Raw genomic sequence first — 71217 nt, forward strand, 5'->3', positions numbered from 1 at the left:
GCCCCGGGTTCCTCTCTGAGCCCGTCACCCCCTCCTTAAGGTCATTTCATCCACCCGTCAATGCAGGACCAGAAAACATCCCTACCAAGCGACCTGACGTCTCTCCTGACCCGGGGAATCCCACAGCCTCCCTCACTTCCCCAGCCGTGTGAGCGTCTGGCTGGTGGGCAGACGGTGCCCCCTGCTGTCTCACCTTCTCCTGCTGCGTTCAGCCCCAGTTCTCTGCTGTGGTCTCCAGGGGAAATGGAAGTGCTCGTGGCCTCACTCCTAACAGGTTTTCTCCCATGTGCCAGTGAAGCTCTTCTCTAAGCTCACGCCCCTTCTGTGGCCCGGAACCAAGTCCCAAGAGCCCTCCACTCTCCCCCACTCTGGTGGGATGTTCTCACCCCACTCGAGGACACCACCCGCATGCGTGGGACTTGGATCCCTCTGGACCATGCCCTCCTCCCTTTGCTCTCTGGCACCTTTCAGATCCTGCCTTCATATACCCGTCAGGCCCCCGCCTCTTCTCCCATAGTGAGCCCCACAGCCTTGCAGGCCCAACTGATTCCTCTCCATCTCTTTGGCCCTGTCATCACACCCCTTCCTCCTTCCTCTGGTCTGTGGGGAGCTCAGACCAGAACCCCATTTTCAGGGCCGTGTCCTCACCCCACCATGCATGAGACCTCGAGTGGGGTCTTCTCTCCTCCCCTGGAATTGTTGGGGGCCCCTTCTGTCCTGGGGTGGGAGAAGGGCTCCCTCAGAGTCCCCTGAGGCTTTGAGAGGAGCAGAAGGCTGGTGGGAGGCGAAGGAGGGAAGGCAGGGCAGGGGGAATACCGACCACACAATATTCTGAGTCCCTGCTCCTTTTCCCATCCACCCCCACCCCCTCCGCCAAACACGATCCCTGGGTTAATTTTTAGCATCGCAGCTCGCACATTAGTCACTCCCTGTCACCCACCTACACGGCAGGAGGCTGCTGTGCTGGTGCCGTCATCTCATCAGCTGAGAGGTGGGATCCAGACCCGCCCTGGGCACCCCTCACCCTCCCCTGGGAGGCACAGCCACCAGCCAGGAGCCCCCATCAGCCGGGGTGAGGGAACACTGACATCACTCCCAAGACTAGCTGCATGGCAGGGAGTGGGGACAGACTGGTGGGAGAGGGTTTGGAAATCTACTCTGGGAGGAAAAATCTCCCTGCAGCTCCCACCCCCACCCCCGCCCAGTAAGGTGCTAGGCTGTGCCCAGACAGTTGGTCTCCTGGCAGCCCTGGGCTCTAGGAACAAATGTGTGAGAGGGCCCCTCCCCTAGACCTGAGCCCCTGGGAGCTGATGTTTGTCATTGCTGCATAGCAGCTGTTCAAACAGGGAGCTGGGGAAGCTCCATTTTCTTAAATGTCCTCTCTTCCCAGGACTGTGGAGGGCAGGGCAGCCAGGTGCAGGTGCCCTGGCTGGAGCCACCACCCAGCCCCAAGGGGATTTGGGGAGAAGGGCCCACAGCTGCCAGCTACAGATGGAGCAGAGGAGGGGCCGAGGTGGGAGGTGGTTACTCCTATGCCCCCAGGGGGGCATCACTTATTCAACATGTGTTTCTTGAATCCCTTCTGCGTGCCAGGCTCCCTGTTAGGCCCTAAGGTACAACTCTAAACAAGGCTGGGGTTCCTGCCCTCACAAAGGCAAGAGACAGATACAAAAGTTGCCAGTATAATTACCAATTGAGAGAAAGAGCCATAAAGAAAAAAATAGGGGACTCCAGGTAAACCATAATGGGGACAGGGAACTACTCCAGATCAGATCAGGGGAACCTCTCTGCAGAGGGATGTTTAAGCTCAGACATGATGGAGGAATCAGTCTTGCAAAGGAGAGTATTCCAGAAAGAGAGAAGAGCATGAGCAAAGGCCAGAGGCAGAAAACGGTTTGGCATATTAGGAACAGAAAGAATAGTATGGCTTAGATATAAGTGACATGGAAGGAGAAACAACTTGAGATTGAAGACAGAGACAGGGACCAGATCCTGGAGAGTCTCATGCAGGGCATTCCAATATAGTTGCAGAAGTTGGGCACTGCACAAAAGCTCCTAGCTGCCAAATTGTTGGGCCTCTGTGGCTGCTGTTAACCCAGAGAAAGGGATGCCCTTTTGTAATTTGTCTGCCCAGAGGGACAATGTGTTATGGACAGGCCACAGTAAAGGTTTGGACTTCATTCTTTTATTCCAGGGGAAGCCATAAAGAGTTTTAAGCAGAGGAGGGTTGTGATCCATCTTCCTTTTTAAAAACTGTGCTCTGACTGCTGTGTAGAAAAGGGATGGGTCAGGGGCAAGAGAGGAAACAGGGAACTCATTCAGGAGGCAAATACAGTGGTGCAGGAGGAAGAGGGTGGGAGGGTCCATGTAGACCTCTCTTAAAGCCACCCAATGTATGCTGGTTACTACCAGGGAAGAGCACTGGAGCAGGAGTCTCAAATCCCAAGGCCACCTGTGCCACTAGCTTGCTGTATGACCCCAGACAGGTTACTTGCCCTAGGTCACCTCAAAGAAGGTGGTGAACACCTCCTGGAGATGCTTTAGCACACACTGTATAGAGGGTCTACTACGTGCTAGCAGCAGGCAAGAAGCAAGCAGTGACTCAGGCAGAAAAGGTCCCTGAGTCCTGCGGCAAGGAGCGTGCATCCCAATGGGTGGGGAGGGCAGGCAAAACTCAAAACCTATAAAAGTGAAGACAATTTCAGATGGTGATGTGTACTATGATGAAAATAAAACACGGATCTGTCACAGAGGAGGGTATGACTGTCTTTTCAACTGGGTGGGAAGGCCTTTGAGGGGCAGAGCTGAGGACTGAAGGAGCCCCAGGAGGGAAGAGCACTGCAGAGACCCCAATGGAAGGGGTCTGAAGAGCACCAGGTACGGCAACGGCTGCAGCCAGAGCAGGGAGTCGGGGGAGGCCGGCAGGGGTCAGACACCACAGCACAGGAGTTGGATCTCATTCTAAGAGTACTGGAAACTGTTGAATTCTAGAGCAGTGGAGTGAGCAGTGATGGGGGCCTGTCGCAGGCTGGGGGGATGATGGCTAAGGTGCCCTGCAGATCTAGCTTCTGCCCCTCAAGGGAGACCTCAGACTGGGAAAAGAGGGGTGGCAAGCATGCTTATTTCCACAGGGATAGTTAACGACTTTAGACAAGCCTTGGCCGCCACCTGTTGTGGGTATTTGGGGAGCGAGGCTCAAGATGTATTTAAACACGAGGCCCAAGGTCTGATGAGGGTGTGGCGCCTCTAGTTGAGGCCCACACGTGTAAATTAAAATCTCCCAGACTATTTCCCTGGCTTCAGGCTGCAAGAAAATAAGATGTAAAACAGTGTGTGTGTGTGTGTGTGTGTGTGTGTGTGTGTGTGTGTGTGTGTGTGTGTGTTTGGAAGGGGCTGCACGGTGGAGTCAGAGCTTGCCCGAGCCCACTCCTCCCCCTCAGGCAGTCACCACGCTGACACAGATGCAAAAAACCGTCAATTTTATATACTTTGTGGTTCAGAAGCAACGATATGCAAAATGGTGGAACAGTCTGTGCTGCCCCCACCCCACCTGAATATGCTGGCTCCTGTTCCCAAGGCGCACAGAACCCAGGACCCCTGTCCCAGGACCCCACGTAGTTACAGGCCCCTGGAAGGGGCCAAGCCCTTAGGGGTCAAGGCTAGGAGAGAGGGGACCAGCACCTTATGCTCCCTGGGGCCCACTGGTCCACTGGAACTGCGTGTGTGTGGAGGGTGGGGGGTGGCCCACCACGGGCCATTTCTCCCCGGGGCTAAGGACTGGGGGAGCAGGTAAAGCTGAGGAGAGGGCTTCGTGGGACAGGGTCCACCACTCCCCGGTGGGGAAGTGTTCCTGGACACCCCACAAGGCACTACTGACCCAGACTGTACGATAGCATGACCCATCTTTGGCCCCCAAACCACTCCCAACCCTGATTGCCTGGTTCTCCCCCTGCCCCAGCTCCCACTGTGGTTTAGGGGAGGAGGAGAGAAGGGGTCTGGGCCCCCCACTCCCTCAGTGAACCGGCCAGGGCACGCAAGGACCCTCTCCCGCTGCTTTGGGCTCCTGGGGTCCTCCTGGCCCAGCACCCCCACTTTGCACTGGCGGATACGAATGAATGAATAAATAAATAAATACCTCCCCTGCCCGCCCCCGCCCCTACAGCTGGCTCTCCTCCTCCTCTAGGGAGCGGTTGAGTCCGGGGATGAACTTGAGCAGCCGCCGGCGGAAGCTGCGGTACTTGGTTTTGCGCAGGCCGGGGCCGCACAGGGCCTGCTCGCGGGCCTCAGTCCAGAGCGCGCCCCCGCCGCCCCCGGGGCCCGCGCAGCGCACACTGGCGCTGCGGCTCAGCGCGGCCCGCGGTCCGGGACACGACCCGGGGTCCGGGACCTCGGCGGGGCCCCCCAGGACGCGGGCGGGGGGCGGCGGGGGTGGCAGCGCGGGTGGCTCAGAGTCCCCAAAGAAGCAGGTGTGGTAGACGGCGTCGTCGGTGTCGCCCCCGGCTCGCCGTGCGCCCCCGCGGGGGCCCCCGGGCACAGCGAGCAGAGGCCCGAAGGGCAGCGAGCCAGGGAGCAGGCCCGCACCATAGAGGCAGGAGCGTACCGACTCCAACGTGTCGTAGATGCTCGGGTCCTTCACCACGAGGCCTGCAGAGGCAGAAGATGCACAGGGAGGGCCGTCAGGCCTGGGGCCGGATGTGTCCTCGGCAAAGGGTCAGAGGGCATGAGCGCGGGATCTTAGTTCCTTCCTATCGACTGTCTGTGTGGCCCTTGCTATTCACAAACCTGAGCCCCACTCCCCTGGTCTGTAAAACAGGAATTACAACTCAGAGCCTTAGGAGGACCACTTAGGACACAAGGGCCTTGGAAAGGATTGAAACAAGCTCCCTGAGCCTTGGTGTTCCCATCTGTAAAACAGAGTCAATACTATCTAGTGCTTACCTTCAGAGGGCTATTATGAAAATAACTAAATGTGCAGCAGCCCAGGGCAGAACTGTACCCTAAGTAGTAGCTCAACAAACCTTTCTCCACTTTGGAGAGGGGAGTAACCCACTAGTTCTGAGGGGGAAGCACAGGTGGGGGTGTCAGTAGGGAAGCAAGTGGCCTTTCACCCCCCAAGTCTACTCACCGTGCACCAGCCGCTGCTCCTGCACCATCAAGGACCTGTATTCTCCCCACTTCTCATATAGGGTTTGCTGCAAGAGACGGCCCCACCCCACTGTCAGGAGCTACCAGGAAACTAGCAGGATATGGGTATAGAGTGAGGGATCATGGAATACACAGAAGAAACTTAAGGTTAAAGGAGGTTCAGACATAAATGATCCCCTCAGAAAGAGTAGGAGCTGAAGGGCAGGGGCTTGGGAAGAGGAGAGGAGGCTGGACATCACTGGGCTCCCCTACCTTCAGGTACTGCAGGCGAGCCTCCAGTTCCGCCTTCCGGATTGATGTCCCATACAGAGTTTCCAGTCTGAGGTTAGGGGATCAAAGGCCAAGTGAGCTCACAGGCCGAGGAAACCAAGAGGCCGAGCCCAGGAACCCTCAGGTACCATGGCACCTACACAGACATACCTGAGGACGTTGCCAGACGCCTTAATGATGTCAACAATCTCTCGATGTCGGATGCCTTCCACATTCAGGCCATTGACGCTGGCGATGGTGTCCCCTGCCAGGCAGAGAGGGGTTCAGTATCTGCTCCACAGGGCATGATGGAAGAATTCCAGCCCCTATCTTGGCTGGAAAGGGAAAGGGTAGCAAGCCCCAGGCATACTGCTGAACTCCCTTCGCCGACTCCTCACAGTTTTGGGGACCTCTTCTGACACCTCTTTCACCCCATTCAGATCACACACTCAGAACCACAGCTACTCTTCCCTGCCTCTAGTGACTACCAGCTTGTCCTGGCCCAGCACCCCAGCAGAGGGCCGGGAACCTCAGAGGGGCTGGGCCCTCATACACCCACACCCTAACCCTACCCTCAGGAAGCTGTCCTCAAAGGCTGAGCACTCCCAGGCCCCTGTGCTTCCCCCAGAGTTGGTTATTTCTGTCTGGCCCATGCCTGTCATGAGACCCAATAGAGACAGGAAGGGGGCAGGGGGAATAGCACCCAGCTGGAAACCCTGGCCCCAGGCATGAGCCCTCAGCTTCTGATACCCTGGGCCTCCATGTGGCAGCGCATGCCGCTGTTTCAGAGGACTCTTTCCCATCTGTGAAAGGGGGTATGGATCCCTGCTCTGGTTACCTCAGGGATGACAGCAGGGAGAGCGTGAAACTACTTTGCAAAGTTGCAATATACCACTTGGCTACTGCCATGGTTTGAATATGGTTTGTCCCCACCAAAACCCAGGTTGAGGCTTCATCCCCAGTGTAACCATGTTGAGAGGTGGTAGGACCTTTGAGAGGCATTTGGGTCATGAGGGATCTGCCCTCATGATTAATGCTGTTTGCTGGGAGTGAGTTCTTGCTCTGGCACAGCAATTAGTTACCTTAACAGCAGATTGTTATTAATACAAAGTGAGCTTGCCACTTGTGTTTTGTCTCTTTTGCATGTGCCTACTCGCCATTCTTGTATGTGTTTCCACCACGAGATGCCATCCACCATGTTATGACATAGCATGAGGCCCTTGCCAGATACAGCTGCCCAATCTTGAACTTCCCAGCCTCCAGAGCCATGAACTAAATGAACTTCTTTCCTGTATAAATTAACCAGTCTCAGCTATCCTGTTATATATAGCAACAGAAAATGAACCAAGACAGCTACCAAACGTTTCTGGTAAGTGGGCAAGGAGGTAAGGGGCTTAGGGGCAAAAATGGTGATAGAGTTGTGAGGAGGGCAGTGATTCGTGCAGTCTCAGCCTGCCCCTTCCTGGAAACTGAAGACTCTAGATTTGCTTGATCCTGGGGGTCTTCTACTGAGGCATCATTTCCTTGTTCGAGGAAGTAACGTAGGTTCCCCAGAGTTGGGCCAGGTTGGGGCTGAATAGGACCTGACCTCCAGTATAAAGCAGATCTAATGGAATGTGGCTTCTTCCCCAGCTCCTGTGCCGGCTGGATTGCCAGACTGGCAGGAGGGAGCAAAACAGCAGCAGCAGCAACGTTCACTGTTTACCAGGCCCTGGTGCTGTGCTGTGATGGGGGTAGGGGGAACATATTATTACCCCCATTTTGCAGATGGGACAGTGTAGGATCACACAGTAAATGGCAAATTTACTGGATCCAAAGCCTAGCTTCTATCCATTCTTCTTTCTGGCCTTCTCAAAGTAAGAGAAGGAAGGGGACTGATTTCAGGAGGGATTTCTCACCCCTTCTGCTTGGGAGTAAGGTCATAGCCCCTTCCCAAAGCCCTGTGTCCTAGGCCCAGGCCCCACCTGGTGTAAGCCCTGCCAGCTGGGCAGGGCTGGACTCATGAACTCGGCAGACAAAGGTCACCATCTCCACGCGCTGCTCCTCCCGGTGATGAAGGCCATAAGTCTGTAACAGACAAGGGCACCCTCAGCTGGGGGCAGCGTGGGTCTATCCATCCCTCAGACTGGCCTTCCAACCCTTCATCCCTCTGCACACAGCTTCTCCCACCTGGATCTCAAAGCCGAAGGTCTGGTTATCCTCCTTCTCCAAAGTCAGCACTTTCCTGCAGGAGACACAGGGTCAAGACTATCAGGACTGAAAGGATAATGTCGGTGTCATGTCTTGGGCCTCCCTGGAGGCTGGGGTCTGGTCTAGAATATTCCAGCAGGACTCACGGTTTCCAGTGACAACTCCCTCTCATCACACATTATGGGAATGTCCTTCCCATACCCAGCTAAAATCAGCTTCATGGAGCTGCACAGAATCAGTCCAGCCTCTGCTGTGGGGAGGGTGGCACTGGGAATGGCTGGCCTCCCAAGTGCCACTTACTGACTAGCTGAGGCCCCAAATTCAGCCCCAGCCAGGAGCCTCCTCTGCTCTACAGCACTGGGGAGAGGACTGGCCCCTCCCCCAGAGGCCAGTCACGAGGCTCAGCCAGACCACAGCTGCTCCTCCCAGCTGCAGTGGGGCCAGCCCACCAGATGTGGGGCTGGGGGAGGGGAGACTCCAGGCCGCCCCTTCCCGCACTAAAGGCCTGCCCACTGGACACAATGGTCTGGAGCCGCTCCAGATGCTCGCCTGCTGGGGGAGCCCAGAGTTTCCTCTGCCCACCCCCACCCCCTTCCTTCCCGCCCAGCCAGAGGCAGAGTCAAAGCAGCCTCCAAAGGCCCCTTCAAGTTTCACAGCCTAAGACAGGCCCTGGAGCCCAGGCCCCTCAGCTCCTAGCCTCACCCAGATATTCCCCCCAAATGCTGAGCAGCACCTCCCAGCTCCAACCTGAGCTCCTCTCACTTTGAACCACAGGCCTTTTCCCCTCTGCACGTACTGGGGCAGGGAGCAGGGTGACTGGGAGTTCCATGTCTACCCCAGTATTCTCTGGTTTTCTGGAAGGGTCAGCAAAGGGCCAGATGGTAAATATTTTAGGCTTTCTTTGTGGGCCCCATATGGCCGCTGTCACATACTGCTCTTTGCTTTTATTTTTTGCAACCCTTTTAAAAATATAAAAACGATTATTAGCTCAAGGGCCAAACAGGCCAATCTGGCCAGCTGGCATAGTTTGCTGATCCATTTGGAGAGGAAGTCAAGCCTAAATCAGGGACAGATATGGGCAGAGAAGGGAAGCTGTGGGATCCCAGGTCCCGGGGTCAGCACCTATTTCTGCCCACACCTTGAATCCCTCCAAAGAGGGCTGCCACAGGGTGGGGCCAGAATAGGACTGAAGGCAGGGTAGCCAGATCCAAGCAGCTGGATGAAGCGTGGCGAGGAACTGGGCCCCTGGAGTTTGCTGGGGCTGGGAGGGCTCAGGGGAGCCCAGGAGGCCTGGTTAGGACATCCCCACAAACTTCGCCTGCTTCCCCCACCTCCCAGCTCTCATGATCCAGATCTTCCCAGGGAGGGGTAACTGGCAGAGGCTGGGGGTGAGCTGAGGAGCACCTAATGACTCAAAATCCCCACCTCCTTTCTCTGCCACCCCTTCATACAGCCCACACCCCCACCTGCCCCTCTCTCCCAGTGGGGGAGCCATGCTTAAAGGGTGGGAGAATGACTCTCACCACATCCAGTAGCGCTGAGGTGCTGTGTGCCCCCCACCCTAGCACCACACCCTTTTGGACCCTGGCAGGAGCTAGGCGGAGGTGACTCACCGCTGCTGCTCAGGACTCTGGTTGAGATTCTTCCAGCGAAATCCTGAGCCCTGGGTGGGAAGACAGTCAGGGAAGAGCAGGTGAGAGGGGGGCTGTCCTTGAGCAGATGCTGAGAGCCCTACTCTAGGAGGCCCCTCACCTGGGCTCCAGCTCTGGACACAACACGGCGCTTCTTGTTGCCTGTCTGTCCCTTCCCAATGCCACACCTGCTTTGGTGCCGATTGCTACTATTGGTGTCACTCCTTAGCTTTCTCCCCCGGCTATACTCCCATACCTGGGACTGCAGGGTCGCAAGCATCCTCTTGGGGTCTAGATGCATGGATCTCTAAGCCTCCTGCTGGTTTCCACACTGGCAGGGGTAAGTGTGGGGGTCATTACCCTAGAATGGTCTCCACCCCCTAGACCCCTGTCTGTAGGGGATCAGGCCTTCCAGACTCTGAAAGCTGAGGCAAGGGCTCTTCCCCAGTGGGATTCAAAGAAGGGCAGGTATCCAAACCCCTGGGCTCACCTATCAAGGTATTCCAGGGACCCCCTGACACTCGGGTCTCTCCACCTAATTTCTCAGCCAAAGACAGTGTGGCTTGGGAGAGCTGGGGTCCGGGGACTGGCAATCCCAGCCAGAATGTGTAAGAGAAGGAGACAGAGCTGCCATGTATCCTAAAGTACAGGCTGCTCAGGGACCAGCTATGGATCCCAGCTGCAGGTGACTAGCTATGACCAGCTGTGCCCAACTACACCTCGGTCTCTCAACATTGCCATATATTTTGTTGTTTTCTGGGACAAAAAAAAATCTTAGATATCAAACTTGACAGTAAGTCTTACTAAGAGAGATTGGGAGTTCTTTTTGTGGGGAGAAGTGACAGAGCTGAAGGTTCCTGTCTCTTCAGGGCCCTTGAAAAACTAGTCTCTTTCCCTTTCTAAATTTTTGGTCCTTGGAGGAAGCCCAGTCTCAGAGCAGCCAACCAGCCCAGGGCCTTCCAGGTCTGTGCCCTTGTTAACTCCCTCCAAGCTGCCTCAAGGCAAGGAGAAGAAGGGGGCCCTCTTTCTCCAGAACCAAAGATTAGCCTCAGGGGAGGGGACAGTTCCCAAATGGGCCAAGGAGGAAGGACTGGGCAGCACAGAGAGACCCCTTTGTCTTTCAACCCAATTTTCATAAAATGCAAATTCTCAACAAGCTGTTCATTGTGTGGGGGGGAGCCGGGGGCCAGGGTAGGAGGAAGGGTCTGAGTAGGGAAAGGCCACCAGGCCCCTCTCCTTAACCTGGGTCTCAAGTCGGTTCTGAGCGCTCAGGTCCCCTCGGGCCAGAGGCAGAGCCTGGCGGAGGGGGAGACTCGGGGCGGGCGCGGCCCGCATCCTTCCTGCCCCGCGGGCGCCCTGCGACCCCTCCCACCGCGTCCGGTTCCGGCTGAAGTCCAGGGAGCTCTGGCCGTCGCACCCCGCACGTCAGACGCGGGGCAAGGCGGCCGGCCCCGAGCCCAGGAATCCGGGTGTCCCCTCGAAGGGTGTGCTCTCCGGAGTCCGCGGCTCCCCACGCACCCCTCGGCGTGAGAACGCACGCGGCGCGGCCGCCGGCCCCCCTCTCCCACCCAGGGCTCTGGGACCCTCAACTAGTTTGGGGCGAGAGGCGGCACCGCCTCCCTAGCCCTCCCGGCTCCAACCAGAGAGAGAGGCCCAGGCGAGGGGTTCCTGGGGACTTCGACACACCTGGACACGGGAGGCGGGGCGTGGCGCAGAAAGCCAGATGGAGCGAGCAGGGGAAAGGGGTGCTGGGGCGGAGTCCAGGAAGGCGTGGGGGGGCCAGACGGGGCGGCGGCGCGTGGCGAGTGGAGCTGAGGCCGCCGGACTGGGGCGGCCCGGAGGCGAGGGCCACAGGCTTCAGAGCCGCGGGGGCGCGGGCGGGGGCCTTGCGCCTTCTGAGGAGGGGCCGAGGGGAGTCTACGGGGCTTGCGGGTGGGCTGGGGAGCAAGGTGGGGTACTCAGTGGACCCCAAGGAGAGAATACTGTGAGGTGGGCAGGCAATGATGGGGATGTGGCGGGGTTGAGCAGGTCCCGAGGAAGGGACGCTGGGGGTCACGCGAGCTGAGGCTGGGGCTGGGGGACGCACCTTTCGGCGGGGCAGGGTGCCCCCGGACACGGCGAGCGCGCGATACAGCTCTGCAGGGTGGTAGTCCTCCAGCGCAGCATACAGCTCGTCCCCGGGGGGCCCAGGGGTGGCGGCTGCAGCAGGGGGGCCCGAGGCCCGAGTCGGGGCGGGAGCGGCGGGAGCGACTTCTGAGTCGGGAGCCCGGGTGGCGGGGTCCGGGGCGGCCGCCGCCTCCTCTTTCTGCTGCAGCTTCCTGAGTCGGCGGAGGGTCATGGCTCCGGCGCCGGGCACCCCTTGGTGGCGGCGCTGGCTCCGCTCGGCGGGGCTGGCGGCGGCTTGGGGATGCCAGCCGGGCGGGCAGCGGGTCGCCTTGCTTTATAGGCTCCAGGAACCCCCCCCCCCCCCCCGCCGGGCGCGGCCTCCGGTGGCCTCGCCCCCAGGAGCGGCAGGCCCCGCCCCTCGGGGGGCGGCTGCCCCGGAGCCCCGCCCACAGCGCTCGACGGCCGGCCGGGCAGGCGGCACTCAATGGGGGAAACCTAGCTGCGGAGGGGAGGAGGGAGAGGATAGCCCGGGGGGCGGGGGGCAGGGGTCTACGCGATACCTGGAGGGGGGTTGTGAAGGGGTTGTTGCCTGGAGGGGCTCTGTGAAGGGGCCTTGCGCGTTGTGGATTCATGGGGCAGGGGGGCACAGTAAGGGGTCATTGTAAGGAAGCTTGGGGGTTCCAGGGGAGGATTCGAGGGGATCCAGGGGGCTGTAGGAGACTCTAGGCCAGGCGAGAGAGGCAGCAGGCCTGTGCAGCGGGAGGGGTGAGGTCCCTGAAGGAGGAGGGAGGAGATGCCCCTGAACTGACAGCGCAGAAGCCCCCCCCATCCCCCCATCCCCCCGGGAGTGAGAGGGCCCAGGATTTCCCCTTTACACAGCTGCCCTGGAAGAGCTGAAAGAGGCTGCCTCCCCTTCCCACATCTAGGGGAAAGAGAAGAGGTGGAAATTCTAAAAGCAGTAGGCTTAATTCTGGCCTGTCCCCTCCAAGGGTCTGGAATGGTCCCCGCTATACCCCTCTCTTCCGCTCCTGACACTGGGCTCAGAGCCCCCTTTCCCCGCAGGCAGCACCTTACTATGGAGTTGACTGGTGGGGTTGGGGTGAGCCCCAGCTGAGTGGGTACTCAGGGTTGGGGGGGGCGATCCTCAGCCATTCTCTGACCCTGTCTTGGGGACCATCCCCCCATTATGTTTGTTACCATGACTGCCAGCCTGTGGGAGAGGCGGGCGGGGATGGCCCAGCTGAGTCTCTGTCGTCAGTGGTGCCCGAATAAGAAGTGAGAGGAGGAAGTGGAAGGCGGCGTCTGGTGTCTAAAGAGCAGCTAGCCACCACAGGACATCAGCACCACAAGCTGGGGACGCCGTGTCCCAACATCAGCCACTAAGCAGAGGCCAGGGATGCACTGTCCCTTTCTGTACCCTCCTCCAGTCTCCCCAAATCTGTGTTGCACCTTTATAGTTAGCATTTATTGAGCATTTACCGTGTGCTGTGCACACTGTTCTGGGTGTGCTTTTACATACATGTATTAACTCACTTGGTCTTCATAACAGCCCTGTGAAGTAAGTGCCATCATCATCCTTACAGATGGGACAATGGAGGCCCAGAGAGGGTCTTGCCCTAAGTCACTCAGTGGCAGAGCTGAGATCCAAACCCAGGCAGCCTTCAGTTCTTCATTCATCCAACACTTAAGCCCGGCTGTGTGCCGGATACTGGTGAGGCACTGGCGTCATAGAGGCTCTTGGTCTGGTAGGGAGTCGTACATTGTACATGTGCTGTGTTAGACACGTGGCATGAGGAGCACTGAGGGGCAAGTGGCTGCGTCCACCTGAGGAGGCCAGGGACGGCTTTCCATCTCCTGCCCATCTCAGTTCACAGGTCTGTCTCCGTCCCCTCACCTCCCCGTCTTGTCTCCCTGACTCTGTGTCTCTTCCCCACTCCCAGCCTTCTGTGCCCCCAGCCCCTACAGGAGGTGTGGGTGGGAAAGGGTGCATTTCCGCCCCTCAGTGATTGCACAGATCCAGATGGCAGGCTGCGTGCTGGATGGGGGTAGGAGGGGCTGGGGACTGCCGGGAGCTCAGAGTCGGCTTCCTCAGTGCCTTCCTCTCCCTCCTCCCCCTCCCCCAACCCCGCACCACCAAGTGGCCATCAGCTGAGGGGCGAGGGGGTGTCAGTGGGGAAACATGGGACTCTATTGTGAAGCATTAGCACAGATGGACCCCTGGACCGTCTGTTGCCTGCTCCTGACAGACGGCATCTGTGGTGGGGGTGGGGCTGGGAGGCGCAAAGGCATGAGAGGCAATGGTTTCTATTCTGTTCGTTCCAGCGCTTATCCCAGAAAGGACTCATCAAAAGGGTGTCTTGCACAGCCTCTTGTGTGACCATGTAACCACCTCGCCTATCCCAGAGGGTTACCTAGTGGACACCTCCTCCCCTGAAGCCTGGAGAAGTGGACGCCACAGGTGTGGGGCAGAGCACCTGTGTCTCACAGCCCTGTCGAGCCCTTCCTCCTTCAGGCTGACATGGAGGCGGAGACCACCCCTCAGTTTGTGCAGGCCAGTCTGCCTCCCTGCCGCCACGGGAGAGGCCACCGGCAAGGACTGGAGCCCTAGAGAACCCCAGAGTACGGGTGGGCCCAGGAAATGCACTGTCAAGCCCTTTACATGATTTCCTCAAATCCTGGGATTTCAGAGCTCTATAAAGGGCCTTATGGTCTTGAAAGGATACTGTGTGGTCCAAGCCCTCATTTAACAGAGGCAACTGAAGGGAGGGAAAGATGGTGGCAGAACAGACACTAGGACCCACTAGAACCCAGGTCTCCGGACTCCAGAGACTGTTTTATTCAGCTGCTGCAAGCTCCTTGAGAGCTCAGAGATTCCTGTCTGCTTCCTCCTCCCAATCTCCCCAATTTCTCCAAGGAGGGGACAGGGAGGCCCAGCATGCCACACCATGGAGTGGTGATGCCCTCTGGTGGCCACGAGTCTCTCAGTGGAAAATCTCCAAACCAGACGGAAAGGCTGGCTGGTATCAGACTTCACCTGGAGTCCCAGCCCTGTGTACGGATGCCCCGGGGTTCCTCACCCTCCTGTGAGGATCTGTGCTCAACTGAGACGCCAGGCTCCACCTTGGTCACCGAGTTCTGGAATCTCACACCTGTCACAGTTAGGAAGTTGTTTTTTGGATTGAAGCCGCTGCAGGTGAAAATCAGCAGGGAGAAGGCAGACAGCTGGAGGGCCTTCTAGGTGCAGTAACCTTCACACCCCAGGCAGTATACACGAGGCTCCCAAAGCTGTGCCTTCTCCAACTCTCCGCGACTTCCCCCTAAACCTGAGTCTCTTGAGCATCTGTTCTTCTCATCCTATCTCCTGCAACCCTTTAAAGCTTGGGGGTGGGGGAGACATTCTGCATGCCTGCAACTTCATTCCAGGACACCTCCCCCTCTGGGAAACCTCCCCGAACAAACCATCGTTCCGGCTTCTCAGACATCTGCACTCAATCTGTACCTTGTTCCCAAGCAAGTCTCTCCCTCTGAGAATGAGCTCCCAGGTTTGCTTCCTTTTGCTGCAGCTGCCCTGACTCCTGGCAGTCAGGATGGGGCTTGGTCTGGGCTGGGGGCTTAGACAGCGGGGACCCAACTGACAGACAAGGTGTAGGCGACACCCCTTGGGCAAGCCCTTGCCAGATACATAAGAGCAGCCTCCCGTGGCAGCAGTGAGGAGAGCTGAATCTTGCCCCACCAGCCTACCCGGGCTCTAGCGTACCATCAGAAGTCAGGGCACTTGAGTCTAGAGTGCAGCAGCTCAGGCTCCTCTGGAGCCTGACTCAAGTCTCAGAGCTCCAGCATAGTTATTTCAGGGCCCGGAACTGGCAGGGATGAACAGTTCGCTGAGGGCTCCTCCCTGGGTACTGCCACTGCCCCTAAGCTTGGGGAGATGGGAGCGGAAAGCCTGGGGCTCAGCTGGCTCTCTGGGCTGTCAGGAATGAGGGGCTGGGCCCCCATTTGCATGACATCACCTCTTGTAGGAGGCATGGACAGCCGGTGGGCAGCTGACTGGGCAAGGAGTGGTTGTTCTTAACGGCTCCTGTTACCTAACAATTTCCACGGGATGGTGTCTGTGCGTGTACTGGGGCCTGGGGGAGGGAGAGCAGCGGCAGGGTTGATCCAGCCCAGCCCAAAGACCCGTTGCTAGGAGTCTGAGAGTAGGAGCAAGGTAGATGTAGTTCGTTTGCGTTGGATATGGGTGGTCTATGGGTCTAGTCCTGCCCAGAGGCCAGGGACCATCTTGCCTCTTGGACGGGGAAGGCAGGGTATCTTTGGCTTGAACAGGTTGGCGTGGCAGAAGGAAGGTTAACTCTCCAGTTTTCCTTACGGTATCTGCACCCTACTCGTGAGACATAGGGTATGTGTTATCTTACCCGCCTCATTTCAGAACAGGTGCAGATAGTGAAGATGGACAATGACAGCTCTTAGGGCCCCAGACTTCCCAGATCTCTTCTCTCTTGGTGGACACACTTGCTCGGTTGCTTTGTCCCTGGTTCCTTCTCCCAGGGGACAAGCGTCATGCACCTACCTCCCCAACCCCCAAACACATGCAAGTCCACCAGGCTGAGATCCACCCGTGCACCCCAAACAAGTCAGCTCCCCTTTTCCCTTCATCGTCTGCATCTGATTATGCCCCAAATCTGTGTGTTCTACCCACCGTCTCTCTTTCCTCCCAGCTTTTCCTGCTGTACCGACACTGCAATTGCCTTGTGACATCAGCACTGTGATCCTCCCCAAAGACAGGATCACATCGCTCCCTGCTTAAAACCTGCTGCTATGGTCTGCATGTTGGTGTCTCCCCAGATTCCTCCGTTGGAACTAAACACCCAGTGTGATTGTATTAAGAGACAGGGGGCTTTAGGGGGTGATTATATCATGAGAAAAATTTGGGACCAAGTCAAGAGGAAAAATTACTGATAGATTAGCGCAGTCTGAGATAGCTGTCATGGGGAAGTGATGGCATTGGTGCTACATATTTGCCATTTCTGGCCCCCAGGAGGAAGTGCTGACTTCTCAGCATGGGAACAGCTCCAACAGACTCCCCTGTTACACCCCTGGCTCACATTCTCTAGCCATGCTGAACATCTGTGGTCCTTGAATGACAACACTCTTTTTGACTAAAACCCCCTCCTCTCCTAAGCAGGCCAATGCCTACTCCAAAACACATGTCACCTCGCTTGGCCCCAACCTCCTATCTCTCCTGTGTTCCCACAGCCTTCTCCCCATCCCTATTATAGTACCTACCTCCTTCCATTGTAGTTATCTATTTACTAGCCCATTCTACCAGATAGGGAGCCCCTGGAGGGCAGGGACACACCCCTTCTTTCCCTAGACATCTCATCTGTGGTTCACGACACCTTGCATATTGCTCTGTACTGGGACTTGCCAAAATCCACTTTACTGTTACCTCTGTACAAATCTGAATTGCTCTGCCCAGATTATAAACTCCTTGAAGGGATTATCTTTGTATTCTGCCTATTGCTTTATGCACTAAAGTTGCTCAACAAATAATTATTAGAGCCCAGTCTATCCAATTGTTCCTTAAACCTTCCTACTCCCTTAGCCCCCATTTTGGCTTCCAAGGAGAATTCTCAGGACCCAGGGATACCTTCCATATTCCTTACATACTACCCTCCCTGACCATGTGATACCCAAAGACTTGCAGGCTTTAGTGTCCAGTTTTTTTTTCAAACACCAGTCTAGCTGTTGCTGTGCAGGTGTTTTAGATGTGACTACCATTTAAATTAGCAGACTCTGAGTAAAGCCTATTACCCTCCATAATGTGGGTGGATTTCATCCCATCAACTGAAGGCCTTAAAAGACTGGGGTGTCCTGAGGAATGATTCTGCCATCAGACTCGGGACTGCAACATCAATTCTTCCCGGGGTCTCTAGCCTGCTGGCTTGCCTTGCAGATTCCCGACTTGCCAGACCCCACAACCATGAGTCAATTCCTGAAAATGAATCTATGTACCTTCTACTGGTTCTGTTTCTCTGGAGAACCCTAATAACACCATGCCTGGCTTGATCCAAAGCGCCCTTACCCCCTCCCCCGCCTTTCTTGGGCATCCCTCTTATGTTCCTGAGCCAGTCTCTTGAATTCTGCTACTTCTGATTTTGTTTTGGTTATGGTTAGTAAGCATGTTCTCAGGACTATAAAGTTCAGAAGACATATGGCCTGAGGGACAGAAATTTAGGATGTGTGAAACCAAAACCCAGGTGATACAGCATTCAAACGAATCAGTTCTGTGTCACAAGCCTTACAAAGGTGAAACACCATTGGTAACCTTCAAGGGCACACAGAAGGGTTGCCATTTTGATTTCAAAATGGTAAAGGTGAGCCTGTGATCCATAGCCTAGTGAATTTTAGATCCATGCCTGGCAAGATGACTGACTTTTCACAGGATGGCCTCTAAGGGGCGTTCATTTGAACTGGGTTGAGATTCACTACTAAGCACTTTGCCTTTCCTTCCGATGAACACGGAGACAGCTGCAGCAGCCACGATGACAATTCAGCTAGGGACTTGGGCCTCTGTTACCTTTGTCAACAGAATAATTATGGCCAGAACACAAGGACAATCGGGATAGATGCCAAACTTGAAGCAAACTTCTAGAGGTAAGTTACTCGATTTTCTCCAGCCCAACAGAGTCTCAAGACAGTTGAGAACAATGGAAAACTCAGGGTAATAATCAGGATTTAAAAATCGTGAAAGGCAGGTTCTGTAGTGAAATTTAATAGGGTAAAAATATAAGGTCCTGCACTTGAGTTCAAAATACCAACTTCCCATGTACTGGATGAAGGAGAATGTAGCTGGATTTTACTCAACCCAGGAGATGAGGTGCAGTTCTCGGATGTGATCTGCGAGTACCGTAGGCTTATCATTCTAGTCTGTGTGGTCAGTTAATACCCAGGGGGAAGATTATGCATCCTTTCTGGCCCCAGGCTCTAGCTAGGCTCAGAGAGAGCAGCCAGCCTGGGTGAACGTGGACCCATGAGGCACGGCAGCATGGTGGGGAAGGGGCCATGGTCTGCGGTCAACATCCTTGACCCAGGGTCTCTTCCACCCACAAGCTAGGTGATCTTGGGCAATTTATCTGACTTCTCTAATTCTCCATTTCCTAATCCATACAGAGAAGATAATAATGGCCACTTCATATGGCTGTTTTGAAGATGAAAGCAGCTAATATATGTAAAGCAAATGTTGGCACATTGCTTAGCACACAGTAAGTTCTCAATAAGTATTTGTTAATATAACTGAAGAAATTCAGAGCTTTGCCAGAAGATTCACCATGACAGCTGCCTTCAAATATTTTAAGGGACCTTATAAGGTAAGAGAGAATAACTGTTCTGCAAACTCTGTGCAAGCCACATGGAGGTTGCCCAGTCCTACAGAAGGAAGAGCTCTCTACTGAGCAGCATGGTCTGCTGTAGTCCCCTAGGTGCTAGAGCAGGAGGCCACAGCCACTTGGCAGGGATGCCGAGGACAGTCAAGTGCCTGATGATGGTGAACTAGGGGGACCTTTCGGGTCCCATCTAACCTGGACACTATGATTCCAGGACTCGCTATTTGAGATCCCCTCAGCTTAAAGGACACTGACACTCACCCATGCACTGAGAACACCAGAGTAACTACTGAAGACTCCGATCTCAGTCACCTAAGCGCCCCAGAATTCCCGATTATGCTTCATTTTAGGAGAAGGGAAGCAAAACGGAGAAGGCTCATGCTACCAAGACATGAGAGCATGTGATGAACCAGGAGCAAGACCCTCTTTTGTAAATAGAGAAAAATGATGAAAAAAAGATTCAGAGCGAGCCCAAGGGTGCTCAGGTATCTCCTGCTCCCCTTGACGCCAGGTCCCCACTCTGTGAAACACATAGCAAGTCTCAGGAAGACCCAAGATGTTCAGACCAGCACCTCTGCTGAATGTGATCTGCCACAGCTGGTGTCAACATCTGCCCCTGGCCAGCAGGAGCGTGGAAACACCACCTCGGAACCACGCGCCCAACCCCAACTGCCCATCCCCTGATAAAATCTAGGCAGTCATTCTACATATGTAAGACAGATGGCACCAGGAAAGCTCTGTGAATAAAACTTTTAATAATGTACAGCAGAAATTGGACAGGCTCATTCTTATATTAAAACAAAAGATTTCCTATATTACAATTTATTTACATTTGCATACTGAAGAGGTAAAGTGTCTAAGTGGCTATTTTACAGTCCTTTCTAATAAAATGTACAAAAACAAACAGAAGTACCGAGAACGCCGTTCGGGGGCCTTAGTGGCGACGTAAGAACGGGCTTGGACTTGGTCTGTGAATCCAGAATCCAGAGGTGCAGGTAGCCCTATGGATCAGGGTTAGCCTCAGGGGCCAAAACCACGGCTTGAGTTTCTCTCCCACTCTTGCTTGGTGTTAAGAGTGGCAAGGGTGGGTGTAGCAGCTTCCCCCAAACCTGCTCCATCTTCCCCAGAGGTGGAGGAGCTGGACTACCTGTGTGGTGAGGGCAGAAGGGCCACCTGGGGAGTGGGCTAGTGGCTTGGGAGCGGCTGGGTGGATGTGTGTTGGCAGATCCCAGAGGCTAGTTTTGACTCCAGGCAGGAGTCTAAGTTCCGTCATCACCTATAACCCACCAAGGCTCTCCTGCAGGGCGGACAGGTGGGAGGTCAGCCGGGGGAAAGAAGGGCCCCCTAATGACACAATTGGTATTGAAGGAACGTTAGTCAGTGGCCAGTAAATTGGCCCAAAGGGTTAGAGGAAAATCTCCTTTAATGCAAGGAAAGCAATACATCAGGCAAATAAATAGAAGAGGCAGGAGCACTGGGGAGACTGAGGCAGGAGAGGGCTCTCCCTCCTCCACGGGCTTTGGCAGAGAACCGCTGGGCTGGAGGCAGAGATGCTCTAAGGCTGCATACATGATGCGCCTCCCTGGGGGCAGGAAGGGGGCTCAGAATGAATGCAGTGATTTGGGGTCTCACCTGGGGTTCTAAACCCCAGGCCTCATTGCCCACCACTGATTTCTTTGCAGTGGGTGGCAGGGGTTCCTCTTTCTTCAGTGATCCTATACAAGAACAGTAAATCCAGGCTCAAAAGGGTCTTAGAACCAATTATGAAACTTTCTGGTCTCAAGACAGGCACCCACTTACTTGAATCAGCTCCTTCTTCAGTGCTCTGGGAGGAGGACCCAAGCCTGTCCTGTTCCAGGCGGTATTCCCAGAGCCTGGCGCAGTGCCTGGCACCCAGCAAGCACTCAGCACACAGCTGTTGAATAAATGCCTGGAGAGGCTGCAACCAGCTGGACAAAGCACAAAAGGCGAGGGCCCTGGAGCAAGAGCCACTCAGGGAATGGGGGTGGAGGCAGAATGCCCAAGAGACTGAGCCCCCAGGGCAAAAAGGAAACCTCACTGCTGAGTGGGGAGGGCTCAGGAGCAAGGACAAACATTTCCAGTGTGACTGAGCTATGTGCGCTTGATTAGAGGATTTTTTTGGTTTTTTTTTTTTTTTTTTAGGGATTTCTTTAAAAACAAATAGATTGAGAGGTAATCATCACATAGAGATGGTTTTCCTTTTACAAAAACTTAACAATATTAAAAAAAAGTTAAAATCCAAACCCTCCCAATAAAATTAAAAAAAGAAATCAAACCACTCCAGTTAAAAGTTATGGCTTCAAAGTTATTATATTCCTAAGATATGCTGACCAAATCACCACCCACAGCCGTGCTTCTAGACTTCATTAAATATGACACTCAGTTAAATGACATGTTCTGAGAAGGCTGCTCCCTTTAGTAGGGCCCCTGAAGTAGATGCGAATCTCTCCTCTTCCCTCCACCCATCAGGTAATCCAGTAAAAGACCCATGCAGATGCTCCCTCCCTCCCAGACCCCTCCCCACGCCTCCCACCCCCTTCCCTTCCCCGCCCCAAACCCACCACCACCAAAAATATACACTGCTGTTTCCAGAATCTGGGATGTGAAAGACAGATGTGACATTCCAATCTGAGTCCCAAGACCTGGCTTCACATTCCTGGCCCTTCCTCCATGGTGCTGAGCATGACACCCTTGGGCTGGCTCATTCCCGTGGCTGACGCTGACCACAACCAAGACTTCTGCCAAGATTCCTTCCCTGCCCACCCCAACCCCTCCCTCACATTTTGACCCAAAAGCCTCTTCTGCCATGGACAACTGGGCCAGCTTTGGTTCCACAGTCTGAAATGGAGGAGGAGAGCTGTGTTGACACTGGGGTGAGCAGAGCAACCTGCTAGACACAGAGTACCACTGAGGCATGAAGGGCTCTGGGGGGAGGGGGAGAGGGAGGGGAGGGGAGGGAGAGACCTCCAGGGAAGGGTACCAAGGACACTAGATGCTCTCACTATTGAACAGAGGCACCAGCACGCACAGACAGCATGACAACCACACCCCCGACCTGCACATGCACGGAAAGCTCAAGCAGGTAAGTGCGCACCTACAGACACACATACACACACACGTGTAAGGGCGTGGCACAAACCAGGCACAACGGGGGACACACCTCGGCACATGCACACACGCTGGACAGACAGGCGGCAGATTCTGTCTCCACTGGCAGTCCCTCCACATGTCCACATGGGGCGGAGGGGAGCGCGTGGCTCAGAGCTGCCTGTGAGAGGGGCTGCACTCCAGTTCCTCTGGGCCACCTTGGTGTGCTGTGGGTTGGTCCATGGAGGGAAACCCTCAGCGCTGCTTAGCACTGGCAACAACTCAGCTCCTCCGGCCCCCCTCCCAGGCCACCCCTTTCACCATTCCTGGCTATATGCGCCAGATGCACCGGGTTTTGCAGGACTTCCCACTACAACCAGTTTGAGTTGTGGCATTGAGTTCTCCATACAATTCGCGCTCAGAGTCTCCATGCCTTTAGGAGGTAAATAGAAAAGATGTCTGTGTCTCAAACCCAACATGGGAGTGAGCGAGTCTCCCGGGCTCTATCCCTCTTATGGGCCAGGGCTCCTGGCCACAGAGGGCTGGGCAGAAACGAGAGGTAGGCCTCCATCGTACGCTCAACGTGGCAGCTGTATGTAGTTCTCACTGCCCAGAGGTGCACATGGGGGAGAGGGAGCAGAGTTAGATCTTCACATCTTCCTGCACGCTGAGCTGTGAGAGGGTCTTCTTGATGCGCAGAGCAGTCAGGCGGGCCGCACCATTGGCATACCAACACTCCCGCATCATCTTCCCCATCACCCGTAATGCCTGCACAGAGAGACCCACAGGCCATCAACAATGCCTCGGAGAAGCCTTCTGGTCCCTAGGCCCTCGCTCACTTCCCTACCGCTTCCCCCTCAATGTAGAGTCTAGCGGAATCCACCCCCACCAACCAACCTTAGGGAAAGGCTTGGTACACCTCCCTTTCCCCTTAGCTCTTCTTTCCACAGAGGACAGGTTGTGCAGGGACAAGGTAAAAGCTACGGCTAAAGACCAGCTCTTTCAGCCTCACTCTCATCCTCTGAAGCAAACCCTACCCTGAGGGTTCTGAAAAACACTTTGAAAAATGCTGCTCAATTATGCAACGAGAAGGATTCACCCAAAATGTGTACTAAGCAATTTTGTTCTTAAATGCAAAATGCCCTCTAGTGGTTATACTCTAAAAGCAGAGCCAACCCTTCCCCACGTCATTACCAGATGAATAGGTTCTGGGGTTAGAGTCAACAACACCGTGCTGTACACCTAAAATCTGCAGAGAGCAGATCTTAACTGCTGTCACCACACACACAAAGGCTACTGGGTGAGGTGACACATGTGTTAACTAACTTCAATGTGGTAATCATTTCACTATATATATATATATAATATTATATATATATATCGAAGCAGCATGTTGTACAATTACAATTTATCAATTATATTTCAATAAACCTAAAAAAAAAAAGAGAGAAAAACAGCCACGAGTGAAAAGGAGACCCATGTGCACTTAGCTAGGCAAACACTGTTCCCCCGAAGACTGAGAGACTCCAGAATTCTACGTTTAGCGGGAATCTATGTCATAAATTTGTCCTCATTTCAATTTTTTCCACCAAATGTCATCCACTCCCTCCCATTTCATCTGCCATCTCTCCTGAATTCAAATTCTCCACCCTAATCCCAACCCCGTCACATATGACACCCTGCTCCATTCTTCTGTGTCTTTGGAAAGGCCATTTCTCTCACAGGCATATCCTCTTGCTAAGTGCGACTTTCTTTCTTTCTTTTTTTTTTTTTTTGAGACAGAGTCTCGCTCTGTTGCCCGGGCTAGAGTGAGTGCCATGGCGTCAGCCTAGCTCACAGCAACCTCAAACTCCTGGGCTTAAGCGATCCTACTGCCTCAACCTCCCGAGTAGCTGGGACTACAGGCATGCGCCACCATGCCCGGCTAATTTTTTTCTATATATATTTTTAGTTGGCCAGATCATTTCTTTCTATTTTTAGTAGAGACGGGGTCTCGCTCTTGCTCAGGCTGGTCTCAAACTCCTGACCTCGAGCAATCCACCCGCCTCGGCCTCCCAGAGTGCTAGGATTACAGGCGTGAGCCACCACGCCCGGCCTAAGTGCGACTTTCATTCCCCTCCACTGAGTCTAAGAACCTCTTCCTAGCCCTCCTACAGAGCTCAGCTCAGCCCCAGGGCTCTGGAGCCATTTTTCTAGTTTGATATGTCTAATAGCTTCAAGTTCAGTTTTTGTTTCTGTCTCTTGTTGCCCACCTCCTTTATCTGTGTCCTGGGATGAAATCTTTTTCTTCTACTGGGCTGTCAATTCCAAAGGGCACCCTATGGTATCCAGGACAAGGGACTGTAGCCCCAAAGGGCTCAGTATACAGTAGCATATGACAGTATACAATAACTGACACTCCCAGGGTGTCCCTGGAGGCTGACCCCATTATCAAGACACCTTTTTCTAAGCTAGATAAATCAGGCAGATGGAAGAGCCACAGGAGGCAGGGAAGCTTCCTACCTCATAACTCTGCCACCAGTTGGGGATGTTGGGACGTAGCTTCTGGTCACATACGACCTTTCGCATTTCTTCAATGGAAGGGTCAGAGGGCACTAAGTCATAATATGGCAGCTGATATTCCTCATGGACTCCTGGGAGAAAAGGAAATATCTACCTGAGTTATCAACAGAAGGAAGATTATTCAAAAGCCAATGACAACATTCACATTGAGATCTGTAAACATCATTAAGATAAACTAGGGCTCCTTGGAGAAGTTGGTTGACTGTAGGTATGGGATAAGAAATACACAAGAGTAGCCAGGAACATCTTTATCATATCAAAAAAGTAAGGAAACTATCAAAGACTACTGGAATTATGTCAAAAGGCACCAACTTGGCCGGGTGTGGTGGCTCACACCTGTAATCCCAGCATTTTGGGAGGCCAAGGCAGGAGAATCGCTTGAGGCCAGGAGTTTGAGACCAGCTTGGGCAACTTAGTGAGACCCCATCTCTATAAAAATTTTTTTTAAAAAATTAGCCAGGTATGCAGGTGTGTGCCTGTAGTCTTAGCTACTTAGGAGGCTGAGGAAGGAGGATCGCTTGAGCCCAGGAGTTCAAGGCTGCACTGACCTATGATTGTACCACTGTACCACTCCAGCCTGGGTAACAAAGGAAGACCCTCTCTCTCTTTAAGGAAGAGAGGGAAAAGAAAGCACCAACTTGAAAACCTAACTGGCCAAATATAAGAATACCTAACAATAAGACTAATAACCTCAATGGAAACAAGTATTTTTAAATCCACTGATTCATAATAATTCTTAAAAAAAAAAACCTCAGTCACCTTTGTAGCATGCTATGGAAGACTTCATCATTTTGAAAAATGGTAAATAAATGGAAAAAATCAACCATTTTTCCTGCCTTCCTATACAAACTATACATCTTGGAAACCAAAAAGATAAATAGGGGAAGTTTCGCTTTAAAGAAGAAATCTAGCTAATATATGGAATTGGTATAATCAGGGTAGTGAATAAATGTTAATATTGTTCTATACTTAGCCCCAATTTCTGGATGTCATGAGAAAGAAGAAAGGAACTTATTCACCTATGTGACCAGATTTTTCTTAATCTGTTTTATCTGCATATACTGATCAAAATTTAAGAGGTCCAATTCCATGAGTAATACCTGGGCACCTTTTCCCCATAATGTGGATTTTACCAAACATATCATAGATGGAAAAGGGCAGTAATACACAAAGTGTTCTGCTGGAAGACTTACCAGTTCTTTTTAATTCAACCACTTCCATTGCCTTGGAATCTCTTATCATTAGAGAGAAATGGCTGAGGGCAGGGCTCTAGAGGTTCTTGAACTTGACCATGTGGCAGAATACTTGGAGGTTATAAAATACTGATATACTAAGTTGACGATAAAAAGTATCTTCTGCTAAATGTGATACTATCTTTTACTGGTTTCTAACATGAATAAGAAGTTGCAAATGTCACTTTTTTTAAAAAAAGATTTTTTTTTAATTATGGGAGGGAAAAAACTAATTTTGAGAATATTCTATGTATATTTGCAAACTTAGAAATTACCACTGTTATTTTAGCGATGAAACACCAGGGTTCCCCAGGAAAGTGGCTTGAGAGCCGGTGTGCTAGAATACACTGCCTCTGATGTAAAGGACACCCTGCGTGAATTCTCTGCTATCTGCACCCAGGGTATTTCCCACCTCCATGGAACAATACAGATAACATGTTTTTTTAAAAAAAAGCCAAACAAGACTTCAGAATGGTTACCACAACAAAAAACACCATTCCACAAACTGGTCCGAAGAGTAAACACGCCCTTAGCACAGCTGCCTCCAAGGTCCCACTCCTTTGATGAGAACCGTAAGTGTGTGATTCAGGCTCTGGCAGCACACATCCAACAGGTTGTAAAAAGAAAGGAGGCAGTAAATACCAGCCCCTCGGGTGATACAGGACTCTGGAACTGGGAGGCAGGAGCGAGAGAAGGCAAAAAAGAAAGGTACCTCCAGAATTGCATCTTCTAGCAATCTCCCAATATACCAGCCCGAGGGCATAGATATCAGCACATTTAAAGGAGTCAAAGTGTTTCATGTTAATGGTTTCATCAAGTACTTCAGGGGCCATGTATCTGCAACAGCAAAACAAACACAGTCATTCACAGAAAATGATGATTGCTCTCTTTAAATCAAAGTATTGATTCAGGGGCCCTCTGAATGCGACAGAGCATCACCCCAATGAAGTCACCTGGGGAGCAGGAAGTAAGCACATCTCTTCATTGCAAACTCCCATGTTTTAGATTTGAATCTAAACACTTCAGCATAGACTTGGCAAGACTAGGCTACTCTTATGTGTATTTCTATTTTTAACCATCAAGATTTGTTTATTTGAATTATGTTGGGCAGACATACTTGTACTGTGGGTCACATGGGCAGTAACAGTACATAGTATCTGGTTGTACTGGGGTCTTTCACTTTACTGAGTGTAGTCACTGTGATAGGTTGAGCTTAAATTTCATTCTGAACTTCTTTTATTATCTTACCAGACTTGGCAGATATATGGGGGAAAAATTGTTTTTGTTTTTTTTTTTAAGAGACAGGGTCTCGCTCTGTCACCCAGGCTGCAGTGCAGTGGTGTCATCATAGCTCACTGCAAACTCTAACTCCCAGGCTCAAGCGATCCTCCTGCCTCAGCCTCCTGAGCAACTAGGATTCCAGGCACACACTACCATGCCTGGCTAATTTTTAAAATTTTTTGTAGATATGGGGTCTCAATATGTTACCAGGCTGGTCTCAAACTACTGGCCTCAAGTGATCTTCCGGCCTTGGCCTCCCAAAGTGCTGGGATTACAAGCACGACCTGCCATGCCTGGCCAGATATGTGGGGGGAAATTTTTTTTTTTTTTAAATAAAGAGAAAGAGAAGAAAGAGAAAAAGAAAGGCCAGTGCTAATGGCACCTGTATATGTAAAAATTAATTCAGTGTCACCCTTAGTGACTTTGATTAGTAATTACCCCACTCCACAACAAATCAGGGACCACCTCAGGCCCCACTTTGAGGTCTGGGTAGCTGCAATCATTTAGGTAAAAAGAAAGAAAAATACTAGCAGCACAATTTAATGAAATTCATTTAGGTTCAGCAAACAGATCCCTCCTTTTCCATCCAATTAAAAGGCAGTCTCATTTCTAACTCACATAGTCAATCTGTAATCACGAGTCCTCGCTTCTTCACTTCTGTATGACGTGAGAAGCAGGCCCATAATCCTTAAAGGTGCCCCAATCTCCACCCTAGTAGGTTCCCGCTGCTACAGCTTGGCAAACCTGCTCCAACCCCCAGGCAGAACACGCTCTCTGCTTCCTTCAGTGCTCTCTGCACAAGCTACCCCTGTGGACTGCGATATTTTCCCTCTTCCCCCTGCCAAGCCTGGTGCCTACCACCCTTCTAAATCCTGCTCCAGAGTCTCCTTCTCCCCTCCACCCACCAATACCCCCAACACCTATACAATTTTATGGAGCTGTGTTCGTGGCACTTGTATCTGTTAGATGCGACTGTGCAGCTTCCCGGTGTGGAGAGTGGGTGTTCAACTGAACCCTCAGGGGGGTGAGAACAAGGTCCTCACCTCCCTTTCCTATACCTCCTTCTCCTGCACATATGGGAAAGGGTACACATGGGACACTCAGTACAAGCTGCTGAGCAAGGGCAGAAGCCAGGCTTCCTACCGTTTGGTCCCCACCCTCTGATTTGGGGCAATGTCGATGGTGTCAGTGACCGCATCATGACGGACAGCCAGGCCCAGGTCTGCGATGGCGCACATGCCATTCTTCTTCACCAGGATGTTCTTTGACTTTAAGTCTCGATGAGCAATTCCAGGCTTCCCTAGCAGGGAAAAAACAAGCGATCTTTAAAGAGAGACAGTATAAATGTTAAAAGCATAGACTCTGCAGCCAGTTTGTGTGGGTTTGAGTCCTGGCTCTGCCTCCCAGTGACCCTGAGAAAATGACTTAACCCATTTGTGCCTTGGTCTTCTCATCTATAAAATCAGAATGACAGTACTTACTTCATGGGACTGTTGTGAGGATTAAGTGCACTGACATAGGTAAGTAAAGACCTTAGAAGTACACGCATATTAGCTAATATTACCATTAATACTACTACTACTACTCACTTTCCCTGAACAAATATGCTTAGGTAAAGAACTGCTGAGGAATTCCAAGAGAAGCTGCTGTGTTGGCTACTCTCAGAATCAAAGAGGCCCAAAGATAAGGACTACTAATAGCACTGCAAAAACTACTAACAGGATCCAACTTTTAGGGTTGGTTTTCTTTCATGGCCAGCAAGAGCTAGCTACTGCCCTCATCATCCAGGCATCAGGGATCACACCTGCTACTGTGACAAGACCCAGGATCTCCCAAAGAGCCAACATCACAGTCAATAGGCAGTAAAGCTTGAGGTCTTTTTCCTCTAGGAAAACCTTACGAGATTAGTAAAGCCCAGTGTCTAATCCACCAAGAAGCTAGCTGTCCCCAACAAGGAATGTCTAAAATTACTAAACTGATGCTTCTGTTGCATTGGTTTATTTTTTTAGTTCCATTCTTTTTTTATTTTATTTTTTAAAGGTGGAGTCTCACTATGTTGCCCAGGGTGCAGTGCAGTGTCTATTCACAGGAGTGCAGTATCTATCATAGCTCACTGTGTCACTGAATTCCTGGGCCCAAGCGATCATCCTGCCTCAGCCTCCTGAGTAGCTGGGACTACAGGGGCATGCCACCACACCTAGCTTTATAGGTGCATTCTCTTACATGCATACTTTGGGCTTCTGAGATGACTACTCCTTAATACCAAACAACTGTGTCACGACATCAATTGACAAATTAGTGAATACTGACATTATAGAGCTCCTGAGGGAGTTCTAAAGACAGAAGTGAAGAGAACACCCTGTAGATGACTCTTGTTCCCACTCAAAGCTCAAATCTCTTTCCTTTAGATTAGACTACAGTTCCTAAAGTCCAGTCCCAACTTCCTCAGTAAAATGGAATTCCAGGAACAAAATCAGGACGGTACAGACTTCTGAAGCCTACCCTACCTCGCGGTGCTGCAGCTGGTGCGCTCACCTTGCGTGCCCACGATCTCCATGTGCAGGTGCGCCAGCCCACTAGCAGCAGACAAGGCCAGCTTGATCATGCCCTCGATTGTCACTGTGTACCGGTTCAGATAATCAAACAGGGAGCCGTGCTCGTGATAGTCAGAGACAAGCCACAGCTGTGTCCAGGTGCCATTATCTGCAGAGAACCACAGATGAGTTCTGTAACAGGTACAACTACCAGCAAAAAGGTTAAAGTTGGAAAGGATGAATGCATATGACACAAAATCCAGTCAGACTCCTGAATTCACATTTCTCCCCTCCACACCTCTTGATGGCTCTCACTCCCCCAACCCCATGCCATTTCATTTACAGTAGTCTACCAGTTTTAGGTTCCAGTAAGGACAGGAGAACACCACTTCTTTTTTAGGCCTGCTCCCATTTTTTTTTTTTAGGTGGGCAGTAGGATTCTGAACAGCGCTTCCTTTTTATGCCAAATTTGAAATGTGAGGTGTCCAGGAAAGAGAAAGCATATGCTTAGGGAAAGTGACAGGTATTGCCAGCTTTGTGTGCAGTGCTGCTTGGGTCCTGACAAGACCCGCTCACCTACAGGTGAGGACCAGACAGGCTGCATTCACTACCGCCAAGGAGAAAAGCCTCGGAGGTCCTCCTCTGTGTCCCAGGACCCTTTGAACACAGCCCACTCCCAGCACCTGTCTCATCTGTGATGTTTCTTTTCAGTCTGTCGCTCTTACCAGGCCATTAGCTCTCTGTGAGAGTAGGAAAGATCTCCTTTATACATTATTGTATTCCAGGCCAAAAAATGCTTTTCAACGCATGAATAACCCACTTCCAAGTATTCCCAGAGAGGTCATCTTATCCTTCAGAAGAGCAATGGAAGGTGGACAGCACACACTTGATTTCCTCTCTTTCATACATGGGGCAGTGAGGAGGAGGAGGACAGGAGGAGGGAGGGAGGGAGAAAAACACCAAAAGCAGGACTCTAATTAAGCCATGCTGCTGATGATAGGAAGACTGGAAATTGGATTGAAATCTCCAAAATTCCAGGCTGGTGCTAGTTCCAGGGTATAATACTACATATATCATGTTTTAAAGGCAATAAAGAAGGAGGCCGGTTTTTCTCCTTCCCTGGCCCTAATGTGGGTGCTGCCAGAGTCAGTAAAGGGAGTGATCCTAGAAACACACAAACCTTGGCTTCTCTTATCACAAACAAGGGACCCACCCAGCATACTGCTTCTTATACTCTAACCAGCCCCAAAGTCCTGAGGACCCTGCAGGTAAGTTAAACAGCTTCCATTTTAACTTATTTATCATGTTTATCAAAACAGTCAATAACATGTTTTGATCCTTTAAGATATATGGAAGATTTCAATTTTATCAAAAGGCAATGCTGTTTTAAAAAGGAATAGCTTACTCAGAGGGAATAAATAACTCTCTTCCCCTTCTTGCCTTGTTTACCAGCCCAAGACTCTTCAGCTTGGGGGCAGCTGAGGCCATTACAACTCCCCACAGCAATGTGAGGAATGAGCAGTCTGCTATTGTTTTAGGAACAAAAACCAAATACTTAGCATCTTCCATAGGCTTTGTAGACACTAACTTCTAAAACTCACTGCACCACAGGAGCAAGCTGTGTCACAACTGCCAGACTCTTCTAAAATGTGAACCTAGTCACGTCCTGGCCATCCTCTCCGCACTCCAGGTGCACGTCTGCCCCCCACCCCACCCCAGGTCTGTGAGGGCAAGACCTGTGACCGTGTCTTGCTCTTACGTGTCATGATCCAAGCGGCTGGCAGCGGTCCTGGCCCACAGCAGTCAATAAATGTTACTGAGTTAATGAATGAAATTTCAGTTACTACCCACTATCTTCAGAATAAAGTACAACCCTTTCAGAAAGCCCTTCATCATCTGGCCTCTGCCTACCTCTCCACCCACATCCTTTGCTGGGGCACTGCCAGCCCAAGTTACTCCTCACCTCTGCACGTGTCTACAGTGCCCGTCCCGCTGGTTTCTCTTCCTGACCAACTCTTGCCACCGTCGTCTCAATCAAGCTCAGATGTGACTTGCCCCCAATTTGTGCTCACCTCTTTGCTAATCAGTGAGGTCCTCAAAAATAGGAATGTGCCTGGGCACACAAGACAGACTCAAAAATTAAAGCAAGAAAAGGGAGAAGAAGGAGAAAACAAGGGGCTAAGGTATAAGCCAGACCAAAAACTGAGTATGAAGGCCACTAGATGACACTTCGTGGACATGCTTTTCCGTGGGTATCCTTTCCTGGCAGGGTTAGGCCACAATTCCTCATCCTAGTGATTTTCAAAATAAACTTACTAGAGCCCTTGTAGGGACTACACCGGAAGTGGGTCTGGGAGAGTGATAAAAAAGAGACACTGAGCAGGTAGGTGAAGGGCTGAGTGCCGTTTATCTGTTTAATAGCACTGCTTGATAACCTGGGTTTCTGTATAAGCTTTTCAGGAAATAGAAGGCTCCACACCTAAAGAAAAATGTGGAAACCATGACCGTGTTCAGGTCCCATTTCTACAGGTAACAACGATGAAGACAAACAGAGCTGTGTGTCCCACAGCTGCACACCTTCCCCAGTCATCCTCCATCTGGGAATGCTGCCACTTTGGGGACACCATACCCAAGCCCAGCCTTTACCTTTGTTGTCAGCAGCAATGAATCCAAGGATGTTCTCATGGCGCAGCATGACTGTCTGGTATATCTCCGCTTCCCGGAACCAAGACCGCTCTTCGCGAGAAGAGAAAATCTTCACAGCCACGTCACCACCCCTCCAGCGGCCACGCCACACTTCCCCAAACCGACCCTTGCCAATAATCTCCTGCAAAACGATGGTTCGGGCCACTGTGCGCTGGACAAAAAGAGGTAACCCTGCGGACCAAAGAATGGAAAGAAACCTGACCTTGCAAATCTGCCAAACTTTGCGACTCCCACATTCAATGGCACAGTGGAAAGGCCCTTAAAACAGTGTGTTTGTTCTATACTGGTCCATTACCCACGGAGAGCTGCCGCCGCCCCTGCACCACATCTAGGTAATCCACCAGAGGGCTGAGCCAGGCAGCAACCAGGAGTGAGTGAACACAGGGAGGGAAACACATACGGTTAGCTGCTCCCTAGCTAAGCTATTGCTCCTCTCAGTTAATATGGACGACAGATTTGAATGTAAATTTTTTTCAGAATTGCCACTATCAACATTTTTATGTTTTATTGCCTAACAGTGAGCTCACAGTATGTTCAAATAAAGTTATTTCATTGGGTATACAATGAAACAAACTTTTCCATAAGTGATAGTATGAACGTTGGTTTTGTTGTTGTTGTTCAGGGAGTCCAATAATAAGGAGTAGATCTTTGAGAAAATAAGTAGTCATATCAACTGGATAAAATACTATGGCCATCCTTTAAAATGTTAAGTATGAACTTAGACCATACATACACAGAAAAAGTCAAAGAAAATGTTACATGAAATAAATAATGTTACATGAAAAATAAGACTCCTATCATACACTGAGTGACTCAACTTTTATAAATAAAGTGTGTAAATACGGATGAAGTCATAAGTGATCACAGATATATCTCGATTACATTTTTTAATTTATGGGTGCAAGTGGGTTTTGGTTACATGAATGAATTGTAGAGTGGTGATGTCTGGACTTTTAGTACACCTGTCACAAACAGTGTGTGTTACTCCCAATAGGTAATTTTTCTTTCCTCATTCCCCTCCCACCATCCCCCCTTGAATGTAAATGTTTGGGCAGATTTACCAACTCTGCAGCGGGACACCTGTGGGCCAATCCACCCACATCTGCTTTAATCCGATGGAGGAAGCAAAGTGGGCAGGGAACACAAAGGGGGAACTGTGTGCTGGGAGCTGCTTTCTGGACACTCTGCTCGTTAGCCACTAGAGGGCGGTGCTGCCCGGCCCATGGGTTGCCAGCTCTTCACCCAGAGCAAAGTTCTGCTAACAGGTGGAGCTGAAGATGTAGAACACTGTACTTATTCCAAGATTAATTTCACTGTCTTTATAAGATTCACTGTTGCTTCCTCTGACATATTCAGTGTATCCCAATCAATCGCCTTTACCATAATGACTGAGTCTAACTCTCTTACTTCCAACACCCCCGACCAAATAAATAACTTTGTTATTAATCCCCAGGTCTGGCAGATGTGAACTACCTTGCTTATTATGCACTAGGCTCTATGCCAAGGGCTTTACATAAATTATCTCATTTTCTCACAACCGCTTGTAAGGAAGGTATTGTTATTATCCCCATTCTACAGAGGAGAAAACTAAGGCTCAAAGAGGAAGGCTATGGAACTCATTCAAATTCATACAGGCAGTAAGTGGCAAGGCAAGGATTAAAATCTAGGACTGACTCCACAGTCTATGCTTTTAACAGCAACAGTAAAGAACCACTAAAATGCTGTCAAATTAGACCCCTCCTCTCTATCCCCCGTGCACCTGGTCCTACTACCTCTGGCCCTTAAAGACTTCCAACAGGTCTTTCTGCCTCCCATCTCACCCTGCTCTTGCCTGCAAACCCACACGCAGCCCTGCTTCAACCCACCCTTCCGAACAGGAGGTTGGTAAATGGATGAATTCATCTTCCACACCACTGCCAGAATTCCCTCCAAAGGAAAAAATGAACATTCATCTTCCCACATGAAAACTTTTCAGTAGATGCCTCTTACATACAAGATAAAGTATGGCCCCCACAGTCCTTTACACCTGGGCCAGCCTATCTTTCCCTGCCCCTCAGCATGAGCACACCATGCTGGTCTCCTTACCATAAGTTCCTTAAATACATAGAGAGTCTTCATGCCTTTTTACTCAAGGTATTTTCATTGGCCTGGAATGTTCTCTGCTCTCACCTCTCTTAAAAATACTAACTCATTTTTCAAGGCCCCTTCAAATGCATCCTCTTCTATGAGACTCTTCCCAATAATCCCTGTCTCTTCTATTCAATTCTGGGTCAGCCTCCTTTTAATTTTTGTTGTATCTTATATCACCCAGAAGATATTCAGCATATATTTATTAAAATGAACTGAAAGTCATATGAGCAGTATGGGCTTATTACTTTAAAAACCACCTTGGAAGCTCTGCATATTCTGAAGAACGTACTAAACCATCAGAGAGAAATAATTATTAACTATTTTACTCCAGACGACTAAATAACCACCATAGTCCTTTCCTAGCTTCAGATGGTTTTGATCTTAAAAAGACTCCAGAAAACCCTATCTACTCACCTCTAGCAGCAAATCAAGTCCCACAGTCAGCCAGGCAGTTCTAACCACTGCCCTACCTATCGCAGCAAAGAACGAGCCCTAGATTTTTTTGTTTCTAAAAATATGCAGCTTTTAAATACATCCATCATTTTGGTGCTCTCTTTCTCTGCAAAGCTTAATAAAAGCAAAACCACTGAAATTCAGGAGATGTCACAGCTCAAAGTACTCCTTGTGTCAAGGAAGAATGTCTGACCATGACTGATGGCATAATTTCCCTAAAGAACAATAGTCTTGTCCCACAAGCAAGGAAACATACATAAAAACAAACCAAATGCTCACAAATAAGATCCTGTGTGTTTTAGCTAGAATGACAACAGTGAGCTTTGTGTACGATTTTTTCTAAGAATGAAATACCACTGTCACTAAAATAATGGTTGATCTTCATTAAAAAAACCTTTCGCAGTCATGTTCACACCTAATAGCTAGCTGAGTTGCACCCTGAGACCTGAATGACCCAATCCCCTTTATCCTAAATTCTGGTCTCATGCCAAGGTCCAGTGTTTGGGTCAGCTCCCTCCTCTGAGAGAGACTTGGTCAACAACAGGCAGCACAGGAAATGGCGCTGATACAGTGCGGGAGGCCGAAGCTGCCTTTTTTTTAACCTTCACCAGACAACCTTGGGCAACTGGTACAAGTCAATGATTCACCAAATCCCAACTCTAAACTTTACTCAATGTCCTTAAACTCCCCTTGTGGTTGCTCAGAGATCAATGATTAGCTGTCACCACCTCACAGGAATCCAGCACACTCCTGTTTCTCAAAAGGGGCCCTTAAACTGAGCACCCCACTGCTCAGGTGGAACCAGCTGAATTTTAATAGATGTATGTACAGTTACAAGACTTGAAGAGAGGCAGGGTTTCTGCAACAGAGAGTTTTGCACTAGACCTATGGAATCCCAGGGAATGAAAGATTTTCTGTAAACCCATTATCTTATCTCGTTATATGTCAGACTCCAAAAGAAGGGGAATTATGAATCCCAATGACTCAGTGCTGGTGGAAACAAATGCAGGGCCCCAGGCCTTCCTCATAAACACTCTGTCTTGCTGGGAAACAGTGATGAAAGCCAACAACAGACACGACACCCCGGAGAACTCAGTACCTGAGCCAGACCCCGAGGTGGAGAGATCGTAGACAAGATCTTGGAGCGTCTTGTCTTTGGAGAGACACATCTCACATGAGGGATCTTCCATGTCCAGTCTCTGGCGGTTGTGATAGACACGCTGATGATAGTTAATGACAAGGAAAACAATGATGATGATGAGAAACAGGAGGAACACCGGGCCGGCAATAATGCCTACCAGCTCCACGGGGCCCCACATGGAAGAGTGCTCAGGCTCCTTGAGGTGACCTGGGTCAAGCGAGAGAAGGGAGGGAAAGAACAAGAGTAAAAACAAGGGAAAGTCGTGGCCTTATTTATCTCCAACACCCACCCCAAAGTGAAAGAGACTCCTTTCCCTCTTAAGGCATTCAGGTTCCTTTGCTCTCTCTGGTCTTACTGGGCTAGTTTGTCTGCCTAGATGCTCCTGAATGCCAAATTTCTTTAGTTAAGGCGCCTCTTTCAACAGTCAAACCCACAACTTCCTTTGCAACTTCACAGCATTTCATGGTACTATTCCCACCTCAGCGCCCCATCCCCGACAGATGCCAGGTCTACTCTTTACTTACCATAGCTCCTCTAAGTTCTGCTCTAGTTTCTCCCCTTCTCCTTTGAGCTCCATGGCAATACCTTCTAAAGGGCAGACTGGCAGAGAGATGATGTGTAGTATTCCTCAGCCTCGATCACCATCCTCTTCCTGTTCTAGCCCCTCTTCACACCTGGCCATCACCCTCCCCAGAGCAGCTCCCTCCACATGGCTCTGGGGCCATCTCCTTCTAGATTAGTCCCACATGATCCTGCGGGGATCCCTGCCTAGTTCTTCCACTCTTCACCACTGCTGATGGCTGCTCAGCCACAACCCACAAGCTGGCATCTCTAGAACCGCCTTGATAATCTGCCTCCTTCATCCTCTACCCTACAAAATTGACTTGGGAAAAACCCCATCCCTTGTCACCTAGGGAACACCCAAAGGCACTTTCACCTAACATCAAACCAAGGGATCGGGGAAGAGTAGAGAAGGACGAGACGACGGGGGTGCCCTACCTCCAAGATGAGCCAATAGTCCAACAAGGGCGTCCACTCACCACTGGGCACCCTCAGGTCGATCTTGTTGCAGAAGTCAGTATAGCAGCAGTGGGTGTTGCGCAGATCCTCTGAGCTCAGGCAGTAGAAGGGCTTCCCGGCAGGGACCAGCTCCACTTTGGGGATGCAGGTGCGCACATGGTGCTCCATTCCATCCAGGTTGAAAATGGAAACCATGCAGGCCCCATCTGTTTCACACGTGTAGTTGGCCTGTAGGCAGCTGGTGCACGCACACTGCAGAGCTGCAGGAAATTTGGGAGCAGACATTGACATCGATGGTGAGATCTTTTCCAGGTCCTTTTCCAAACTTAGAATATAATCCCTTAGCACACTTGACGTTCCAAAATAGGGAGCTTTTATAGAGATGGGGCCAGAAAGATATCTTCAACCGGGGCATATCTTTTCACCTGTTTATTCAGCTCTCAAACAGGGCCCCATCATTCTCCTGTAAGTGCTCTATTTTATGCCTGTGAGAGACAGAGGAACCACCTTTTCCTTCAGATTGAGATGGCTGATAGGAGGAAGGCGTCTTCCCTTTGGAGAATACAGGACCCACACCCACACACTCCATGCAAAGCCACCTAGGGTGCCTCAGAGCCATCATCAACCCCACCTCCTTTGGCAGGCACCAGGCAGCCTGCAGCTTCCTAAATGCAGTATGCATGCTCTCACACATGCTTTTGCTGCAATGCTTTTTTTCCTGCCTAATTCTTATAAATCCTTCAAAATTCAACTCAAATGTCACTTCCTTCGAAAAGCTTTCCCTGACTACTCCATTACCATCTTCCTGCCTTTAGACCATGTCAGGTCCCCCTCTCATGAGGGCAAAAAGGATATCCTCCAAAGAGAAGAATTTGGGTGCATACTTCATAGACTTATTGTGAGGACTAAGAGATAATGCAAAAAACAGTGCTCAATAAGTTTAACCCATCCTGACAGGACTCTGGATAGCACAAATACACACACAATATTTTTTCCAAATAGACAGTTTACACAATCACCTCCGGGACTAAGGAGTTTTGGTGGGTATGCATTATACATAGTGTGTCCTATTTGACAGGAAATTACTGTAAATGAATTTGGCGCCTCTGAAAGCCTGTTCAGCAGCCCTGGAATCTGAAATCCTTTATTTATCCGACTAACAAGAATAGCACAGACAGCAGCAGTTGGTTCTCCCCAACACTGTCTCCCATGAGACTAACCTAGCCCTGACCTCTTGGGATGGGCAGGAGTGTAGCTCTGGCCACCAGAATACTGAGGCTGGGACTTACAGTGCTGAATGAAGCACTCACCCATCAGGGGATGGAGGTGGTGGGGACCTCCGAGTCCCAGACCGCACACTAAGTGAATACTACCTGGATGCCGAATGGGAATACACTCACACTAAGGCCCCTAGAGAGAGACATTTATGACCAATCCCATGAAAAGCTACCCTGTCATAACTCACCCATTCAGGCTGTAAATAGTCTATCTTCGTCCCTTCCTCCAATACTCTGGAAGGCATCTCTTGGCTTTCAAACCCAAAGACAGATTCTAAATATCTCCACGGCCAACCCCTCCTTCCTCAGGCTTTTTATAAATAAGACAACCCCTTGCTATTCCCACCCAAGAAAAAAAGGCGAGGCAGCACTGACAGGTAGACAGAGAGTGCAGATCTTCACTGTATGGCCTGCTGTATTTTTTCATGCTTGGTCAGATCCCTTTCTTCTGGGAGAAATTCCAAAACATGCGGCTACCTGCTGAAGAGTTTGGGTAGTGTTATTTCTTAAAAGCAGAAAGTTAAAGTAGGTACCCATTAGACTAGGATCCAAATACATAAGGGAATTATAAAAGTAAATTTCTCCTGAAGTTCGATTCCAACCCTTGTACACAAGCCAGACTAAGGAACCTCCTAATTTTTCCTCCCAAAACCTTTATTTCTCCCTCTTTTATTCTTCTTGCTTTTAAATTTACTTCTACAATTCTTGGAATACCTAATCCAAACGTCTTTTACTCATGCTGGAATCCTGTTGATCCAAGACAGCTAACTCCCACTCCTCTCTGTGTCAGTGGGGACACTCCGGCACAAAAGGGGTCCCTGTGGACAGCATACCTCTCAATACACATGTTATGATGTCCAGTAAAGAGAACAGCATTGGGTTTATTTGGGGAAGCAAGAAAGGGAAAATTAACAACTTCAAGAGAGGACTATTCTGAGCACAGTGAGACTCACAGGGCCAAACCCACAGTCGCCTTTCAGAAAAGAGCTCACTTGAGGGTCCACCAATTAGTAGGGCAGAATAGGCAGGAGCCTCTGATTCCAGATATTTATGCCTCTTTCCTTGGTTCACGGCCTCTTTCACAGTGATTCATTCTGGAGAATGAACACACCCACACGTGGCTCATTATTTTTGGGAAGTACTTAAACAATCTTGGTGTAAGACAGGAAAGAACAAAAGTGGTGAAATCTATGCTAGACAGGACGAAGAACGGAACTGGGGGCTGGGCCATGTGGGTTTGTGATAAGGAACTGGGTGAGTCCCTGAGCCTCTCTGGGCCTCAACTGCCCAGCCAGAAAACACCACGCATCTTACAGAAATGATATGAAGATTAGCCAAACATCCGGTAAGTGCTGTGGGTCCTCTGAGAAAGGCTCTCCCTATACATATGTGTATATCTACATATTCTACAGAATGAGTGAGAAGTCTGAGAAAGATATAGTTTTAAGATAATCATCCCTGCTGCCCACACCCCTGAAAAAGTCTGAATTACCATCACTAGGAGCCATAGTGAGTATCATGGTGGGAACAGGGCAGAAAGGCTCAAATACCAGCTCTAATATTAATCCTATGACCTGGAGCAAGTTTTAACCTTCTTGTACCCGTTTCTTAATCTGTAAAATGGGACTGTTAGTAACCAAAAATTATGCATTACCTAGTGATGGGGACACATTCTGAGAAACGTAATGTTAGGCAATTTGTTGTTGTGTGACCCTTATAGCGTGTGCTTACACAGACCTGGATGGGATAACCTACTGGACGCCTAGGCTACATGCTATAGCCTATTGCTCCTGGGCTACAAACCTGCACAGCATGTTACTGTACTGAATACTGTAGGCAACTGTAACATGACGGTAAGTATTTATGTATCTAAACATAGAAAAGGTATAGTAAAAATACAGTATTCTAATCTTACGGGACCACCATCATATATGTGGTCCATTGTCGACCAAACGTTATGTGGCGCATGACTGTAGTTCAAAGGACCGTGTAAGAATTACATGAAATAATATATTTTAAAAAGTACTTAACAAATAAGTATTCAATAAATATCCATTCCTCCTCTCAATGTGAAACCCAGAAACAAAAGAAAACAAAAAAATACCACCCAAGTAAAATGTGTCTCTCTTTAACCACTAATTAGAAAGTGGCAAATTTCAGCAGGAAAGTACTATTCAAGTCTCAGCTCTACCAGTAACTAGTCTCATGGCTTTGGGAAAGTTACTTAACCTCTCCTGACCTCATTTTCCTCATGATTAACCAGAAAGAAGGGACTGAACTAGATGACCTCTAAAATCCTTTCCAGCTGTAAGTTTGAATTTAGTTTTGTTTTTAAATTCACAATGTTTGGATCATTGATCCAACTGGACAATTCTGCTTTGTTTTATATAGTTTTCCTAAACATTTTTTTTTTTTTTTAAGAAACAAGGTCTCACTCTACCACCCAGGCTGGAGTGCAGTGGTGTGATCACAGCCTGCTGCAATCTCGAACTTCTGGGCTCAAGCAATCCTCCTGCCTCAGCCTCCTGAGTAGCTGGGACTACAGGTGCACACCACAATGACTGACTAATTTTTCGGGGTCTTATTATGTTGCCCAGGCTGGTTTCGAACTTCTGGCCTCAAGTGATCCTCCTGTCTTGGCCTCCCAAAGTGCTGGGATTACTGGCATGAGCCACCTCTACCAGTCCCTAAATGTCTTTTAAAGACAGACATTTTGGCTACTCTTCTGTTAATATTCATTTTTATTAAAATAAAATAAATAATAAAATTATAAATACATTTTTAAAAAATTATAAATAATAAAATTATAAAAACATCCAAATTTACTATAAATTTTAGTACATTAAACCACAAACATTAAATTCAATTCTCTTTGAAAAGCTAAATCTGGACTAATGACAACAGCCCCTTATAATCTGTTTCATAGTGACTCATGAGTTTAAAAAAGTCCACACATGTGTATATAAACAATACATACCTAAAACTCTCCTTATTCCGTGGTCTAAGAGTTACATAGTAGAAATGACAAAATGCGGAAAACCACATCACACAAGTAACAAAATCATTCTACACATAAACAAGTTAGAAAGTGGTCAGAACAAAAGCCTCACTAGCACAGACTTTTGTTATTAACTAGACAAACCTAAACTAAAGCTGGGCATGGTGGCTTGTGCCTGTAATCCCAGCACTTTGGGAGGATCACTTAAGCCCAGGAGTTAAAGACCAGCCTGAGCAACACAGCAAGACTCCATCTATACAAAAAATTTTTTAAAATAAAAAAATTTGCCAGGCATGGTGGTGGGCACCTGTAGTCCCAGCTACTCGAGAGGCTGAGGCAGTCTACGGCCATACCACCCTGAACGTGCCCGATCTCGTCTGATCTCAGAAGCTAAGAAGGGTCAGGCCTGGTTAGTACTTGGATGGGAGAGGCTGCGGCAGGAGGATTGCTTCAGCCCAGGAATTTGAGGTTGCTGTGAGCTATGGTGACACCACTGCACTCTAGCCTACCCTGTCTCACACACACAAAAACAAAAACAAAAGCCATCTAAAGACAAAACCACCCTGGCAGGATTTGAACATGGTTCCAAAGTATGATTAGAAAGTGGTTTGTAGTAGGATGTAAATGCAAATTTGATTCATGAGAGAGGCTGTGTTTTCAGAAGAAGGGCTGACAAGTCTCAACCTGGGCAGACTCTGTCTAGCTGTGTATTATGAAGGCATCTAACACAGTTGGGCCTCAGAAAAGACAGGGCACCCAGTGACACTGTGGCTCCCCCAGGAATTCCCAAGAATTCCCAGGGTTAAACTCACAGCCACCTGGCCCAACATCCTATCCCAGACCAACACCAGGAACAGGTGTGGGAGAGTGCAGTGCGATGGCGCCACCCTTAAAAGGTAAGAGGCACACACCAAAACATCCAAGACTGTCCTAATAAATGAAGGTCCAGGAATGTCTAAAACTTTTTGAAGCTACGGTAATTATGAATTTTACCAAATATTAATTACTCCTTGGGGATAAGAAATTTCATAAATTTAGTTACTAGTTGTAGAATGCTGTCCTGTACGCTAAACTTCTCTCTTTCAAATTCCATCAGACAACCTGCTAGAGTATCCAAGACTTGGTGACCAAATCAGCCTGTGTTGCCCTTCCTCTTCGTGATTTCACAACTTGATCATAAGCTGCCTCTCAGCCCTCATCCTTCCCAATGAGAGCACCCATCAGACAGGCTGCCTTGCTCAGGACAGCCTACTATAACCTGGACCACACTCAAACCCCTACAGTTTCCTTGGGACAGAACAAAGACCGTAACTCTATACGACTCTGGTTTTAGGATCAGAGACACCAGTTTTATATTACGGTAGGATGTTTTCAGTTTTGTTTCCCATAAGAAAACACTGTGCATGGCTACAGTGTGTGATTTTATCAAGAGTTGTCACATTCATTCTCTGTGATCCTCACAGGAACGCAGGGAGCTGAGGCAGGGAAGCTGCCCCACAGCCTCAGAGAAGCTAAGAGGCTCGCAAATGGCAAAGCTGCACATGATGGAGTCGTATCTCCAACTCAGGTCTCCAGACCCTGAGCCCAGTGTTTTCCACACTACCACGCAGCATTCTACGACATCCCTTCTGACAACGTCCAGCACTCCTGGCCCTCAGGGCTACAACCACCAGGAACATCTTCAGGATAATCAGACTCTTCATCCTGCAAGCATTATCTACATCACCCTCAACGCATTCTTAGCCTCACTGCATCAAATTTACTCTGCTGGTTTTCTGACCAAAGGGCCTCACCATGTCTTCCTGCAGTTTATCTCCAGGGATTTAGTGTGTTACAGCCCAAGATAACAGTGCCGCTGAAAATCTCAAAGTTTCACCATGAATTCCTTACTCCATATTGGCGACTTTACCAGTATTACAGAAGTGGCACTTTATCCCTATTTTATTTTTTAAGACAGTTCTTTTTAAAAAAAATTTTTTAGAGATGAGGTCTCCAGCTAGGCATGGTACCTCACACCTGTGATCCTAGCACTCTGCAAGGCCCAGATGGGAGGATCACTTGAACTCAGGAGTTCGAGACCAGCCTCTGCAAGAGCAAGACCCTGTCTCTACTAAAAATAGAAAAAATTAGCCAGGTACGGTGGCGCACGCCTGTAGTCCCAGCTACCTGGGAGGTTGAGGCAAGAGAAGTGCGTGAGCCCAGGAGTTTGAGGTTGTAGTGAGCTATCATGACACCACTGTACTCTAGCTGGGGCCACAGAGCAAGACTCTGTCTCCCGAGAGAGAGAGAGAGAGAGAGAGAGAGAGAGAGAGGGAGAGACACGAGGTCTCACTATGTTGCCAAGGCTGGAGCGCACAGGCTATTCACAGGTGTGATCATTGCCCAGCCTCAAACTCCTGGCCTTACACATCTTCCCACCTTACCCTGATGTGTAGCTGGGACTAAGACACGCGCCACTGCACCCAGTTAAGACAGTTCTGTACATACGGTGTAAATTCCTTTAATCCCTTTGTGACTTTAAAATAACTATCTTGTACAGACCTTATGAAGGTCTTTGAAAGTCCAGCTCAAGTCTTTCCCTCTTTATTCACATGCATATTTGCCTCCTAAAAAAGTTCCAAATTATTAGATTGCCTCGAACTTGGAGAAATCACACTGCAACCTTTTCTCAAGTGGGTAATGTTTTCTTGGGTTCAGTGGCCTAACTTTTATTATAGATCCCACCAGCATAGCAACTGGGGTCTCCCTGGAAATCTTTTTACGGACAGCAGTAAGAGGTCAATCTAACAGTCTTCTGGCTAAAATGCCATTTAAAGAAACAGACTGTTCCATTCACCTCTGTACCTTCAGGGCTGAATTCTAATAGGCCCACACTAAATATTTGCTCAAAACATGGCTATTTCGCTGGGCACGGTGGCTGATGCCTATAATCCTAGTATTTTGGGAGGCCAAGGCAGGAGGATTGCTTGAGCTCAGGAGTTCAAGACCATCCTGAGTAAGTGCAAGGCCCCATCACTACAAAAAATAGAAAAATTAGCTGGGTGTGGTGGCACGCGCCTGTAGTCTCATAGTCCCAGCTACTTTGGAGGCTGAGGCAGAATTGCTTGAATCCAGGAGTTTGAGGTTACTATGGCTGTGTAACAGATTACCCCAAAACTTGTGGCATAAAACTACTGTTTATTCTTGCAAGGATTCTGTGGAACAGGAAGTTGGGCAGGGCAGCAGGGAGAGCTTAATGTCTACTCCACAATGTCTGGGGCTTCACATGAAGACTTCGAGGTGGGAGCTGGAATCATGTGAAGGCGCACTCACTCACACCTGGCAGTTGACACTGGCTGTGGCTGACAGCATTTGTTCTTTACGTGGTCCTCTCCAAGTACAAGTTCAGTATCCCTTATCTGAAATGCTTGGGACCAGAAATGCTTCAGATTTCTGATTTTTTCCAATTTTGTAATAATTGCATATACGTACTGCTCCAATGAGCGTTTCTTTTGAGTGTGACCTTTGAGCATGCTGGCATTCAAAAAGTTTTGGATTTTGGAGCATTTGAGATTTTGGATTAGGGACGTTCAACCTGTAGTCCCTTTGCGTGGGCTAGCTCGAGCTCCACAAAGAATGACAGCTGGCTTCCCCAGAGCAAGGCCCCAAAAGGAATGAACGAGGCAAAAACTGTATCCTTTTAATGGCCTAGCCTTAGAAGTCACAGAGCATCACATCTCCCATATACTGTAGGTTGAAACACTCAAGGATCCACCCAAATTCAAGGGGAAAACAGGACAGACCCCACCTGTTGGTGGGAGTATCAAAGTTGCACTGTAAGAACATGTGGGCCGGGCCCGGTGGCTCACGCCTGTAATCCTAGCACTCTAGGAGGCTGAGGCTGGTGGATCATTTGAGCTCAGGAGTTCGAGACCAGCCTGAGCAAGAGCGAGACCCCGTCTCTACTAAAAATAGAAAGAAATCAGCTGGACAACTAAAATATATACAAAAAATTAGCTGGGCATGGTGGTGCATGCCTGTAGTCAGTCCCAGCTTCTTGGGAGGCTGAGGCAGGAGGATCGCTTGAGCCCAGGAGTCTGAGGTTGCTGTGAGCTAGGCTGACGCCATGGCACTCTAGCCCAGGCAACAGAGTGAGACTCTGTCTCAAAAAAAATAAAAAGAAAAAAGAAAAAGAACAACATGTGGAATGGAAGATATAGTTGCAATCATTTAGGAGATTAAAATTTTGCCACAAAGACCTACTTCTTTAATTATTTCCGAAACATCCTATACATTTATGACTACTTAAATTCAGAATAAAGTAACATTGCAAAAGAACTATGAAGACAATATTGGTTTTAAACCTTTAACCACCTCCAGAGATATCCAACCTCTATGACTTGTCTACTTCAAAAGAATTTGGGGGCCAGGTGCTGTGGCTCACGCCTGTAATCCTAGCACTCTGGGAAGCCAAGGCAGGAGGATTGCTTGAGGTCAGGAGTTCGAGACCAGCCTCAGCAAAAGCGAGACCCCGTCTCTACTAAAAATAGAAACAAATTATCTGGACAACTAAAAATATACATAGAAAAAATTAGTCAGGCATGGTGGCGTATGCCTGTAGTCCCAGCTACTTGGGAGGCTGAGGCAGAAGGATTGCTTGAGTCCAGGAGTTTGAGGTTGCTGTGAGCTAGGCTGATGCCATGGCACTCTAGTCCAGGCAAGAGCCAGAAAAAAAACAAACAAACAAAAAAAAAGAATTTAGGGATGCGTATTTCCATAGTAGGCTTCTCAATAAAAATGGAGGAAATAATTCTTTTGGTTTCTCTACTATCTCCTCTATTTCTGAGAGCACCTTTAGGGAGATAGCATTAGTGGTTAACAGCCTTGCCTCTGAGGTCAGACAACCTAACTTTGACTCCTGGCTCCAACACTTGTTAGCCGAGCAATATTGGGCAAGTTTCTTAAGCTCACTGGCCTCAGCTGCCCAACTATAAAATGGGGATAACAAGAGAATCTACTTCAAAGAGTGGCTCAGAGGAGTAAGATAATTGGTACATAAAGCTCTTAACAAAGTGCCAGTAAAGTGTACAATTCAACTTTAGATATTCCCACTACAATCAGCCACTGATTCTCCAGCAGATTTCTGCCACCTTGAATGTTTTTAAATGACTTTTTTTGTTAGTGACATGGCAGTCTTCTGTAAGTTACATTTTAAATTGTCCAGCTTCCCACAATATTATCACACCTAAAATAATTGACAACAGCCTTAATATAATCAAATGTCTAGTGTTCAAAAGTCTTTATTGTCTCAAAAAAGTTTTTTAAATCGTTGGCTTATTCAAATCCAGATCCAGGCCAGGCATGGTGGCTCACACCTGTAATCCTAGCACTCTGGGAGGCCAAGGCAGGAGGATTGCTCGAGGTTAGGAGTTCGAGACCAGCCTGAGCAAGAGCGAGACCCCCCACCCACCCCCGTCTCTACTAAAAATAGAAAGAAATTAGCTGGACAACTAAAAAATATACAGAAAAAATTAGCCAGACATGGTGGTGCGTGCCTGTAGTCCTAGCTACTTGGGAGGCTGAGACAGGAGGATCGCTTGAGCCCAGGAGTTTGAGGTTGCTGTGAGCTAGGCTGATGGCATGGCACTCTAGCCCGGGCAACAGAGTGAGACTCTGTCTCAAAAAAAAAGAAAAAAAAAAAAAAATCCAGATCCAAATAAGGTCCTTTCCCTACACTTGACTGATAGCTTTCTTAAACCTCTCTTAATCTGTAGGTTTCCCCCTTGCTCTGTTATTTTCCCTTGCAAATTATTTGTTGAAGAACCTAGGCCATTTGTCCTGTAGTTTCCTACATTCTGGATTTTGTTAAGACTGACTCCTGAGGTGTCATTTAACATGTTCGCCTCTCCTCTATATTTTCTATAAACTAGTAATTAATTAGATTGAGAGGTTTGATCTGATTCAGGTTCAAATTTCTGGTTAGAATACTCAGAAGGCACATAATTTCCAGCTGTCTCTTTTTGTGATGTTAGTTCTCACTCTTTTTTAAAGTTTGCAATCACTAATGTCTAGCCTAAGTCAGGGGCTTCTCTAAGCTCATTATCCTGGTCAGGTGTTCTATACCCTATTTCTCCTAGCCCAACCCCACCATCTTAGGAAAAGACCTCACTGAGAGAGCTCACATGGTACTGTCTTTATCCGGTAAAGCTTCCACTCATGTCGTGCTCTACCGCAGGCCCATCCTCCCCACAGGCCTGTAGTCTAACATCTCCAACCTCCTGGCCATCCATCCTCCCACCCACTCTCACTTGCTAGTACTAGAATTACTTTCCAATTCTGTATTTCATTGTGGAGAATTCTACCTGCTAGGGAGGTCCAGTCACTGTAACTGTTATGGAATTATGAATTTGTATAACAGGTTTGGGTTTTTTAATACTTTATCTTTACCAGTTTGTTTTTTCTGCTTACAGAAGTAATCCATATTGCTTTGTTTTAGAAAATTTCAAACACCACAGAGCCCTTTTAATTCCTGTCCCAGAGATATTTACTATTACATGTTTGATGTATATTCTTCCAGGGTTTCTTTGATGCACTAATATATTTTTAAGAGGAATTTTCTTACAAATTGAGTGATAATGAAAAATTGACAATCCAATTTGCCCTCCAACATATACATACTAATGTATACTATTAATAGTTAAATATGTGATTGTATAATACATATAAACTATATATAAGACAAGCATCAATAAAATCCTGATCAAAATCGCAAGGCTTTTTTTTTTTTTTTTGCAGAAATGGAAAAGCTGATACTAAAATTCACATGGAATTGCAAATGATCCTGAATAATCAAAACAATCTTAAGGAAAAAAAATAATGAAGTTGGAGGATTCACATGTCCTGATTTCGAACTTACTATGAAGCTACAGTTAATCAAACAGAAAGATACTGGCATAAGTACAGACATATTAATCAGTGGAACAAAACTGAAACTTCAGAAATAAACCCATACATCTATGATTAACTGATTTTCAACAAGAGTGCCTAGAACATTCAGGGGGAAAGAAAGTCTCTTCAACAAATGGTGCTAGATAATTGGATATTCACATGGAAAAGAATGAAGTCAGATTCTTACCTTACACCATGTATAAAAATTAACTCAAAATACATCAAAGATCTAAATATATGAGCTAAAACTTACAGTCTAAAACTCTAAGAAAAGAGGGATAAATCTTCATGACCTGGATTAGGCAATGGTTCCTTAAATATGATATGGAAAGCACAAGCAACAAAAGAAAAATAGATAAACTGGATTTCATCAAAATGAAAAACTTTTGTGCATCAAAGGACAACATCAAGAGAGTGACAAGACAACCCAAAGAATGGGAGAAATGATTTGCAAATCATATATATGATGATAATTTAGTATCTTGAATATATAAAGAACTCTTAAAACTCAACAACAAAAAACAACCCAATAGAAAGCTGGGCAAAAGACCTGAACAGACATTTCTCCAAAGATGATACACAAATGGCCAAGAAGCACATGAAAAGATGTTCAACATCATCTCAAATATATTTCAACTACAGATTTTTAAAATTTTTTCATTTTTTTAAGATAAGGTCTTACTCTCTTGCCCAGGCTAGAATGCAGTAGCATAATCATAGCTCACCATAACCTCGAACTCCTGGCTCAAGTGATCCTCCCACAGCAGCCTCCCAAGTAGCTGGGACTACAGGCGCATGCCACCAGTGCCACCACGCCCAGCTAATTTTATTTTTTGTAGAGATGAGGGGTGGGGGTGGAATCTCCTTGTTTTACCCAGGCTGGTCTTAAACTCCTGGCCTCAAGCAATCCTCCCATCTTAGCCTCCCAAAGTGCTGGGATTATAGGCATGAGCCACAGTGCCAGGCCTCAAATGCATTTCAAATTCAAACCCAAATCAAACCACAATGAGACACCACTTCACACCCACTAGGAAAGCTGTAAGAAAATGAAAAAGAAAATTAACAAGTGTTGGTGAAGACTGAGAGAAACTGGAACTCTTATGTTGCTGTGGAAAACAGTTTGATGGTTCCTCAATAAGTTAAACATAGAATTACCGTATAACCAAGGAATTCCACTCCCAGGTATAGACACAAAAGAATTGAACTGTGCTCAAACAAAAACTTGTGCATGAATATTCACAACAATACTATTCACCTATTCACAATAGCCAAAAGGCAAAAACAACTCAAATGTCCATCAAATGATGAATGGATAAACAAAACGTGGTATATTCATATGACAGGATATTACTTAGCCATAAAAAGAAAGAAACTACTGATACATGCTACAATACAGATGAACCTTGAAAATACTATGTTAAGTAAAAGAAGCCACATATTATGAGTCCATTTGTATGAAATATCCAGAAAGCAGACCAGTAGTTGGGGGGAGAGCGTGGCTAGGGATGGGGAGTTACTGCTTGATGAATACAGGTTTTCTTCAGGCATAATGAAAAAGTTCTGGAACTAGATAGTGGCAATGGCTTGTATAACATTACGAAGGTACTTAACACCAACGAACTGTACACTTTAAAATGGTAAATTTTGTTATACATATTTTACCACAATTTAAAACTACTACCATCAATCCCTATTTGCAAAACAGTATGTACAGTACAATCTGTTACAAAAACAAAAAACTCTAATACATGCACAGGAGAAAAACCTGGAGGTACTGCGTTTTTCAAACGGTTTTCCTCCTGAATCCTTAGGCTTTCCACGATGTCCCAGGAACCTCTGAACTCCACAAAGAGAGAATCAGTGTCCTTTCTGCCATTTTCTCACTGTATCTAGCACAGTGCCTGGCAAATAGCACTATGCTCAATAAATCTCAGCCCAATAATTTAAGGCACAGAGGGGGACCCTGCCAGAGTTGCTCAGCTTTCATTCATTTTATATATGTTTCTACATTACCATTTTTAAAAAGGTCCCACTTTTACAAAGAAAAAAAATCATTCAACAGCTATACATCTAGACAATCACCAAAATGTTTATGAAACTCTGAATCAGGTTAAAAAATAGAGGTGTCTGGTACTGTCACAAAATAGAGGTAATATTTGGTTCTCTTGGGGAAAAGGTTGGGAAGGCAATAACTGGGAACTGATGATACTATACCAGCACCCAAAGTTGTAACTAGCCTAAGTTAAAAAATCTGGCAGCAGTAACCAATCACATGCTGTTGGTTTACAAAAAAAAAAAAAAAAAAGACCCAAGTTACATTTTCACGTTTCATAATTATCAAAATTAGATTTAAAAAAAAATACATTAAAACAAAAAGCTTTCAAGTACTCAATGGCTACAATAAAGTCAAATTTTATATGTGCCATTGGTGGTTATCTAGAAAAAAACAAAAAAAAAGTACTGGTAAAAAGCACTTATGAAAAAAAATATAACCAACTTAATAAAGGAAGCTATTTGTATGGGGGGGCAGGGTAAAAACCACAGATTTAACAATAAGACACTTGATAAGCTTTGTATTTAATTCCAATCTGGGAAAAGGTCTTGGAATGGGGTTTGCATAAGAGAAAGGTGTTTGAAAAGCCAGCTCCACACTATATTCATTCTGCAAACCGCCTTTCTGACATTCTACTTGGAGACAAACCCAACCCTAGAGAGCTGTTTAAACAAGTTCAACCTTAAGCCTCAGGTCTAGAGAATGAAAGCTTTGTTCTCACTCAAAAGAGACTTTTGATGTTTATGCTAAGGAGACCTGTCATTGCAACTTAATTTATGGCTGACTGTAAATACCTGAACATCTAGCAAGGGCCCACCTGCTGCCTAGGAGAATGTCAAGGTAAAATTGGAATGAGTGGCACTGTTATGAGGGAGTGCGTCCAGTGTTCCTGGGACCAGAGTGTGCAGACTCAGCTGTCAGACTGCCTACCAGGAACTTGTATTTTTCCTTAACTTTTAGTTTATATTGAACACATAAAACCATTCTGTTTTCTTTGTTGCATCTAAATAGACATACTTCTGGCTCATTAGGACAGGGAAGAATATTTATCACTGGTATTTTCTTCCTGACCTATTTACTACACTATGGATGAGTAGAGAGGAGACAGTGTATGTCACATTTTTGAGTGAGAAGAGAGATAGGAATGACTGTTTCAGGCAACTGGGACAATGAAGGAGAAAAAAAAATAGCCAAATTGAGAATAAAACTAATGAGGTTGAGAGATCAAGTTCATTTGGCTGGAATAAAATGGGTAGGTGGTAGAATAAACAGAGATGAAAGAAGGGAGGTAGGAAGAGAGATTATTATGTTCCCAGTAACTTACAAATACATGTTCACAGCATTTTTAAGTGACTGGGATAAACACACACACACACACACACACACACACACACACACACACACACGGAGATGATACAATTATAACAGAATTGGAATTATTTTCCTAGGATTTTTGCTGAGAGGATGGAAAAGAAATGAATGAATTTAATTAAACAAATTTATTAAGTATTTAAAGTATACAAGGCTCTGTGAAAGGCCAAAGCCATAAGAAGAATAAGCCAGTTCTTCACATCAACTTTTTGGGGAAATTGGGGAAAACTAGAGACGATGGAAGCATTTGGTGGTCGATGTCAGAAATGAACACTGAATTTGATTCAATATTATCTACTACAAGTATAAAAGGTAATACACAAACATATACCAAGACAATACATGAGGATTTGGGGTTAAGTGGGTTCTCTGACTACAAAAAAAAAGAGACAAAAAAAAAAGGTTTCAATTCCCAGATTCAACTCAAACATCCTAAGCACCAAAAAAGTTTATCCTCAAAGCACCCATAATCCCCTCTATCCTCCAAACACTCACAAATATGTAGAAAAAGGATACAGGCAGATGAAAGCCACATGTGGTCCAAGGACTTCTTTTCATATGCAAGTGTTGAGAAGGCTGAGCACCAGGCCTCAAGTACCCTCAAGCCTATCTTGGGATATTTCCTACATATCCCAAGATAGGCTTAGAATATCCCCTCTCCTGCCTTACTTCTCTTCACCATCACCAACTGACTCATCCTCACCCCACACACACAACTTTTCAAAGAACATCTATCTACTAGATCACCCCTAGAGCTGCTTTCTCATCTAGGATTGGGTCCTCTTCCAAGCTTACTGGTTGTTAGCAAGATCCACTGCCTTGCAGATGAAGGACTTAAGTCCTCACTGTCCTCCTAGCTGTCAGCTGGGGACTACTCTCAGCTTCTAGAGTTCGCCTGAAGTTCTTTGCCACATGCCTGTTGGGATGGACAGTTCACAACATAGATGTCTGCCTGCTTCCAAGCCAGCTGGAGCATCTCTGACTTCCTCTTCTGCAATCAGCTGAGAAATTTCTCTGCTTTCAAAGGGGTAGTTCGATTAGTTCAGGCCAACCATGATAGCCTCCCATCTGAAGGTCAACTGACTGGGACCTTAATTACATGTGCAAAGACTAGTGTTTGACCGAATAACTGGAGGAGGTGTGTGTGCACCAAAGGCAGGGAATCTTGGGGAAATGGTGAGAAGAGGGTGGGCTATGGTAGGAACAATCACCTTATATTTTATCCCTTACAGAGTAAGGGATTTTGTTTACTATATATCTCACCTGCCAGAAGGTAAGCTCCAAGAGGGAAGGCAGTTTTGTCTCCTTTGGTTTACCGTTTTATCCCTAGCACCTACAACAGTGCCTGGCGTATGGCAGGTGCTCAATAAATACGTGTTAAAATATTTCAGTACCATTTTCAGTACCATTGTAGGTACTCAACATTCATATACATGTTTAGTTTACAGTCTGGAAACAAGACTTCTAACTGTATGTATTAAAATTCTGGTTCAGTAAAACCATTTAGGAGTCCTTGAAATTTCCACAGTACAACTTTATCTCTCCCACTTTTGTATAGTTCTGACAAAATATAGTTGATCCTCATTATTCACAGATTCCATATTTTTGAATTTGCCTGCTCACTAAAATTTATTTGTAACCCCAAAATCAATGCTCATGGTACTTTCCTGGTCATTCACGGACATGCACAGAACAGTGAAAAATTTGTGCCACTCATGTTCCCAACTGAGGTCAAACAAAGCAACACTCGGCCTTCTTGTTTCAGCTCCCATATTGTAAACAAGTGTCCTTTTTGCCCTATATGTACTGCCATTTTTTCATTGATGATTTTGCTGTTTAAAAGGGCCCCCACACATAGTGCTGAAGTGCTGTCTAGTGTTCCTAAGCACAAGAAGATAGCAATGTGCCTTGCATAGAGAAAACATGTTAGATAAATTTGGTTCAGGCATGAGTTAATAATGCTGTTGTCAGTTAAGTTCAATGTTAATATACCAGTAGCATATATTAAATAAGATCTCTTTAAACAGAAACACATAAAACAAGGTTATATATTGAAAGGTTGATAAAAATGTGACCAGAGGCTCACAGGAACCTAACCCTGTATTTCTCCTAGGAGCAATGGTTCAGGATCTGCTAATTCAGTGTTAGCAGCAACTTTACAGAACATAATTACTACAAATAATGAGACTTGACTATACTAGCCCCATTTTACAGATAAAACAATAAAACCGAGAGAGGTGTGAAACAGCAGCTCCAGTCACACTATAGCACATCATCCTATTTTCTTCACAGCACTCATGGCTGTTAATTGTATTTACATATTTATTTTCAATAGAATCCACTGCAATTGTAATTTCCGTAACAGTACAGATTTAGGGACTTTTGTTCATCTTGTTCTCTGTTATTTTCCCATGCCAAAAACTATTCCAGGCACATACCCAACAAAACGAATAAAGAAATCTCCTATATGTAACTGTGTAAATATTAGGGGTGATGTGATACTTTAAAGGGAAGGGCAGTTACTTTCACTATGTTAAATCCAAAATATTTAGCAAGAAAAATGCAGGCTCAACACTAGGTGGAGAAAGAAGAAAACCAAAAAGACCAGAGTTGCCTGAAGTGGCACTGCCTCTGAAAGCTAGAGAGCAGATAAGATTGCCTGGGATGGAAACTTCACAGCTCAAGCAAACTCTGGCAACTCTACAGAGTAAGGGAAAGAAATGGTATTTTTGCTTGGTGTTCCATTTATCCACAATGGAGAAGCCAGCAGGCAGAGAGAACAGACAAGAGTAGAGATTGGGTTAAACCATGTATGAGAGAGAAAAACTGAGAAGAGCAAAAACCCAGAGCAGGTATTTGAACCTGGCCATGAGGCAGTGCCTACAGAGTGAAAGAAATTCAAGTTAGACTGCAGGGAAACACTGGATCTGAGGAGCTGATTACTTAAAAGGTTTCCACATTCCCAGGCCAGGTGGAACTGATGGGCTACGGATGCCTGCAGCACGTCCAGCATCAGAGGGATTGATGGAGAAAGAGGACTCTAGGATTTTCTTTTTATAAATACAGAAAGGAAAATGAGATGAGACCCTCTTACATCACCTCCTGCTACAACAGACAAATAACACAAGAACTCAAGATAAAGATGCGAGATTCCATAATTAATGTTCACTGCTGCTCTGAGCAAAAACTGAACAGTAAACAAGAAAGATTTCAAAATTAAAACAAAAGAGCCACTTCAGTATTCTAATTTAACCTTCAAAAATAAAGATGACCTAAAGTGCTATGAACTGAGAATTCCATTCCACCTCAACACCCTGTACTCCTGAGTTATTATGAGAACAGACTGCAATGCAATTCAACTCATGTTCCAAAATGCAACAAGCAGCTTCAACAGGACATGCTGAAAGAAGCAGCACGTCTCAACATTTACTGATTCATATTTTGGTAGCAAGGTTACAATTAGCTCACCGGTGGAGAATAAACCTATTTATAACACAGCAGTCCACCTGAAAGACACAATCATCTAAAAAGGTTTTTAGAGGAAAATAAAATACAGCTTCCTCCCGGACTGACTGCAGATTCCCAAGGTCCTTTCAGATGAAGTCCTCAGTCTAACCTTCCTGTGTTCAGAGTCACCATTCTGGCCACCTCTCAGCCTCCATGTTCTTATGTAACATTTACATAGTGCCATAAACATACCCAGAGTTGCGTAAGAATTAAACCGTTGCCAAACCAATAAAGCCTAAAGCAGGTCACTCCCTCCAGACTGCCTTTGATTAGCACAGGTATGCTGCCCCGTCTCCGATGTAAGAGCCTGCCAGAGACAGAAATTAACTTGAGGTAATCTGAAACAGGTCTACAAAAAAGCACAAATAAGAAATTAACTACACTGTGAGATGTGGTGCATCTATCAATCACAGAGTATGTTATCTGCCCCATAAGATAAAAAGTAACTCAACATTGCTTATTCACTGAAGTTAGAAACTGTGTCTAAAAATACCTCCCTGCCAACTGGCTATCAGTAAGTCAGTCTCACAAATGTCCCAATAAGAGTGACACAGAATATTTCTCTACTTTACCGAGGGAAAACTGAGGCAGTCACAGAAAGGTTGAGTTACTTGTTCAAGGACAATCTGTAAGGGAGCAAAGTTCTGGGGCTGAAAACCAGCCTCCTCCCTCCATCTGGCTCTAACCTTTAACCAGAGTAGCCATTTTAATATGTTTTATCACATCTGTTCCAGGAGCTGTTTAAACAAAACTAATCACAGACTCTATTCTTTTACAAGAGTTCACTTCCACTGTATTTCAAATCCATGTCCACTCAACAATATTACAAGACTTGGCTTGAAATTAGATTTTTAGTCTGTTCACAGAAATTCAAAATGTTCCTATGAGAACGTCAAATGTCTCTCTTGTTGCTTTTGTCTTAAGAAATGAATGTCATGTTCTCCTGCAACTAACTCAATTTTACATTTTTAAATACTAATGTGAAAATTCCAAAGCTAGGCCTTAAAACGCGGTACACCTACCAAACGGATGCTGTTTCCAATTTAAACTCACTCTCCTTATCACTGGCCTCTTACTAAGTCCTACTTAATTCATTAATTAACAGAAACACCTATCCCTTACTGCCCTCATATCATGTCCAACTTCCAGGCATCAGAGCTACCTGGCTCTGCCACTCCTCCGGCCCACACAGGAGAGCACTATATAGGAAACGCAGGGGAGGGGGGAAAAATCAACTTCTTGTTATCCTACAGCCTCTATTTTCCCAGAACTGACGTTTTACTTTGAGCCTTTTGCAACAGTGGTCTCCATAACATGCACTATTGGCAACTAGATGTGTCCCGGAAAAAACTGTAGTGTCTGGCCAAGAAGTTTAAAGGCCCTTGAGAATGTTTGCTGGACACACAACCTAATTTCCAATTTACCAAAAAAAGAAACTAACTCCCCATTATGCCCACCCACCTTCACCCCAACAAACATCCATTTTAGGAAGGTTACAAAAAATGAACTCTGCCCCATTCAGAACCAGTTGGATTATCAATTAAACATTCTTAACTAGGCTCACAACAACAAGAAAAACCCCACAAACACCACACCAAATCAGTGGGGAAATGACTGTTAAAAATCTTGGATATATTAGGGGCAGGATAAAAATTCCTATGCAAGGAATTTAAAGATTTATTCCTACACACATAAAAAGACAAACCTGAAGGCTGAGCCTCCTTTTTCTTTTACTACCCCACTAGAGAACATTATGTTACACATTCCAAAAACATGGCCCATAATAAGGCCCGGCAAACATCCTTATTCGTGAAAATCATTATCTCATCACAAATGCCAGGCAGTGTTCACACACCTTCACCACGTTTATCAGACCCTACGGCAGATACCCATACCACGGAGCAGCGAGACCGAAGAACACACACGAGGTGCTTAACAGAAGCATTAACCAGTGAACAAAGACCCCACTGCACAGGCTACACCACTGGGAACAAATATCAAAGCCAGAGATAATGAATTTGTTTTTGAAACTCCAAAGTGGCATGGTGTCTCTTCCTGATTGTCTGGTTTGTTAAAGAAGCCTGAACCCACCTAAGAATCATTCTTTTTAGTGGTGAGGAGAGCCACAGCACACACACTGGATCTCCCATCGCTGGAAGGTTAGGGGCTGCTGAGAAGTCAGAGCAGCAGGCTTTGTACATCGGGAGAGAATACAGTCCTGATCATCTCTCCCAGATCCATCTGTGGGTCAATAATCGCTTCAATATAACTGCCAAATATAACCTTCATCTCCTACCCCAATGCCAAAACACATTTGAGATGACTCTCTTAAATGAAATATTTTAGGGTTTCATCCACTCTTCTCAGCCCCCAAAGCCTCATAAACAACACACCCAGTGGAGTGTCCCACAGAATGGTACCCACCTCTGTAGTGGGAAGGCTGGGGGTGGTGTCAGGCAGCAGCAGGCTGTGGGGGTTGGAAGGCAAGGGGTGTGTGAGGGTGAGGGAACTGGGGGTTGGGCTGGGCTGGGAAGAGAGAGCGTGTGGAAAGGTAAATAAGTACTGACCAAGGTCTGGAGAGACACTCCAGAGGTGGGATCCTTAAATAATCTTGGGGATTGGAGGCAGGTTCTAGGATTTCACCTGAAAGGCATCCACAAACTGATTAACTGAATGGGCCCCTTGGGGTGGGGTGGGGGAAGCGAGGAAGAAAGCAAATACACCTAGATTCAAACTAACCCTTGGGGAACTAGGTTTCATAGGGTTAGAGAGACTCCAAGGCCAAGCTCCAAAAAGGTTCAGGGGCCTGTTCGTCCCACTTCCTCCAAATAGCTTCCACAGAACATGTGTGCTGAAGGTGAGGGGTTTTGCCCCACTGAACTCAAGGGACTGAGTGAAGGGGAAATGTGACTCCCTTTCCCAGAACATTAGGGAGGGAGGGGAAGAAACACCCCAAGTGCAGGACCTGAAGGAAAGGTTAGAGACCCCTTCCCCTGTAGCCTGAGGTACGCAAGGACTCGCAACATCAGGATACCCTGGAGAAGCAAAGACCCCACTGCCCAATCCCCACAATCTTGGCGGGAGAAAAGACGCCCCCCAGGAGCATCTGGAGGGAGAGAATAAAGCCCCCCGCCCCTGGACACGCTGAAGGGCAGAACCCATAGACCTCCAAATCTTGAAGAGGGAAGCCCAGACTTCCCTCTATGGAACAGGAGGGTGTTGGGAGCGCGACCCCCGAGAGCTCCCCAAATCCAGTTCCGCCTGGAAGAAGGCTCAGGTCCCCAGGGGCCCGGCGTGAGCTCGGTCGCGGCTGAGCTGCAGCACCTCGGAGGTCGGGGGAAGCTGACCGAGGGTCACCCCGACTCCTCCGCGCCCCCCGCCCGGCCATATTGTGCTCGTGGGGAGGGGGCGCGCTGTAGCCCAGGGACCGCGGCTCGAGGCCTCGCCCTCGCCCGGCCCTCTCCATCCCGGCCCCCGCCCCCAGCCCCCGGACTCACCCTGGATCCCCCGGGGCCCGGACCCGCCGCTGCCAGCGAGCAGGAGGACGACAAGGGGGAAAAAGGAGGAGACTCTGGCCGACTCCGCCATAGTAACCGCCGCCGCCGCCGCCGCCGCCGCAGCCCAGCAGCGCCCAGCGCGCGCGCGCACGCGCGCCCCCGGCGCCTCCCCTCCTCCCGCGGCCCCGCTCCCGCCTCCCTCTCCTCCGCCCGGCGCCGGCACGTGCGCTCCCGGCGGAGCCGGCGCCGCGACCGCCGCGCGCGCCCCCGAAGGGCGGGGCCGGGGTGCGCGCGGGCGCCCGCCTTAAAGGGGAGTGTCCCAGTTAAAGGAGTGGGCGGGGTTCGCGCCTCGGCCAACCTCACAGGTCGGTGCTGAGCGAGGCGCGGAGGAGGCCGGAGCCGGACGTGCAGCCTCCGCCCTCGCCTGCACCCGGCGCAGCGCAGAATTATCTTATCAGCACCGATCCCCCGCCCCGCGTCGAATATTCTACGAGGCCCGCGCGTGTTCTCGTTCCTCCATCCCCGCCGCCTAGCCTCAAGCCCCCATCGCGTCCCACCAGGATCATCGCAGCGATCTCCTGACCGGTTTCCCTGCCTGGCCTTGCCCCCTGCAATTCTCTGGACGCTGTAACAGTGTGATGGAACCGTGGCATGCTCCTTTTCAAAACATAGCAAGGCTTTTTAATGATAATACTCAAATCCTGGTGAGGGTGCCGTGTGAGGCACTCTCATTCTGCTGGTAGAACGCTTTTGGTAAACAATTTGTCATGATGTATCAAATGCCTTAAAATATTCATAGCGATTTACCCGGTATTATCTGCTGTCTTCAAGAAATAATAAGAGAACAAATATTTATGCAAAACGGTAAATTGTGTATTTATCATTGTAAAAAGCTGGAAACTAAGAAAGCAATAATAGATGACTGTTAAATAAATTATGGCCCATCCATATGATGAAACATTATTTAGCAATTAAAAATCATGTTTACAAAAAATAATAACATGAGGAAATGTTCATGAGATAATGTTAAATGAAAAGCAAAATATAAAACAGTTTGCAGTATTATTCAAATTTTACTGATATATATTTGCACAGAAAAAAAACTGGAACAGTATTACCCAGTATTATCAGTAGTTATGCTGGGACTAATTTTTTACTTTTTCTTCAAACATTTCAGTAATTTCTAAATATTTTCCAAATAAATGTTACTTTCAAACTTAGAAAAAAATGCTTATAAAAGGTAAACCAAATCACCCGGTATCTTTTTCAAAAGAGTTCACTTTCTTTAGCTTGAGAAACAGCTTGAGATCATGAAAAGGCAGGGTCTTTGGGAGTTTCCAGAGTTCTGGATCTGAATTTCACTTATTACTAACTGGCTGTGAAAATGTGGGCAAGGGTAGGACCTCTCTAAGTACAGTTTCATCATCTGAACTCTAGAGAGGGAGAGGATGGCCACTAGGGGAAAGTTTTTTCAAATGGAATCCTTACCTTGTAAGTTGTCACCAACCTGAAGAACTCCCGTCCTCATATCCAGAAAAAACAAAACTGCAGACACACTCACCAGATACAACACACACAAACACACCAGTGCAAAGTCATGTGGAAGCACTGTCTGTAAGTTGATTGGTGCAGCTAGATGAGCAAACACCTTTTATTCTGCCCTCCTCATCTCCCCCAGATAGGCACAATCCCCCTCCCAGGCCATCTGATTGGTCTCCCAAACTATGCTCTCTCCACCCAGCTGTGGTGGACACAGTGGTAGGTTCAGTTTCCTAGGGTTGCTGTACGAAAGTGCCACAAACTAGTAGCTTAAAATAACAAATATTTATTCTCTCCCAGTTCCGGAGGCCAGAAATCCGAAACCATGGTGTTGGCAGGGCCACGCTCTCTCCAAAGGCTCTAGGAAAGAATCCTTCCTTGCCTCTTCTAGCTTCTGGTGGTTCCCGGAATCCTTGGTGTTCTTTGGCTTGTGCCTCTATCTCCACATGGTTGTCTTCTCTCTGTCTGTACCTCTGTGTCCTAATTTCTCTCTTCTCTTAAGGACACCAGTTATTGGATTAGGGCCCACCCTAATTCAGTATGAGTTCCAGTAATCTTTACTTGATTACATCTGCAAAGATTCTATTTCCAAGTAAGGTCACATTCACAGATTCTGGGTGGACATGCATTTGGGGGAGCTGGGGTGGGAGACATTATTCAACCCAGTACAGTCACCAACCCCTGCAGTTGGGAAGGGAAAGCTAACCCCTCAGGAGTACATCTCTGAGGCCAAGGAGGAGGGAGTTGTCCTTCCTTATGCTTGCTAAGCACTGCCACTGTGGCTGCAAGACCAGAGGTCCCAGAAGGGACCTGTGGTTTACTCCTAGAGAGTAAGGTCAGCCACATGCCTAAATATACAGAAAAGGGAACCAGAATGCTGGGTCCACAGACCAAACGCCACCTCCATTAGCTCACTTGATAGCATTTGACTTTGGGCAAGATCTTTTACCTCCCTAAAGCTCAATTCACTCATCTATAAAATGGGGCTAATCATAGTTCTATCTCATAGAGATGCTGTGAGGATTGATAAGATATTGTATGTAAAGCACTTAACATCATCTCTGACACATAGGAAGTAATATAAAAACAACAGCTATTACTGTTACGATTTGGCCTTTATTACATTCTTGTGAAGTAGTTGAGGCATGTCAGTGTGCCCAATTTATGGATGAGGCAACTGAGACCTAGAGAAGGTGAGCAAAGGGGAAAAGCAGAGGATGACAAGAGATGTTTGTCTGGTATTTAGGGAACTGTGAGCAGCATAGCAGCACACCCAGAGGGTGCAGTTTGGAGGGGGCTGGTGGTGAGCCGAAAGGTAAGGTTGGAGAGATAGGCAGATGTGGAAGTACGCTTGGAAGTGTATTTTTCTCCAGTATACTTGGAAGGGTTCTAACCAGGTGAGTAGAGTGATCATATTTGTGTTTTAGGAAGATCACTTTGCTGACCCAAGTAACCTTTGTAGAGGATGGTTGGAGGAAGACAAGACTGGTGGTAAGCAAACCAAGGCAATTCCCATAGCCCAGACAAGATGGGAGAAGGACCTGACCCCAGACAGCAGCAATGGAGGTGGGAAAGAGAAATAGATACAATATTTTAGATAAGTAGAAATGACAAGATTGATTGAATATGGGAGATGAAGAAAGAGGATAGCCGTATATGATTCTAGGATAACCTGACATAGGTGACTGGGTGTCCAGTGGCTCCATTCAGGAGAATAAGAAAGGCAGGTTTGGGAAAAAGAAAATGAATTCCCTGTCAGATATACTGGGTTTGAAGGGCCACCTGTAGATACCTGCAGCCACAGAGATGTGGATTTGGAAGTCAGCAGCATATCACAGTTGTCCAAACAGCTCAAGGGACCATGAGAATTCTGGAAGTACAGCAACACCGGCGGGAAAGAGGAGACAGAGAAGGAACAGTTACAGAAGTAGAAAAAAAACCTGGAGAGAATAAGAATCACGAAAACCAAGGCGGGAGAGGCTTTCAAGAGGTCCACAGAGTCTAATGTTGAGAAAAGGTCAAGGTGAGGAAAAAGAGGCTCCTGGATTTGATAACTTAAAGCCCATTGATGATGTTTACCTGAACAGGTTCAGTGGAGGGTGGGCTGAAGACCTAAATTCAGGGGGCTACAAGCAAATAGGAGAAGGCTTAGAAAGACTGTGTGTCATCTCTTCTTTAAAAGAACTTGGCTGCGATGGAAGAGGGAGATTTGGATTTCCTTCAGAATGGTAGACCAGGTTCCTTGAGGAAACCTTCAACTCAAAATGCTCAGTAAACTAGCAAGAAAATGAATACTCAAGTCAAAAACTAGGGAACAGGCTGGGCACAGTGGCTCATGCCTGTAGTCCCAGCACTTTGGGAGGCCAAGGCAGGAGGATCACTTGAGGCCAGGAGTTTGAGACAAGCATGGGCAACATAGCAGGACCCCATCTCTACCACAATTACAAAACTTAGCTGAGTATAGTGGCACATGCCTGCCTACTCAGGAGGCTGATGTGGGAGGATTGCTTGGGCCCAGGAATTTGAGGTTGCAGTGAGCTGTGATGATGCCACTGCACTCTAGCCTGGGTGACAGAGTAAGACCCTGTCTCTAAAAAAAAAAAAAATGAGGGTGAAATAAAAAATGTGTAAGTTATATATGAATTCATGCATACTTTACTAATTGTTGGGTATTCGCTAACAGAGAAACAGAGTGAATTAATTCTGGGTTAAGAGAACGAAGGAAATAGGATGAGAAAAAATAATTCAAAAGGAGGTGAGAAAAGAAAGGAAAATGACACTACATGTTGAGTATTCCTAATCTGAAAATCCAAAATCCAAAATGTGAAACTTTCTGAGCACCAACATGATGCTCAAAGGAAATGCTCATTGGAGCATTTGGGATTTCAGATTTTCAGATTAGGGATGCTCAACAGGTAAGTACAATACAAACTTGCCAAAATATTTGCATGTACTTACCAAAATCGAAAAATATCCATGATCCAAAACATTTCTGATCCCAAGCATTTCAGGTAAGGGATACTCACCCCGTGGTAAAGTGGGATGAATAGAAAGAGCAAAATAAGATGGTGAAAATAAATCCAAATATATCCATGACTACAATAAATGTAAAAGGACTAAATAATCCAATTTTAAAATAAAGATTTCCAGACTGGACAAGAGAAGGAGAAAAGGGGATTGCAGAAGAACACACAAGGTCAAGGAAGTGTCTACTTTGTTTTGTTGCTTTAATAAGAAGAGAGTGACTGCAGCATAGACAGCAATAAAAGAGCCAAGAGGAGTTCAAAGATATAGGAAGAAGAAGTAGTCATGAAGCCAGAACCCAGGGTAGATGAGGAACACAGAATCAAGATCCAGATGTACAGGCCTTGACCTTCTCAGAGGCTGGAGAAATCAGGTGAACAAAGAGAAAGTTTATAGGCATGAAGGGTCACCTTGATGTTCTCAGTCAAGTTGCAGTCTTGGCCTTCTGTTTTGGCACAGTATGCTCAGGAGGCAGGGTGACGCATGATGTGGACATGCTTGAGGAGAGTGGGGAGAATTTGTAAAAGCCACTGTGGATAATGGGAGTGCTGTCCAGGGACATAGGAAAGCAGAAAGGGATTGCCAGAGTGCCACCAGGGCCTAGCCAGGACTGCAGAACGTAAGGTTGAGGTAATAACAAGCCTCTTTATGGGACAGTTTCCTCTGGAAAGGCTCAGCAGCGTAGGGTGGGAGCAGAAGAGGGGCCATTTGGAAGCTGAAGTTGTGTGGCGTGGGGCTTAGGGGCTGGTGGAGGGGCTTATGAGCCAGGGTGTTTGGGAAAGTAGACGGAGGACAGGTTAGGCAGTTGAAAGAACTTAAATGTAATGCGCCTGGTGGCTGGAGATGGGGGGCTGGTTGGAAGGACTGCTATGGGCCTGAGGACCCCAAAGGCCTGCATCAGTGTCAGGGACCTGATGTGGTCAGCAGCCTGCAGTCTGTGCTCAGTAGCCTCGTGGGATGGTGCTGACCTGTGTACTTTAAGAAATCCCTGACTGGGTGTGGTGGCTCACACTTGTAATTCTCGCACTCTACGAGAACTGTCTCAAAAAAAAAAAGAAAAGAAAAAAAAGAAATCCCTCTCAGGCTTTTCTCACTCATTTTTTATTCCAGATATTGCATTGTTTAAGAGGCAAGCCTTCTTTCTTTCTTTCTTTTTTTTTCCTGAGACAGAGTCTCACTCTGTTGCCCAAGGCTAGAATGCCGTGGCGTCAGCCTAGCTCACAGCAACCTCAAACTCCTGGGCTTAAGCAATCCTCCTGCCTCAGCCTCCTGAGTAGCTGGTAGCTGGGACTACAGGCGCATACCACCACGCCAAGCTAAATTTTTTTGTTTCAATTTTTAGTTGCCTGGCTAATTTTTTCTATTTTTAGTAGAGACGGGGTCTCCCTCTTGCTCAGGCTGGTCTCAAACTCCTGACCTCAAGGGATCCTCCCGCCTTGGCCTCCCAGAGTGCTAGGATTACAGGTGTGAGCCACTGCACCCCATGCTTTCTTTCTTTTAACCGTCATGCTGACCTCATTCTGCTCCAGTGCCTCCTTGGTAAATAGGCCTCTGCCCTCAGCCTTGATGATTCATACCGCAGTTTCTCTCCAGGCATGCCCATGAGCCAAACAGGATTGCTCGAGCCTGGTCATTGTTTTGTTGTGGACCTCACAACTCTTGCCTATCTGGCTGGCCTCCTCTTCTCTGTGCCCTTGGTGATACCACAGTCCAGAACTTCACACCACGCATCTCTGGTACTGCTGGTGCCACAGATCCCCACCTCCTGGCCACCCTCCCGCCAGTCCACCAAGTACACCGCGGCATGCCATGTTCCAAGAAAGTCCCCTTCATTTTGTCATCTCCCTTCTCCAGAACTTACAGGCTCCCTATTGCCCAGAACGCCAAGCCGGAAGCACGGTGTTCCCAACCTAGAGAGGATTTTAGAAATTATTTAATTACCTTATCTGACCCCCTTGTGTTACAGATGGAGAAACTGAGGCCCAGAGAAGATAAGTGACTAGGCTGGGACAGAGCCAAAACCACCAGTCAAGACCTCCACATGACAAGAACTTACTATCCATCCAGCCTGACTTTCCTGTGCCTAAAAATAGCACTCAGAGACTGAACATTGACTATCCTAAGAACTTTACACAGATTATTTATTTAATCTTCCCAGAAATCCCATGAGAGAGGTAGTATTATTCACCCCATTGTAGAGATGAGGAACAAAGCATAGAGGGATTAAGTAACTTGCCCAAGGTCACCGCACTAACCCCTGTCCTGACAGCTCCCCTACTGCCTTGGCTTGTCACACACACACACACACACACACACACACACACACACACACACACACACACGCCCCAAGCCCGTCACTGATAGTTTTCTTCCTGCATGGATCAGGAGAGTCTAGAGCTCTCACCTGTCATACCCACTTCTCCAGGGGGAGTTTGCATGGTCTGCTCTCTGACCACAGATGATAGCATCAAGGTTGGGAGTCTAAGCCAAAGGAAAGCAATATAAATAGACTGGCTGAGCCACACGAGTCCTCTCTCGTGAACATTTGAACTCCTAAGAAGGTGCAGAAACCCAGTTGCTTAGATGGTGGTAGGCACTGGACACTAGTGCCTGGAAGACACCCAGGGCCAGAGTGGCCAGGAGAGGAGAGTGGAGCAAAGGCCAGGGGAAAAGACAGACCAGAGACCACAGGGGTTTGGGAGATGGGCACAAGAGTTTACCCTAGGTGTGCACGTGGGGGTGTCCCTGCACACACGCCCTCCAGCCTTGCCCACTCTAACAGCACCCAATGTATCCCCCGCCCAGAGTCTTCTCAGATCCCATGAGACCTGGCTATACTTTCCACTACTGGGTTCTCTGAGATTCCCATCTATCTTCCCAGGAAATCCGCTTTTCACTTCCACTGGCTTGAGCGTGTTTGTCCTTGTAGCCTGTGAGCCCTGGCTAGAACACAGCTCAAGTAATTCTACCAGCTCAGGGCCTGACTCCTCGGGAAACCTTCCCCCTCCTGTGTGTTGTCGTCTCATCTTCCCAGACAGATCATAAACCCTATCATGGCAAGCAGTCACTTTCCTTTCCCGCCCCATGTTCGGCACATACTCGTTGATTGAATCTTCTAACTTGGGGGATGCCTATTTCCAATTTTGCCATTTGAAGTTATTCTATCCTTATTGCTGCCATTTTATGTGCTAGCAAATCCACGGATCAATCCATCATTTATTTATTCTTGGAATATGTATTGAGTGTCCATGTGCCAGACCACTTGGGCTAGGCCCTGGAGATGATGGTGAACTTCTTAATTCTCTCCCTCCAGGAGTTCACAGTGCAGGAGGGAAATATAGATATCCCTTGCCAAACTGGTCACACCAACGCAGACTTGGGTTTCATGATCCCAGCCACACACAAACATACACACTCCAGACATGACTATTAGCCCTGTCACGTTGTCACACACACCCAGATGCAGGCTCTCTCTTGTTTTCCCCTCCCTGCTCTCCTTCCTCACCCCAAGTGCCCACCGTGTTTCCTGCGTGGCCTCTCAATGCACTCAGCTCTGGAAGGTGCCCTGGAGTCCTCACTCTACCCACCACTCCCTCTCCTTTTTGATCCTCATTCTGTGGTACGGGAATTGACACTATAGTCTAAATGTGTGTGTGTGTGTGTCTGTGTGTGTGTGTGTGTGTGTGTGTGTGTGTGTGCGCACGCGCGCCTTTATGCTATTTTAAGACCCCAGCACTTTGCAAAAACCTGGTGGAGAATCCTGCCAAAGCCCAAGGGTGGGGGAGGGGAGGCTGGGCAATCTGAGCCTGGGGCAGACCGGGCGTCTGGGGAGCCAGGTTAGCCGCCGCCAGCTGCAGAGCCTGGGCTCAGACTGACGCCGTTAACTGCTGGTTTCCTGGCCCACTCCAGCCCAGCCCGAACCGGTCCGTCCACCTCCTCTTTGCCATGCCTAGTCCTCATTCCTCTCCACGAGTTGCTTAGGAGTTTGCACACCAGGCATCATGTAAAAATTGTTGTGTTTCTGGAAACACACACACATGCAGAGAAGCCTTGAAATTCTTCTTGGAACAAGTCCAGGGATTTATTTATGAAATTCCCAGGGGGTGGGAGAGACAGAAGTCTGGACTTTGCAGACTGAGTGCTGTGCCGTCATCTCATCAACAGAACCACCAGCTCTAGTGTGCACTTACTAAATGCCCACTGCGTGCCTGGGCCAGGCTGGAGGGGGCTCGGGGGCCATGACAGGTGCTCAAGACTCAAGGCAGCAGGGATGCCTTCCCTCTCCTCTGCCCGCCTCCCCCCACGAAAGGAAAAAACAGACATGGTATCCACGTATTTTGGCCACGGTCCCCCACTCTGACATCTCCGCTCTCTCACCCACCAGACCCCACCTCCTCACTTTCTTGCTCTCCTTCTCCCCAAGTCTGCAGCCTCTCTCCCCCTTGCCCACCTCCACTTTGGAGAACATGCTGTCCTGTGGATGATGTGTGGGTCCTCCAAAGAAAGGCTTCAAGGCCAGTTTCTACACCAGTGAGAACTTGGGAGCCAGCTGCAGCGTGCTCAATGTGCTACTCCAGTCCTTTGAAATTGGCATGGAACAGAAATGGGTTTATGTCTAGGAGCAGGGTATGTGGAAGCTGGACAAAGCTGGGGTGTCCAAGCCTCTTAGGATGTTTTCCATGTTCTCCCCAAGGATGTTCGGTTGGTGTGACAAGGGAGCTAGATGGAGGCAGACAGTCAGACTGGTAGAGTTGGGGAGAGGATCTTAACTCTGCTTCCAGGCACCAAACGAACGTGTAGAAGCTTTCTGCTGCAAGACAGGCCTTCAGGCCTCTGCCCCTTATCTAGCCCGCCATCTCCACAGGAACTTGGCAGGACTTGAGGCTTCTGTTGCCTCCCTTGACTTTGTGGAGGTGGGAAGGGTGGGTCTAAATGTATCTTCAGTTTCCCATGTACACCCCACCTTTGAGGAGGAAGCCATAGGATCACTATCTGTGGAATGACTGATTTTATGCAAATATCATGATTTTATTCCAAGACCTTAGAGGTAAGCTCTCAGTTTAAAATATGGAATAATCAGAGATGAAATCGAAAGATATGGACAGAGGGCCATTGCACTTGCCACAGGGAATAGGAGACTTTAAAATCAAAGGCCACCATCTGGAAAGCAAGGTAATCAGGGGACAGGTAATAAAATATATTAAGTAAAAAATGAACACTGGAAGCACAATAGGGAAAAGGTCCTTTAGGCATGACAGAACCTTCCCTACCCTAAGCAGCCTAGGCTGCAGGCTGTGAAGTTGAGGCTTCCAGCTTGGTTTAGAAATTTAAAAAACCCAAAAGTCTCAAGTGCCTCACAGATCTCCCTAAGTTTCTCCCTTCCTTGGGAAGCACCAGCCTGATTACGCAGAATGAGCTAGGGTGGGAAGATATGCCTTCCAGCAGCCTCTCCCAGGTGAGGCAAGCAGGTGTGGGCAGGCTCACCTGCCCAGGAAGCCTATTGTGAGCAGGCGGGCCCACTCCTGGCTGGGAGGAGGGGAGCATCCGCCTGCCAGGGCTTGTGTTCACGCCCATGCCTCCGTGCACATGTCCGAGTGTGTATGTGTTAGGAAAGGGTTGGCACATGTGTGAGTGTGTATGTGTTAGGAAAGGGCTGGCACAGCACTAAAGACACAGAAACATGCCCCACTCACCTCTAAAGCTGTCCTAAGCAGCCATGACCCTCCTCCCAGGCTTATGGGCAAATGTACTCAAAGGAAGCTATGAGAGCCCAGATCTATTTCCAGGCACCTTAGAGGAAAGACCGTGGCCTTTGGGTTCAGACAGATTTGAGTTCAAATCCCAACTCTATTACTTGCTAGCTGTGTGATTTGGGGAGCATCACTTAACCTCTCTGACTATTGGGTTTCTCATCTGTAATATGAAAATAATAATTTTAATCTTGGAAAATTTTTGTAAGGGTAGAATGAAACTGTCCTTTATCGATTATTAAAGCCTGTAGAGATGAGAGTTATGACTTCCAAGAGGTCAATAATGCAGGCACTGAAGTCAGCCTCACCATACCTCTGTCTCCTCGCCTGTAAAATAGGGATAACAACAGTACCTACCCATAGTTTTGTTGTGAGGGCCAAATGGGTCACTACACATATAGCACATTTAATGCTACCAGGCCATAGTAAGTGCTCAAAATGTGTCAGCACCTAGCAGAGAGCTGATGCTCTCACCTCTGTGGTCCTTGTCCCAGGACCCAGCTCCACTGCAGAGCCCCTGTCCCAGCTTGCCCTGCCTGTGGCTTCCAGCCAGTTTTTTCTTACTGTAAAATCTGTTTTTTCCTCAAGCTGGTCCTTCCCAGGCATGCTGTTGTCATGGGAACCTACAGAGGCCGCCTGGGTTTGGGGGAGAAAGGGGTTGTGGATTAAAGCCAAAGAATCCCACCACTGCTATCGCAGCCACCACAGTAGTGGGCTAGCTGCTATTCTAGCCCCCCAGAATAGAGCCAGACAGCGGGGGGCCAGAAGGGGCTCGCAGAGGCTCGCTCCCACCCCAGCCCCACCTGCTGTTGAGGGCACAGCGAGCCCCTGAGTAAAGCTGCCGGCCGGGTGGGTGAAACCCCGTTATTCAACCCACTCTGCCACCGTTTTTCTAGCATCTTTTAAAAAATGGAGCCACATACTGAACATCATTGTTTCCTCCTGGGGCTGAACAAACGCAAGGCTTAGGGGCTTTATACTTGATTTACTGCTCCTCTTCCCTTTAGACAAATGGCATATCTACAGGATAGATTAAAAGTAGCTTCACTTAACAGATGGGGAAACTGAGGCCTCAGAGCAGCCAAGTGACTTCCTAAATCATTTAGCCAGTAAAAGGTGAAACCAACACCTGGAACGCAAGTCTTTTGATCTTTGTCATTACCCCAAAATGCCTGGGACCATGGGGGAGGTAGCCCGGGAATGGTGTAGGGGAGGGAGGAGAAAGGACTGAGGCTGGTCTCAGAACCTGGTGCTTTCCCTCTGTCCTCCTCTGGGAGGGGATTCTGAGAGGAAAAAAAGCCACTCTCTCCTCTCCTCCCCCACTAACATTCCACTCCTAAAATTAAGGCAGACTTTTTATTTTTTTAAAGAGCAAAACAGCAACACGGCAAGAGCCTGAAAGAATTTCATTAACGTGGACCTCATAATTCCACTCCTAGAAATCATTCCAAGGATGTCCATATGCTTCTTGACCCAACAATTCCAGTTGCAGGAATTCATCCTAAGGAACTACATAGCAGTAGCTCTGCTTTATACATAGCAGACATATGTATAAAGATTTGACTTAGGAATGTCATCACAGTTTCATCTGAAATAGTAAAATACCAGAAACAAATAAATGTTCAAAAATAGACAGTTGCTCATGTAAGTTACATCCATAACAAAACGTTGTAGAAAAGTATTTAATGACACAAAAAGATGTTTATGACATACAGTTAAGGTGGGAAAAAGCAAGTTATAAAATATGTATGCTATAATGTTTGTTTAAAAATTATGCATAAGAAAGAGCTGGAAGGATATATAGCAAAATGTTTATAAGAGTTCTCTCTGAGTGATAAAATTACAAATGTTTTCCTCTTGATTATATCATTTTCAAAGATGATTATGTATTACTTTTATAATTAAAACAATCAATAAAAGCTAATTTAAAATAGACTTAACCACAAAGATATACGTTGCAGCATGATTTATGATAGAAAAAACCAGAAATCACATCCATATAAGAGAGGGCTTAATGAATTACATAATACCCTACATTAAATATTATACAGTCATTAAAATGATTACAAAGTCTGTGCAGGAATATTAAAATGCTTATTATATTTTAAGTGAAAAATGCCAGACACAAAAATGGAATGTGCACCATGACTGGAAGTATGTAAAGCATGTAGGCAATGAAAATATTTGCTTCAATTTGGTGGAGTGAAATTATGTGTAATTTTTCCTCTTTTTCAAAATTACCAAAATACAATACTTTGCCTCTTCAATTAAAAGAAAAAGTACTCAGGGAAGATATACTGTCAAGCACTGGGCCCCATTTCTGAAACTATTATAGAGAAATGGGCGCAGAGAGTTCCAATATCCCCTCCTGAGTCCTTGCCTCCTTCATCCATTGAGTACATAT

The 71217-nt window shown here is 47.8% G+C and overlaps 2 protein-coding genes across 2 annotated transcripts; both read right to left on the reverse strand.

Annotated features, from left to right (window-relative positions):
- Positions 1-3462: 3462 nt before the first annotated feature.
- On the reverse strand, positions 3463-11635 carry TAMALIN (trafficking regulator and scaffold protein tamalin). The gene is made up of 8 exons (XM_045553958.1): positions 11302-11635; positions 9198-9247; positions 7564-7618; positions 7359-7461; positions 5566-5659; positions 5398-5464; positions 5126-5192; positions 3463-4644 (listed from the first exon to the last, which is right to left on the reverse strand). Exons 1-8 carry the CDS (start codon positions 11551-11553, stop codon positions 4157-4159), a joined length of 1176 nt encoding a protein of 391 aa, XP_045409914.1. The 5' UTR covers positions 11554-11635; the 3' UTR covers positions 3463-4156.
- Positions 11636-19439: 7804 nt separating this feature from the next.
- Positions 19440-58692, reverse strand: ACVR1B (activin A receptor type 1B). The gene is made up of 9 exons (XM_045553959.1): positions 58501-58692; positions 36891-37130; positions 35809-36057; positions 32067-32297; positions 29422-29589; positions 28030-28186; positions 26318-26442; positions 24314-24444; positions 19440-22579 (listed from the first exon to the last, which is right to left on the reverse strand). The coding sequence occupies exons 1-9, from the start codon at positions 58589-58591 to the stop codon at positions 22454-22456; spliced, it is 1518 nt and encodes a 505-aa protein (XP_045409915.1). The 5' UTR covers positions 58592-58692; the 3' UTR covers positions 19440-22453.
- Between the last annotated feature and the right edge of the window lie 12525 nt (positions 58693-71217).

This window comes from Lemur catta, chromosome 6, assembly GCF_020740605.2.
Source record: "Lemur catta isolate mLemCat1 chromosome 6, mLemCat1.pri, whole genome shotgun sequence".
Taxonomy (NCBI): domain Eukaryota; kingdom Metazoa; phylum Chordata; class Mammalia; order Primates; family Lemuridae; genus Lemur; species Lemur catta.

Excerpts from the sequence above, each read along its gene's own strand:
- ACVR1B (XM_045553959.1), bottom strand. The coding sequence starts at position 58,591 with ATGGCGGAGTCGGCCAGAGTCTCCTCCTTTTTCCCCCTTGTCGTCCTC. Across the intron at positions 32,298-35,808 it reads CACCTCGGGGTCTGGCTCAG|GGTTACCTCTTTTTGTCCAG; the intron begins GTACTGAGTTCT and ends TTTGGTCCGCAG. Across the intron at positions 28,187-29,421 it reads GGAGATCGTGGGCACGCAAG|GGAAGCCTGGAATTGCTCAT; the intron begins GTGAGCGCACCA and ends TTTCCCTGCTAG.
- TAMALIN (XM_045553958.1), bottom strand. The coding sequence starts at position 11,553 with ATGACCCTCCGCCGACTCAGGAAGCTGCAGCAGAAAGAGGAGGCGGCG. Across the intron at positions 7,619-9,197 it reads CAGAGTCCTGAGCAGCAGCG|GAAAGTGCTGACTTTGGAGA; the intron begins GTGAGTCACCTC and ends TGTCTCCTGCAG. Across the intron at positions 7,462-7,563 it reads CCTTCGGCTTTGAGATCCAG|ACTTATGGCCTTCATCACCG; the intron begins GTGGGAGAAGCT and ends TGTCTGTTACAG.